General features: G+C 43.0%; 2 protein-coding genes and 2 pseudogenes across 2 annotated transcripts; 1 reads left to right on the top strand and 3 right to left on the bottom strand.

Moving 5' to 3' along the window:
• Positions 1-4,216: 4,216 nt before the first annotated feature.
• On the bottom strand, positions 4,217-4,701 carry LOC115323144 (annotated as a pseudogene).
• A 6,322-nt stretch (positions 4,702-11,023) lies between these two features.
• Positions 11,024-22,348, top strand: LOC115323142. Its single transcript, XM_029983488.2, has 5 exons — positions 11,024-11,122; positions 15,371-15,383; positions 15,802-15,824; positions 16,287-16,405; positions 21,571-22,348. The coding sequence occupies exons 2-5, from the start codon at positions 15,373-15,375 to the stop codon at positions 21,922-21,924; spliced, it is 507 nt and encodes a 168-aa protein (XP_029839348.2). The 5' UTR covers positions 11,024-11,122; positions 15,371-15,372; the 3' UTR covers positions 21,925-22,348.
• Positions 22,349-29,062: 6,714 nt separating this feature from the next.
• LOC115323141 lies at positions 29,063-49,056 on the bottom strand. The gene is made up of 6 exons (XM_040214318.1): positions 48,919-49,056; positions 42,180-42,334; positions 35,657-35,736; positions 32,973-33,074; positions 32,745-32,879; positions 29,063-29,382 (listed from the first exon to the last, which is right to left on the bottom strand). Exons 1-6 carry the CDS (start codon positions 49,054-49,056, stop codon positions 29,063-29,065), a joined length of 930 nt encoding a protein of 309 aa, XP_040070252.1.
• Positions 49,057-60,694: 11,638 nt separating this feature from the next.
• LOC115323143 lies at positions 60,695-71,295 on the bottom strand (annotated as a pseudogene).
• Positions 71,296-72,089: the final 794 nt, after the last annotated feature.

Genomic DNA, 72,089 nt, shown 5'->3' with positions numbered 1-72,089 from the left:
AACCAATCGCGAGTCAGAGCCCTTGGCAGATTTGTTGCTGTGACGTCATGGGCCCCTTCCCACATAGTACCCGTGGCAGTCAGTACTTGTTCGTGGTAACCGACCACTTCACGAAGTGGGTCGAGTTTGCGGAAGCTAGATTCGCAAAAAATCTGGGTGTGTCTACTCGAAACATTCGCTAGGTTTGGCTTTCCCGCGCAGCTTGTAAGCGATAATGCCTCCTATCTCACGAGTAAGGTGTTTGTGGACGCATGCGCGGTACTGGGAATCAAGCACAAAAGAACTTCCCCGTACCACCCGCAAGCAAACATCACGAAAAGGGTAAAACGGAACCTTAAGATGATGTTACTGGCCTACACCGAGCGCCACAAGGACTGGGACACGAAACTGCCCGAGCTGGCATTCGCAACCCGTACAACCAATAATCCGTCAACGGGTCTCACTCCTGCTCAATTGAATTTCGGCAAGGAGCTCTCGTTCCCGCTTTTTAACAGTCTCCTTTCTACAGAGTCAGGGGGAAGGCTTCGCCCCTACGTGAAGTTCGCAGAGGACCTTCGAAAGCACTTCTCCGATAACCTCCGAGAAGCCCGAGAAAATTTCGACGTCGCCCGAGTACAGCAGGCAGAACAGTACAACCAGGGGCGACGTGACTTGCAGTTCGAGGTGGGATATTTTGTACTCCGGCGTACTCACCCACTGAGTGACGCCGCTCGAGGCTTCGCAGCCTCCCTCGCCAACAGGTGGGAAGGTCCGTTTGGCGTGCATGAAAAGTGCTCACCGCTCACTTACAAACTGGTTCACTGTGAGTCTAGTGAGGAAACCGGACCTGTTCATGTCACCTACCTTAAACGATTTTTTTCAAGCAAAAGACGAAGATTCCTCCCAGGACCGGAACGACCCTGACGGCAGTCCCGTTCCGGAAACCCTCTTGTCTCCACCAAGGCGGCGGTATAACCTGCGACGTCGGTGACACCAAAGAGAGGAACCTTTTTTTTGTCTCCTTGGCCTCTCTCGCATTTTGGGGGTGGTTGTCTACTTCCACGGATCTGCCCCCTTTTCAAGAGAGGGGGGAGAAGATTGTGTACCCATTTCAGATCCGTTATTTCAAACTTTCTGGAAGGCGTGCATGCGAAGATGACGTCAGACTCAACCCTCAACTGAGCCCCATGTCGTCTGCTTCCTTGTTTTTCTACGAAGCTGGCGCATGGACAACGCCGTCACCACACCCGCCATCGGAACGACACGGCGGCCGGTCTCATGCTGGACCGGGCCACCAAGGACGTCGGCGCGCCAGGGGCGGCCCAGAGAACCATGGACCGCCGCTATTCTCTACGGGATGGAGCGGGAGCTGGCTCGGATCAAGGACCAGGTGCAGAGCAGCCATCTGCTGGAGGCGATCCAGAGCAACAAGGTGGAGGCCTGGTCCAGAACAAGCTCAAGTGACAAGCTGGAGCTGACCGAGCCGCCGCGCTCGTCAGCAGCCGCTGTGCTCGTTCAGCAGGCGCAGGTCGGACTTGCAACGCCAGTCCGCCCAGCAGCGCCATCTACCCCCTGACGCCGACGACATCGTCTCGGTCATCAACATGCCGGACGATGCTTGAGGGGGGGGGGGGGGGGGGAAGTGTGGGCACCCTGGCGGCTTCCCAGCCCAGTTGCCCGACTGCGAGGCAAAGGTGTCGAACTTTTCCCGCGTGGCGGCGACGTCACGCCAGCCACGCGCACATCGCGTCCGCCGCCTTGATAAGGCGCTTCAGAGGCGGCGCACAGAGAGTCGCTGCCTGGACTCCGGCAGCGCCGGTAGCAATGTTAATCGTCTTGTCCATGTCCAATTAAATGTAGATTCTTGTTGTTGAAACCGTCGGCTCCGTGTTATTCCTCCGGGTCGGGTATGCAGCAAGGCAAACCGACCACAAACTGCAAATACCTTAGTATGGTTGGTGATTGGTTAAGACTTCAGGGCAAGCTCCTCTTACCTCTTTCCAGTTTGGCAGAGTGGACGCTTGAGGGGGGTCGCCTTCTCTCCATCGTTTGCTCTGCTGAAGTAAAAATACGTAAGAGGAGTTTGTCTGATCTCTTAAACCCTCACCGTCTAAAGAAAGGCAGGTCACACTCCGCTCATTTGCATTAGAAAGCGCAACTATAGTACCACATCTTCCCGAAGCGGGCACTCCGACGTGTGCGCATCAAGCTGTCCACAAATGGTCCAAAAAAATTACCTGCATCCAGCGTTAATAAAATTGACCGGTTTATAAAAATTTCATCTTAATAATGTCAGAATATGCAAAACAAAAATACGAAAGTCATGAAAAGCGTTCCTAAACCTTAAAAACGCTGCGCGGGGACCCTACATCCGAGAAGGCGCTATCCTAGCGCCACCGGTTTAACTGCTGGGCCACGCGACTGGACCCATCTACCCTGTGGACAAATATAGGGGAGGTAGTCGACCCGTTCAGGTCAGATAATGCCACAATCAGATTCGAAAACGTGCTACAGCCACTGAGAGATTAAAAAAAACACATGAGGTAACGAGTCCCAAACATCTGATTATCAACTTTTGTTTATTGACATTGCGTCATTATCCGGTATGAATGCGGCGCCACAAGTTACGAAGAGAGAAGCGTCAACGCCATAAGTAACGCGCCTACGATTATTGAGCTGTCGCTGACCACGTCACTGACTCTAGCGGCGAATTAGAAATTCAGATTGTCGGAATGGCATTGTGTTTCAGATTTTGTGACCCTGCGAAAATGACGTGTAGTTGCAATGCCGGCTAGTTTTGCAGCTTGAAGTGCATGCAATTGCAGCTACCGATCTCGGAGGGTGCGTGGCCTACTCCGACGTGTTCACGCCATAGAGATCATACATACTAACTGTAGAGGAAAAGGTCCTCCATTTTCCCCTGCATTCTGACTGCCGCAAGCGGCGGAGCATGCAGGCAGACCCTCGGGGTCCCACACATGGTTACTAACTGCCTTTGATTTCACAAATATAATTAAATCATCAGAGCAGTTTCATGAACTTCCACAATACACAAACTTACCGGTGGAAAGATATTCGCGTTCCTTTCGAAGCTTTCGTTTTGCATAGCGCGCAGATCTGCGGCCTTCCGTCAACACTAAACTTAACGAGATAACGGAGATCACCGGCTTCGCGGATGGCCGCACCCCAGGAATACAAAACCGCGCAACCACCAGATTTCAGAGATTTTGACAGAAGGCAAGTTAATGCAGCGTAATGAATATACCACTTTTTATAAGCGTTAGAATAGCTCAAAATTTAGTTTACAACGCTAAATTATTACTTTTTATATTCCTGAGAGTTTTCTGTCTTCGCGATTACCATTCCGACTGTCGTCTTTCAGCTGGCAACATTGGTTTCTTTCTCTCGTGTTCTGTCGCTCTCTTTCGCGATCTTTCACTCGGGACCCAGGATGTCGGCGCACTGGATTTGCCATTCCTCCTCACCCACCTTTACCCTCCTGGTTCACGCCCCTCCGTCTGCGCTCCCCAAGCTTCAGCAGTGTGCCTCTTAGTGCGCTGAAAGCTATCACCACTATCTTTGCTGGCTCAGCGCGTGCGGTGCAATGAAGCTCGCCGCACTCGCCGAGCAGGCAAAGATAGCGGTGACAGCTTTCAGCGCACTGAGAGGCGCACTGCCGAAGCTGGGGGAGCGCCAATCGAAATAGGCCACGTACCCTCGCCCCTAGGTTCACTTCCAGGCGGTGCAGCCTGTACCGCGAGCCACGCGCTCCTGTGTTCTCATTTCATTTTTCCCCGATAGTACGTCGTTTGTGGAGCGGGCACTTGGGGTCGTTTTGCCTCGCTGCATACCCGACCCGGAGGTATCACACGGAGCCAGCGGTTTCAAGAACAAGAAACTACATTTAATGGGATATGGACTAGACGATGAAGAATACTAACACAAAACCAACGAGCACCGGCGGCCCTTGAGTCTAGCCAGCGACTGCCCGTGCGCCGCCTCTCATCTTCATTATCTAGGCGGCGCGCGCGATGAGCGCGTGGCCGGTGTGACGTCGCCGCCATGCCGGGAAAGTCCCCCCCCCCCCCCCTCCCTTGTGCCCTGTAGTCGGGCAACTAAGCTGAGGAGCCTGTCAGGGAGCCCACACAGTTCACACAAATGCCGCGTATCACTCTATTCCTCCAGACGTCCCTTCCCGAGCACAACCTACGAGTAATCACCAAAAACGTCGTTTTGGTTACAAGTATACCGCTACAAGCACCTGCGATACTCTAAGCCTTCTAAGGTCTTCATAGCCATGTCTAACAGGGAATACATTCTGTGAAAATTCGTTGTTCATAAAAAAATGATGCGGTTATTGTTTTTAATTGTTGAACACGTTCTTCTTCTTTTCTTTTTTTTCTTTCTAATCTCGATTTTTGACACATAGTTGCTAAATTCCTAAACCAGTACAAAGTCTATCTTGCACAAAACACTTCTTCAACCGGATTCCATTTTCTCTGGAGGCGCCAGGCCGACTACACTGTTTACAACGTTGTAATAACTTTCCTTTATTATTTGCGTGGGAGGTGATTTCTTTTATTTTTTATGTATACATTATTGCCAGCTGCCTTTTGGCAGGCAGTGCAGGAGTGGTTACATACAGTTTGTTTTTGTACATGTAACATATCATAACATGAACAAAAGCATCAGATAGAGAAATCAGTAAGGCAGATATTACATGCAGTTGATAGAATGCGTACCAAGAAAAGAAAAAAATACTGTTGCACTCAGGAGTGAAGACAACACGTATAAGACGAAACAAAGTTGTTAGCAGGGGACGTAAACATAAACATAAGGCACCACAATCGCCGGTAAGATATGCCAAAAGTAGTGGGGTGCTACTGTACATACACTTCCTCCTGAAAGAGATCATGGAAAATACAAATAAAATAAACACACTTCCCTCACAAGTAGGTCAAAGACATTCTGGGATAGCAGGATTGTGTTAGGTTATATATCGTTTTATCGGGTGTAACATTGTACGAAAACTTGCATACCTAATCCTGCGTATTTGCACCTGACATTACCAAAATAACGAGATTTTAAAACCTAGTTTGCATGCCAGCCATGTGCTTGGTTTTGTCCATCCAAAGGAGCAGACAACGCTAGAAGGTGAGAGAAGAGAAGGCTTTCTCCTTTCCGCTCTTTCTAGTACGCGCCAAATTACAGCCTTACATCCGACGTTCCCAGCCTTCTTTTTTCTTACTGAGATGAAAAGTAAAAAGGTCATCTCATGGTCCCTTTAACGCCCGCTTCGGTAACTAGTACCGAACCGGGCGTTAAAGAGACCATGAAATGACCGTTCTACTTTTGCCCACGTAACTTTTACATTAAACCGTCAATGTTCACTGAATGCCGAACGGGCATCCGGTTTCGTCTCGGTTTATTAACTTCTACACACAAAAAAAATGAAATATCGGCTTTTTCTTTCTCTCCAACTGACCGCAAAACAAGCTACGGCGTAATTTTGACGGTCGTGACGTACCCTGTTTCCGGAACCGGAAGTTCTCTCGGCAGATAGGAGAATGGGAGCGTTAGCGGCAGTTAGCGGCGGCGAGTTGGCGGTGTGCCGGTAGGTTTTACTGCGCTGATGGCGCGGATGTCACCGATGTATTTTCTGATTCTGAATCGGCGCCTCTCATCGCCGCGATAGCCATGGACACATCGCAGCTGAGCGAGATTCAATTAGATATGTTACGCTACAGCGACAGCATGGGACTAGTCCCATACGCCAATATGCCTGTTGGGAAGTGCGGTGAGTCTTCCACTGAAGACTCCAGAAGTCAACCCAATTGTCATTGTTGGTAATAGGCGGCCCGTGTCAGTCGTTTGCAAAGCGACGTAGATAGAGACTGACGGTCGCGGCGTTTTTCGAGGCCTCGGAGATGCAGTTGCGAGCCGACGTTAAGAAAGATACGTTTTAACTACGAGCGTGTCAGCACGTGCCACGTAAATGCCAGTTCACACTCGGAGCGGACGCGCGCGTTTGATGGAAGTGCTGTATTCGCGCTGTTGGTAAGCGCTTCGGGACCGATAATTACGATTGCAACTCGATACTGACGCGACACTCGGCAAAGTAAGGTTGGACCGGCATTGCACGTAGCTCCCACGAACTGTTATAGCTCGACAGTGACGTGCAGTCTGTCAGAATAAAAATGGCATACTAATAACAAAGTGTACATACCGTGTTACGAAGGTAAACCATACGGCGTTTAAGAAGACAGAATCGACGAGAGTAACTTTTCGACGACAGTGTTCGTCAACACTGCCTCGGAAACCAAGCGGAAGAGATTGACCTCACCCCTTAATCTAAACTTGAGGTCACCGATCAAAATACGGGAAGGGTCGACAAGGGTCGCGCGGGCATATTCCATTCAGCACGCCAGCCGGCCGGTCGTGGGCAGACGCTCTTGGCCAAGTACCGTCGAAGCAACGGTGCGCCGGAGTCACGGTGCCTGCTTCGGGGTGCCTGCTAGGCCTATCTGCCGAGCTCGCTTGGCCGCGGGTCGGTGAATTCGTGGCCGTTCTGACTTTTCTCGGGTGTTTGTGGATCGAGCGTTCTTGTTCGTCGTGGTCTGTTTCATGTACTTTTTTTCTTGCTGCTTGAAGTCGGGACGCGCGAGAAGAACACTTCGCGGCCAAGTAACTGAGCCCAACGCTGTCGGCGGTCGGCCCTTCCGCCCCTGCTTTGTTTACCACATGATAGATGGCGCTTGGCTTTCAGCATTATCAAATTTGGCAATTTTCGTCACATCTCTAATTATGCTACAAAATGTAGATCTGAATATTACTTAACAAAACGTTTTGGAAACATTCGCCGGCTATATATTGTTTACGATCGCTGTGCTGGTGAGGTAGGCTCTTACCAAATAGGCGACGTGAATTCGGCTGACGTGCTGCGTTTCCGCGGATGCATCGCAATGAAAAGGCAGAGAGCTTTCAAAGGAAAGAACGCGCAAAAGAGTCCAGTTTTCCTTTAAAAGTTTTATTGCGAATAATTTCTTTGGCCCCCTATATTTGTGTTTTCCTGTTTCTTTTCATACCTTTTGCGGCGTGCGGTGAATGAAATTCGATTTTAAAATAATTTCATGGTCCCTTTAACGATCTTCCGCAAAAGTTACTGCTGCAGAGGACTCCGTACAATGCAAAATGACAATAATCTGGCCTTCTGTGGGAATGATGATGATGATGGCGGTATTAATACTAATAGTAATAATAATAATAAGCTTTATTTTATTTGGCCAAAAACAACCACGCGGATCTTCACATTATCTCTCACAAGAAGATAAAATTTATTTTTTCATGTCGTATGCAGACTGATCTAGTGAAATACACGTAATAGGGGGAAACAAAAACCGAAGGTCGGTAATGCTAGGCGCCCATTCAAAGCTTCTGCAAAGCGTCTACAGTCCGTAAGGGGTAATTGCGAATTCTGTTGGGTGCCACCGCCACTGAACCAGGTTTCTCAAAGTAAAATACTGTGAACGACGTATTTCTCGCCGGCTCAGTATTTCGCGATTTGGGTCAAGGCTAGTTTTAAAAATACTTCACTGCTTCTCATTTTCATGACACGGTGGGATCTCAATATCGATTCCAATGTGTTTACATTTTACCGGAATTGTTCGCGGGACCTATTTTGCGCGAATTGCAGGCGATTCGCGAAATTCGCGAAAAGTTGATCTTCACGAAAATTAATGATGAAAATAATCCCTGGAGAAGGGGAACATTTAATTGCATTATAATTATAACAAAAATTAAGTCGTTTACTGTACGCCACGGTTCGCTTAACTTGCGTATGCCGTGAGTGCAGTCTTCAATTGATGATATGGACCCTCCACAGGTCTGCGTCCACTACCACGCCATCTGTGTAATGGCGTGCGAACTGAATGAGAACGCTCCACCCCCCGGACATTGTTGTTGGATGTTAAACGGGAAAGCGACAGGGTGCAGCAGCTCCGAGTTTTCATGTCGTCTATATTGCACGGGAAAGGTACTCATAAATGTATTTCAAGCCTTCTTCTGGAATAATCTGCTACTTTCTTTGGTCTTACAACCGACGATGATTGCAGTGACTAGTGTAGTGACGGTAATGTTTTGTTCACCAAAGTTGCACCCTTCCCAATGTCCTATAAACATGTTGGCCCACGCTCGATTGACGTGGATCTGTCGCGATATGTTCTAGTAATGCATACACTAAAACAATTGCAAAAGATGTCGTTCGAACGTATGACAGGGAAGCAAATGAGCGGTTCTCTTTTCGGAAACTAATCAACCGTGCGGTGGGATCAATGTTACGTGAATGCTAAATGACGAATCGTAGGTTGTCGTTCGCTTCTTTACAATCATTGTCGATTTCAGACGAGCTAACTTCGGTCAACCAGAAAAGCCTAATATTTCGACGACAACACGCGAAATCACTGCCCTTTGTCTCATTTTTAGACATTAAGCCACTCTTCGATCAACGATTTCTCGCTCAATCGCTTCCATTGGCCTAGAAGAGATGCCGAAACCAGTCGGGGAACGTAACCCCATGAATAGCGTATACTTATATTGCATGGAGGAACACACAACCCACACCGCAAGGTTTTTCTATAGTGAAGACGGCCTAAAAGCGATATCAGAACCGTGTGCCTTTTTCCGATTGGGTGGCACTATACTGAACTGTAAAAAAATCCGTGGCTTTATTTGGCGAGCCGCCGCGCACCACCCCTGCCCACTCGTGCCCACGCGTGCCCACCTATGGCGTGCGCGCAGCGAATAGAAGTATTTAAGTGCGCCAATCCTGGTGGCGTGCGGCTCAAAGGCGGAAGCAATGCGGATCGCAGGTTCGTCTGCTTCTTTTGCAGGTGTTTTGGTGACGTCAAAACGCAGAGCTCTGGTTTTGTTGGGAATGAAGGATAGTGCGTAGACCTCAAGGCAGCTACCCTTAGAGTCTACCCACTACCCTTCCATCAGGACCAATCGAAGCTCGGCGTTCTGACGTCACCACGACCCCCGCGAAAGAAGCAGAAGATCAGGCGCTAGGCATAGTTACCCGGTGCGCACTCCACGTGCACCCATGGCGCCAAGTGAAGACAGTCCAAGTTTAGCAAAGCGAACGGTAAAGAGGAGACGACTTCCTATCTAGCGTTCGCTCGGCTAAAGTGAAAAAAGGCGGAAACCGCTTCCCATAAACTCAGAACCTATCACGTACTATTGCAACTGCCTAGCTCTAGAAACAAAATTTGTAACAGGGTAGTATTAATCTAAATATCGTTCTGTAAATTCTCGTGGTTAAGGAACCGGGCGCCTTTTGAAGCAAGACATAATTGACCTTTTTCGGAGAATTTTGTGCGAATGCCCGAACTTGAGGAGAGAGTAGGAAAAGGGAAGGCGCCATCTTTGCGGGCTCTCCTCGTACGCTGCCTGGCTTCGCTCGCACTGCTAGGCGCGTCCGTCCGGCACTGTCGCGATGCCTCACCGCTGCTCGGCTGTTGGATGTACAAACAGCAAGGAAAACACGCCGAACGTGAGCTTCTTTAGATTTCCGAAAGCAACCGCGCACCTCAAGAAGAGAGAAAAATGGATTCAAGCGCTGCGACGCCAGAACTCCGACGGGACACCTTGGCAGCCATCTGCGAACTCGCGTGTTTGCAGCGTCCACTTCATTGGAGGTTAGTTCATTCATATTTGTTTGAACTCAGGATATACCCGTCATACTCCGTGCAGGCTAGTCATTCATAGCAAAGTTTTTGTTCCTGATTTTTACGACGCAGGGGTATCTTCACGAGACCAGAAACACCCAGACTTCGCTCCCTCCTTGTTTACAGGGAAGTCGACACCTGACTCCGCACCGAGTTTGCTTGCACGGTACAGCAGGGCAGCGAAGAGGCGGGTCGCCAAGTCGTTGTCACAGAAAACAGATCTTTACGCTGTCGCATAGTGTAAAGAGCAGGCCAGCTATGTGCTGGCATGTTCCGCTCAACCTGCAAAGTATATATTTACGCTTGAAACTCATTAAAATATTGAATAAAAAATGTCCTACTACAAAATTTGCTATCAACACGTCACCTAGTTCGATAAGTAGATAGATGACATAGCTTGGCCCTTTTTAGTTGCATGCTGAAGTACCACAAAAAAGACGAAAACGACAAATCTTGTTTTTTGTTTTGTTTTTTTAGACAACTTATTGCGTCACGCATAAAATATGATTAAAGGACTGGCACACACGGATCTTGATACAGATCCGCCGAAAGGATTGCGACTATGGGGCTCACACTTACAAATATTGACACGTCTTGTCATCCTTAAGACACATTATTACATCGCCACGGGTTTTACCGAAGAAACAAACTCACACTGCAACTCAGTCGCAAGACGCTTGAACGATATCGGCGCTCTTGGAAAGCGATATCAGTTGCCTGTAATGTCCCTGCTTCATAGACGGTACACACGTGCTCCTTACAAGGTGAACGGTGTGGTCGGGATCAAAGTTGTTAACCATGACCTTCTTGACGTAGGCTTCTTTGAAGGCCCATCCTTTCCGGAGTTGTCTGCAGTCCTTCGCCAAGTACCGATCGACGTACGCTGTGTTGACGACCGGTACCGATGCAGCATCGGCACTCCATCCGTCTTGAAAAGCGTACAGACGGATAAAGTCCGAAGTGTCGAAGGCGGTTGCTTTACTCGATCCTCCGGGATCGTCATCAGCCATTTGTAGAGAACGACAGCCGGAAGACAGCGAGGAAAACTTTCCACAACGAACGCACCAAAACGATCGCGTCTAGGAAGACGGACTGAGCCCGCAAACGTTTTGAATTATCCCCACGAGGGTGCGCCATGGTCGCTTCAACGAACTCTGAAAAAGGTCAATTGCTGCGCAGCATCACGTGAAATCCTCATGTCTGAACTAGGCTAAGGGTCGAAGAAACGTGATAAGATTTTGAGATAAGTTGGAAAGCGCAAATCGATTGTTCAGTTCGCCGAACAGCGATACATAGTGTCTTGCGTAGAATAGATAAGATAACACGGTCCTGCGAGAAAAATAATAGAGTTTGTCTCAACAGAAAGCATTCTGAAAGCGGCGAAGGCACCGTGGTCTCAAAAAGCGAAGATCTCGAAGGTAAGACCTTACCGTAAAAATAAATCGCTTAAATAGCTACAGTCTCGTAAGGACTTGTAATATGTTGCCCAATTAAACTTGGCGTCAAAACGTGCAGGAACTCGTGTAGACCCGTGGAGACGGTGTCGGACGTATTTTTTCTTGCTGTAAGACCCTATTAAATTGGACTGCGCCGCCGCTGAAGTCCTAGTTCTCTTAACTTGAACATAGCGTAACCTTCCCAAAACTTTGACCTCGCGTAATGGGCGTACGGTAATGCCGTGCATAAAGGAGATTGAAAATGAATAAAGGGAGGAGTTAAAAATTCGCCTCTTAAAATTAGGTTTCCGATGCTAACATTACCGGGATTGTCATTTGAGACGTGCAATTAACGGGACTAAGATTATTCAAACCTAGTAAATGTTTTACACGCGAGAATGTGTTGCTTGGTGTGCTGTGAGCTCTGCACAAACTCTCGGTCTGGTTCCTAGATTTATGTAAATAGAAATGTGTATTAACAAAAACGTTCTAAATATAGAACTAAAGGGATTTTCTCTCGGAAAAAAAATTGAGGTTCTGTGGATATTTAGACAGCGTGTAGTAGGTCCGCCATTTCAAAGTTGTGACAAGTGACTCGCTGTAGATGAGAGATTTAGCCATTACGGTACAACCGCTAGCCTGGGGTTTTTAACGTGCAACACGCAGTAGTGATACACGACCACACGCCGATACGATGCTCATCCACATCGAAACGGGCAGGGGTGGCGATTGAGCCCAGGGTCGCTGGGTTTTGCAGCTCGAGCTTTCGCTCCACGTGCTCGAAGCTGGTGTGCGCTAGCCCACTCGGCCACCGATCCCCTATCTTGCGGAAACCGGACACATATTTGTATTTGTATTTATTTGCCATTTTGTTTTGGGGTGGCAGGGACAAAAGGTGTATTAAAACACCTGACTCAGGTCCCGTACCCCATACAGGTTTCAGAGCGGCGCAGCTCTTGTAACGAACACACAGCACATATACAAATAAAGCACAAGAACACAATAAAAATAACAATAAATATGTACATTTCTAACGCAATGAAATGGCTGGCAGAATTTTTTTACAAGACTTTATACATGCTTGAAAATGTAATTCTTTATTCTTTTTTTAAATGTATTTGCAGATCTTGATTTAGTTGGTATATCAAGAATTTGTGGATGCATATTTAAAAGTTGTGTTAATTGCTGCTTCAATGTTTGTTCCCCATAATTAGTACGTATTTGGCCTCTATCATATTCCACACGCCTCAAGTTGTATTGGGTGTCTCTTAAGGGAAATTGAGTAACAATGGACTCCGTGTTGCTTTTAAGAGAATTAATGGTTACTTTCGCGAAGTTGAAAAATATTAGCTGTTGGATAGTGAATAAATTATACTTCTTAAAATAAATGCACGTGTGATCATTATAACACAAGCATGCAATGGACCGAATTGCTTTTTTTTGGAGTACTAAAAGTTTTTCAAGGTTGCTTTTTGATGACGTCCCCCAAACCAATGAACAGTAATGTAGGTGAGAGTGCACAAGTGCACTGTATAGTTTGCGCTTAAGCCATGTTGGTAGTAAAAGTCTTAGTTTATGTAATATGCCGATTGAACGTGAGAGAGTCAAACATAGTTTAGATACATGAATTGTCCAGTATAAATTTTCGTGAAACCATACACCCACGAGCTTTATGGATTCAACCTTCTCTAATTTGTTTGAATTAAATATTATATCGATTTCATAATTAAGTGCCTTGTTTTTTGCCCTGAAAATAATATATTTAGTTTTAGAAATATTCAATCTGGTTTGTCACTAGCCACGTGGATAGTTTGTTTAACCAATCATTTGATACACTTTCGAGATGTCTGAGGTCATTGTGGGAGAAGAAAACGTTCGAGTCGTCTGCAAATAATACCATGTTCGCAGAATGCGAGATTTGTACAATATCATTAATATAAACAAGAAACAATAATGGTCCTAGAATGGATCCTTCTGGGACACCATATGCGATTTCTTGAATATCAGACTTAATGCCGTTATAGATGGTAAATTGTGAACGAGAGCTTAAGTAACTGCATATTAATTCTAGCGCTTCGCCCCTTACACCATAGGTACTCAGCTTTGTTAACAATATTTTGTGCTTAATTGAGTCGAAGGCTTTTCGAAAGTCAAGAAATATTCCGATAGTATAGTGCTTATTTTCTATATTGGTTATAATTTTATCTTTAATGTTTAGAAGTGCCATTTCCGTCGATTTATTCCTTTGAAATCCGAACTGCTGTTCTGAAATTATTTTGTGTTTTGTAAAAAAACTAGTTAGTCGACTATTTATTATTTGTTCCAATATTTTAGAAAAAACGGGTAACACAGAAATTGGCCTGTAATTATTTAAAACGTTTTGTGCACCACCCTTATGTATAACGCAAACTCGCGATACTTTCATTCGGTCTGGGAAACGACCTACTAATAATGACATGTTGCATATATGTGCTAGCGGAGTGGATATTAGTTTACAAATATGCTTAATTGATTCCGATTTGAGGCCGTCCTCCCCTGCAGCAGTACTGCTTTTAAGACCATTAGTCAGGTTAAGTACTTCTTCCTCATCAGTTGGACGCTAGAAAACTGAACTGATGATGTTGTGACATATGTACGAAGTGGCATTTCCGTCATTGGTTGGGGGAGACGAAGGTGCACCTGATTTGAGAAAATGTTCATTAAACATATCTGAGAGCTGCTTTCCTCCATAGCTTATGCCATTTATTTCAAATTCAGGGGGAAGCGGATTACTAGGTTTTGAAATTAAATTCCTTACAGTGATCCAAATTTTCTTGGGGGCATCTAGTATGGACGTAAATTTATTAATATAAGATTCACGTCGAGCCTTTTTTAAATCCGAGTTCAATTTGTTTTGAATTTTTTTGTAGTTGACCAGGATACTTTTATCCTTTAGCTTGATAAATTTATCGTACAAGATATCTCGTTCTTTTATTCTTTTATAGAGCGTGGGAGTCACCCATGGTTTTCTTGATTTCTTATGTTTTCTAAGAGTTTTTAATGGGAAGGCTTGATTATATAAGGATATGATCTTGTTCAAAAAAAGGTTGTACGATACGTCAGGATCGCTTTCATTATACACAAAGTCCCAATTATTATTTGACACCAAACTGTAAAATGTATCAAGATTTGTTTTGTTATTAATGGGTCGGTAACGTTATAGTGGGAGCCGGCATAGACCTATTTATGAATTTTTGAAAAAAGCAAAAAGATGGCAGGTGGTCACTTATGTTCCATGTTAACACACACCCCGTAATTTCATTTTGACCACAGTTTGTTATACATAAATCTATTACAGTAGCAGTTTCTATAGTAACTCTCGTAGGTATATCAACCACATTTAAAAACCCGTAACATTCTACAATCTCCATTAGTTTTGTGGATGATTGGTTAGAGGAGTTAATATCATTATTGAAGTCACCAATTAAAGTCAGCTTTAGACAGGAAGACGAAGCATAATCTAATAAATTCTCAACAAATTCAAAAAAATTTGCCACGCAACCTGATGGTGGACGATAAATAAGAGTTATAATCATCTGCCCGCATTTAACAGTAAGAGACTCATAGCCGCAGAAAAGATTAAAGAATATTCAGTGAGAACATCGTGCTTAATGACGTATCGAATATACAAAGAAACCCCTCCTCCCCTCTTATCTTCTCGGTAAACACTTTCAACTTTGTATCCCTCAAATGAGACAGCATCATCTTTGCCGCTAAACCAAGTTTCAGTGAACGCTAAAATATCAAACTTGACATTCAGGTTGTGTAATTATAAGTAGAGCTCTTCAAGATCTTGCCAAATGCGTTGCTGAAAAAATAAAAGTAAGTTAGGTGTAAATCTTTTTTCACTATGCTCTTTCTGCATGACGCGTTTTTTTTCTTTTTTTTAGTATTGCAAGGACATTTCTTTTTGGATCTTTCTTGTTGTTGTTGCTTTTTTACTTTTTTCGTTTTAAGTAGGTTGGGGCTTCATAAACCGAAATGCGGGTTGGTTGACTAAAATAAGACGAATGTATATCTACTAAAGAAGCAAATCACAAGTACAAGAACCGGAGTGAAAGATACGAGTCTGCGGTTTAGATAGTAATTATTTTGCTGTTTAAACAGTAATTTGTTAATGAGGTGGTTAGTAGCACAATGCCTTCAATCAGTATCTTTGCTCAAACCTATTTTTTATATTCTACTTCGCAGGCATGGCATCCACGTAAGTAAACGTTTTCCTATACTTCTTCACTGTTATGGTGTTTTTAAACAAATGTGCATAAGGATTCACTTCATTTTGTGCCAGATGTCCCTTATTTCCTCTGCATTGGAGTGTCCGCCAGATTGAGAAAAAATATCTGCGGGAAACAAAGATTGATGACCTGATCCGAGACAAGCGCCGAAACCAAAGTTTCGAGAAAAGTTGTGAATGCGGCATTATGTAATCGCGCTTGCCAAGTTTTTCAGTACAAGTTGCTATAGTGAATGTTGCAGTGACTTCTAAACTTATGCGCAATATTTTTAGAGCTAAAATATTAAATAATTCTATTCATAGTTATGCAGCTGCCTTCTTTTACAATGCGGAATTTACTCATACACTTAAAATATTCATTGTCCATATTTTATTGTATATTTTTCAGCAACAACCCAACCTCAACGCAGGGTGAGTGGCTATGCGATTTGTGTAAGGTAGATTAGATCGATGAATCAACTATAAATATAAACGTTTTACAAGATTAAACAAGAAAATGCGAATTGTCGCATCCGCTATAACGCTTGACGTTTTTATAGTTTTTTTTTTTTTTTTTTTCAAACGGTGTTAGGGCGTTTTACAAATATAAAGCGCCAAAGTCAAGAACGCACTGACGGAACCAGCACTTGTTTGATCAGTGTGTATTTGACCTTCGCGATACCAATTTGTAATATGAATATCCTCGTAGCCGACCTTAATATGAAGGCGGCTATGTTGCGTACTTACCTGACAATTAAGCAACATTATTCAAAATATATCCTTCTTTTTTTATTTCCATTACATATACAATCTGAATGACATTACTTTGTGAGCTTCTCTTAGACCTCTCAGAAAATCTCGTAATATTTATTCTCCCTCTTGCTTATCCCAAAGACCCCAAGATCACGAGAGCTTCTCTGGGTGAGGAAGCACAGCGCTTGGGTCAAGTTCTGAGGGAATACTCAAAACGGTTGAATCCGATCCTCCGCGAACAAGCGCAAATGACTGATACGGTACGTATATCAATCAAGTAATTGGTGCTATCGCGGTAATTTTTTATTTGATCGATTACGGCCCCTGGTGTGAGCGTCTTTAATCTTGAAATACACGTTGGACGCTGATTTCCAAACATTTTACGCCTGTCTACCGAAACCAATACTAAATGGAAATGTAGTAGGCGAGGTATATCGAGCATACAGGGTGCGAGTACGTGAACGAAAATCAAAGCGCCAACTGTAGCACGGTCACGTAATGCGGGCAAAATGGTGCCGTCACGAACCTGAGGACGGTAGGTGCAACGTGTTTATTTCTCATTGTCGTCGCGGTAGGCGTCGTCGAGGCCGCTGACGACCACCGCGAGTTCCTGGTGACCCGTGAAATAAGTGCGTAAGGCGAGGCGCTGCATGCGCGTGCCAGTTCACGGCGGTGGTGGCCGTGAACTGGGACCGATGAGTACTCGCTTGGCGAACGCAAGCATCAAACGACCGGCGCCGTTAGGAAGAGCGCTCGGCTGTGACGATCCAAGGGAACGATCGTCACAGCTGAATGTCCCCGCGACATTCAGCGGTGAAGGGAGGAGATAATGTTGGGGGGAGGGAGTCGAGAGACGAGCGGAGAGAGGAAAGGTGAAGCAGAGAAATGAAGCGAGTAGCTGCCAGGGGGCGACGAGTTTGAGCACGACTGCTTTACGTTTCGAGTTGGGTACGATATGTAGAGATGTTAAAGTAAAATCAAACGCGGTGGAAATTTTTAAAACGGTCGAACCTTACACGTAGCAGCTGGATACTGCCGCAGCGAGATTTCGTATAACGAGAGTAATGTTTGAACACAAAAGTTTGTAGCAGACGACAGGAAGACTCTCTCTACGTCGCGCCGTTACTCGCGGGACGCCGCGGTGCCCCCCCCCCCCCCCCCCCCCCTCTTTTCTTTCTTCGCTCAGTGCGGCCAACGGGAAGACTCGACTTTTCTCTCCTCGCGCCAAAATAAAATATAGGAAAGCTTTTTGTTTGCTTGTTGTAGATTGTTTTTCATAGCGGCGATTACAGTCGGCGAGCTTGAAATCTCTGCAAATCGTCACCCGTGAAGCTATCGCTTTATAAGCAAACATGACCGAACTTACGGGAAGAGTATGCTGCTTTCGGTTGGCCATTGCTTTTGCTCGTTTTGGTGGACCCGCAGTGAGTAGCGCGTGCCGTCCTTAAACACGTTAAACTACTTCGTGAACGCCAGGGCATCGGCAGTGGGCACCTACCTCCCCCAGGCGCCGGACATACGCGCCGAGTTTCCCCGCAGGGGTCCCCAAGCTGGGGATTGGTTTTAGCAGACAACCTTCCGAAAGTTTTTAATACGCTTCCGTCAATGCGACGCGAGTTTCTGCGAAGTCCAACTTTTTAATGTATGGACTTCTTTGCTTTGGTATTCGAGGTTTCTCTCGCAGAGCACCGTGTCAGCTTGTAATTCCACGTTCCGTAAAAGCCCGCTTGTCACCTGTCGTTGTACGGAGATGATCGCTCGAGGCACCGCTGGCGCCGAATCCTCGCGTTGGTCCCCTTGCGCCATCTGTTGGCAGCACATCAAAGTAGGCGAGCACCGTCTGCTTAGCTACGATCACCGAAACTCATCGGCGTTGGTAGCGTCCCTTGTCTCGAGATAATCGTAAGAACTTCACTTGTGACATTTGGTTCGTGCCAGTGCGCATCGGCAAGTTAAAAGTACGAGACTGGGGCGTTTCTAGAGAGTAGCTCTCGCCTAATTGCTCGCTATTAAAGCGAGAGTCGTCCAGCACCCACCCTAAGCATAGCAGAAGCGGAAGTATGTCTCTCCTGTTGTTATGGCGTCCTGAAGTGGCACAAACACCCTGTATACATTTCGAAGCATTGAGCTTATTGACAGAGACAAAATAATGCAACATCCGTTTGATTTACGCAACGTATTATAAATGAGATTATACCCTCTAAATGTACAGACAATCAAAGTTTTCTTGTTTTACCAGGAAGTTGCTCCACTTTCACTTAAAGACATCTTAAGAATATTGTAATTTTTATTGAAAGGCTTGAACCATAATTTTCTGGAATAATATTGAATGTTGTAAAATCATATATAAAACGTATGATATGACTGCGGGAAAACTGGTCACAATTAAAAAGTCAAGATGTAAAAGTATTAAAATATGTGTACGCTCTGAGAAATGCCTGCGCGTTTGCTTACCCACAAAACACTCAGAGAACCAATCTCTGCGATCTACGAAATCAGCTCAACGAATGATGAAGCGGAACATCTGTTCCGACCTCAGAATTAAGTCTGCGCTGTGGCATCACGCAATGCAAGCATGACGCTTTGCATTGCGTAATGCCATAGCCCAGACTTCATTTTTAGGTCTAAGCGGATGTTCCCGCCTCATCATTCGCTGAGCTGATTTCAAAGATCGCATAGAATGGCTCTTTGAGTGTTTTGCGGGTAAGCAAACGCGCAGGCATTTCTTAGAGTGTATTTTGGATCTATATATGTAATATGCACGATAGTATAATCATATAATTATTACAATGAGTGACACTTGCGCAAAATGTTTTAGTGCTCCTGTAGTTTTAGCTTGCTTATGAAAGGGGATCATTTGAAATCAGATAGTAATGTGCTGCCCACCGTGTTGTCGATCGCGTCAGACGGCACAAAACCGAAATCTATAAAAGTGGGCGCTCTCTTACCGCTCATTCACAGTGGAAGCGGATCCGCGTTCGCAAAGCGGTTGCGAACGCGGTTTTATAAGGATTCGGTACAATTGCACGCGCTCTTGATGTCATCGAGTGCGCGTGCAATTGTACTGGATCTTTATACAACCGCATTCGCAACCGCTTTGCGAACGCGGATCCGCTTCCAGTGTGAATGAGCGGTTAAGGAGGTCGGAATTTGTTTATCGAGAATTTCTTTTTCTTCTTTACAATTTCGCCATTACTGTTTTTCATATATATATATATATATATATATATATATATATATATATATATATACATTTGCATGTTAATACATACAAATTTCTTAATGTCGGGTAATTGCATGAATTCAGTCAAACACTCGTTGACTGATAAGCATTTTGAGTACTAAGCAAACCGAGTGCACATTTATTCACCAGGACAAGTGTTTCCTTCCTGTGGCACCTGCCACCGAACTGAACTTCGCCACATCGTCAACTGCTTAGCGAGTTTAACGCTACTTTATTGGCTAGCGTGTAGCCTACGTTGCTAGTTAGTTACTTACTCGAGTATCACTGCCTGACTGGAAGTAGCTTGTTAATGTCGTCCCATAAATGACGACTTTGCGAGTCAACGGTAAATCACTAAGAAGTTTAAAGAGCAACTCCACTCAAAAAGTCTACCCTATCGAAATGACTGATATCGCTTTAGGGGGGCAAAATACGCTCATACCCAAAATATCACGTCAAACCGACGCCGCATTACCGATTAAAACCAATATTAAAGATGTTCTCCCGGCTCGGTTAGCTGCCCGAAAGCGGGTGAGCAACGCTGGCACCGGGTGAGCTAGTGAAGCAACACTGGGCAATGACGTAGGTTTAGTCCTCCGCTCTCGTACGGACGCCGCGGACGCTTCGTTTTCCGTGGCATTCAGCGATTCTGCTGACGGCAAGAGGTGCTTACCACGTTATCCTGTGTTCTTCTATTTTTGTTAGCGTCCAGGCAGTTCATTTAACTCCAGCATTGCTTTCGCGACAGCGCTGAAGAGAACAAAGCGGTGCTGCTCGCTCACGCGCGTGTCGTGGAGCCGGAGAGACTCGCCGGACTCGCGTTGGGCAATGTGGAGCACGACTTGTAGTGCTGTGCGTTACACCAACAATCCGGTGCGCAACCCGGAGCTGCGGTTCCACAAGTTCCCAAAAGACCGGAAGAGGCACAAGGTGCGGGTCGGTGCTGTTCGCCGGATAGACTTCGGAAGACCGTCAACTTCGAGTTCCAACGCGAAGCTCTGCTCCCAGCACTTTGCGTCAGACACCTATACACGGGATCTGCGGCTGCTGACTGTTGCGTGTTTCTTCACGAAACACGCGTCTTTGAAGAACGATGCGGTGCCGTCGCTGTTCGCGTACCGTCCGCCGGCTGCTCCAGCACGATCGGCCGGACGCAGCAGGTCGCGGCTGATCTAAGTAGCGTGCACATAAAGGCACCTTACCTTAGCAACTTAGACCGCTTGTGGATACATATGTCCCTATATCTCCCATTATTCCTTTTTCTCTCGGTCCGCGAGCAAGAAACAAATACAGTCACGGTGCGCCGGCACTGACCGCGTCATATTTAGAGCAGTCGGATTCGGTTTTTGGCCGTCAAATTTATAAATGCACGCTAAATCTTACTACTTTTGGTGCATATTAACAAAGTGAAGCGGTAAAAATGAAAATGTGCAACTTGCCTTCTGTTTTGAACTTCAAGTGCGACTGAGCCGCATTGTCGGTGCGTCGGCACGGGAGCGTGGGACCAAAACTAGGCCATGCCGGCGACGCTCCACTAGTATCAATGTTGCCAGGCTGCTTCAGCCGGTAGTTTCGGTTTCGCCGTGCCGCCGTAACGATACTTGTATTCGCGATATCTACAAAACTATACACACTACCGAAAAACAAATTATATCTCGTGATTCAGGGTCACCGACTTCGACTAAATAGATCATAACCCAAAAATTGTAAAAACGCAGTGGAGTTGCCCTTTAAGGCTCTGATGCGATGTTAATTTTTGGGGGGAAACATAAATGGCGCCTGGAATGACTACAAACTTTTGTTGAAAAGAAAAACTCAGTGACATTTAACGCACTTAAATATATAAATGAAAAAGTACTCGCACAGGGGAAGAAACATAGAGTTTAATGTGCGTGGTCACTGATCAATTCCATTCTAATTCTCAAGACTACGGTTTCTGGTTTGATGTGCATCGTTCTAAAATACTTAATACAGATATCTTGAGGCAATCTGACAAGCTCGAGTAGCCTTCATTTCGCAATGACCTGACCGTGGCGGGCCGCCAAAATTCCAATAAGTTAAAAAATTCTCGTAAGAACTCGCAGATTTTTCTATTTGTATCAAAGATGATAGCTTAATATTACTATTAAAAGAAAAATAAGATTGCACGTGAGCTTCTTTCTTTGTTCATGCGATATTTGAACTTTTCCTATGCTTATGCAGGCCACTGCTGAGGAACTAAGAAGCATGGTTAACCTTGCGAAAAAAAAGCTTGAAAACACGATTCCAACGGGAGAAGGCATGAAGACGGCCAAGGACACCATGACGGCTATCATCCTGGAGAAGATAAACAAGAACGTCTTCGAAGACGTAGAGAAGTTCAGCACATTCATTGCCGCAATGTCCGATGACATCGGCGAGATAGGCGCCGGCATTATTGAACAAGGGACCAAAATGTGCGATGGCACGGTCATCGAGGATGGACTCACAGACTTTGATAAGAAGTATCTCTGGAACTGCGTCGAAGCGTTTAGATTTACTAATATTCAGAAAGAAATTAACGAGCAAGCAGGCTAGATGTGTTGTTAAACTTTTTGGGCTGTGTAAGCGTAATCAAATTGCTGTTAAATGAAATTATATCCTACGCGCGTAGAGTTTAGGTCGCAATAAATAATTTATCTTTGCCACCCATGTTATTTCGATTACCCACTAGTGGGAACCAGAACTGAAATGTTGAAAGGTATCAGCTACAGGTTTACTACATTCTCCTTGTGCGCACACGAAAAGGCCTAGCGTCTCGATTGATTGCGTGGTGGAAGATGTAGATTGTTTATTAATCGAGTGGCGCATACAAATAAATTACACCGATCAGCCAACCGATGTGCAGCTGCTGTCGACATGCAAGATATATTACGTTATATGTTTTGGACTGCATAGGTTGGACAGAAAATTTACGGCAAAATATTACGTTTTTGAAAATAAAGCATGTATATTGTATGAATACAGGTTGCTAATTGTCCTCAATACGAGCAGTGCGCTACGTCTTCCTTTCTCACACTGCGCTCCGGTGGTGACATCATGTTCCTCCACTGCTCAAGTGCGGCGAACCCCGCCGGTTTTACGACGGCTTCCGTGACAAAGCATCTGCGTGGCTGTGCTTTCTTTGTGTTTTATTTCTTAGGCGCGTCCACTTTGACCTTGAGCGCCCCGCCGACCCGGTAGCCAAGCGTCTGTGTGACTGTGCCTTTCTTGGTGTTCTATTTCCAAGGCGCGTCCACTTTGACCTTGTGCGCCCCGCCGACCACCGCAGCGAAGCATCTGCGTGGCTGTGCTTTTCTTTGTGTTTTATTTCCAAGGCGCCTCCACTTTGACCTTGAGCGCCCCGCCAACTGCCGTAGCGAAGCATCTGCGTGGCTGTGCTTTTCTTTGTGTTTTATTTCTAAGGCGCGTCCACTTTGACCTTGAGCGCCCCGCCGACCACCGTAGCGAAACATCTGCGTGGCTGTGCTTTTCTTGTGTTTTACTTCTGAGGCGCGTGCTTGATGACGTAGTTTTATTACCATCTTTCGGGGACAACACCGACGGCTTTTGGCGTAATGGGCCAAGTAAGGCTTTCGCCTTAATAAATTATTTTTCTAATCCCACATTGGTGTACCTCTGTTGCTTATTTTTAATGGGGCGATTGAAATAATTACTCAGTTTAATCTTATATCTGCATTGGGTCCAGAGAGAGCAGGTGTGATATTATGCATACAGGCTATAAGCTACCGCACGTTTCCAGTGGAATCGGGCGTAGGTTTCATTGGAAATTAAACCATATAAAAACACGTGTTGACATTAACACAGAGACAATAGCGGTAACTACTATCTGCTTTAATATGCACCATTTCCGCCTGAAAGGGGCCCTGCAAAGACGTTTTGACTGGTTTTTAATTTGCACCGAACCTGAGCGCACTGAACGTAGTAACTTAATGGAACTTTTCTTTTCTCTAATTTCGCTTTATTTTAAAAGTTATAGGCAAATTAAAGTTACAGAAACAATAAAAAAAAAAAACTTCCTTCATGACGTCCTTGGTTGCTTTAGGAGCCGTGAACGAAAGGGGGATATTGAGCTCACCGAGCGCTCACGGCTGCCGCACTCCGTGTCGACGGTTTGAGAGGGCGCCACCAAAGCATGTTCTGGATAGGCTGTATGAAGCGGGCAGGCAGTTCGGCTCGCATTGCATTTGCTACACCACTTGACACTAATTAGGCATGACACCTCATCGGCCACAAACGACAGCAAACACGGCGTAAAGATCAGTTCAGAACGGGAGCTACTTCGCGCTGCCATACAGCCGAACGGCTAAACCGCAAGCCAAACCTGCTTGCCGAAGGCTTTCCGAATCATCGGAACCGGTCAGATCCTCGAGCCCGTGTACGACCGCAGTGCTGCCGTGTACATCCGAGACCCTTCTACGCTCGTCGCTCGTCGGTGCCTGATCCCACTCCACCTTTCTAGTGTGCGCCGCTTTTTCCACCGCTTGGTGTCGGGTATGTCGACTGGTCATTTCTTGTTTCCGTACTTTATAAACTGCATTTGCTTCTTTTCTGATCTAAAATACTGAACAAAAACTACTTTTACAAATAATTGAAACGGCTCGCGCCACTTATATTTTGCATTTCGACTAAAAATAACCTGATCGCGGCTCTGACCAGTAGTAAGCCGAGGATGAAAGACTTGATATATCGCACTCTTTCGGCACCACGGGTTGCCCCCGTAGGTGGAAGAGGTTTCGCGTGGTCCGGTTAAGATGTGGCGCACTGAAATTTAGTCACTCTCTCCGTGCCCGCTGGCTTGCCCAAACCCCAAGAGACGTGGAAACCGCCAGAAAGATCGAAGCTTAAATAAGATTGCAGGGCCCCTTTAAAAGGCCGATTGACAGGATCGTCCTCTTCCGGGAAGACCCAGGTTCCCCGTTTCCTCCACTCCGTGCCCTCAGACTCCTTCTCTCCTTTTTTGCCCACCGGGTCTCTGAGCGACTTGCCGCAGAACGGTGGAGGGTCTCCCTCTTTCTCGAATGGCAAGGAGGAATGGAGGGAGTTTCCTTCCTTCTGTCTGTTGGAAGGTCTTTAAGAGTACCAATACATAATTTCCCCAAATAAATATTATTTTATTCGTCACCTCCAAAAAATCATCAGCAGCCAATCCTGTACGGATATTACTGTGAGTGAAAGTCACGCTAGACTGGCAAACACTGAAGGGGGTGTGGCTAAAATAAACGCCGTTGTGCGAAAGATTAAGTAACCAGAGACCGGTAGTCATCCCCTACATTCATAACATTTCTCATAACCTGAAGAAGATTGGGAATCGCGCAAATATCGATGTAGTCTTTTCCGCCCCCATCAAACTATCAGGCCTATGTAAAAAAGTTAACGCCATACCAAAAACTAATACCGTCTGCACAAACCAGCATAGAATCCCATACATACATTGCTCAGAAGGAGTGATTTATTCCTTCGCCCTCTCATGCGGCAAACAGTACATAGGACAAACTGGAAGATGTATTAACGACAGATTAAGGGAACACAACAACAACACCCGATTAGCAAACTCAGGACTTTTGGGCATTCACTGCCATGACTGTGGGTGCGCCGCGGGCTTCAAAAATAGCACCATAATCGGAAAGAACCATCATCAGTTAACACGTGAGGTAATAGAGGCCGCCAACCTCATAAAAAGGAGTGACACCTGTGTTAGTAGTCCATCCATAACGCTGACGGAAAAAGAATTGTTATATCTTGATTCGCGTAGGCAATGTGCCATAGACATTGCTAATTGTTTTGTACAGAAGAGAACGAAGTGCGAAGGCAAATTTAACACGGGTAAAAAAAAAACGAAAGAAGACGAAAATACAATTTGAGTTGAACGTCAGCGCGACGTGAGTGACCGTTTTTCTGGTGTGAGTGTGAGTGTGAGGGTGAGTGAGTCTACTTTAGCGATTGGTGTAATCTGAGCTAGTTGGTTACTCATTATGAAAAAAACCAGCTGAACTAAGGAAAAGGTAGAGATAGAAAGAAAGACACCCGATCGCTGGACTACCAACTGTTTTTATATATAAACCTCCTCTTCATCCTCTTCCTCTCCTTCTGCATAATTCACTTCGTTCCCCCCTTTTTCCCCTTTGTTTTACGTTTTATTTTACAAGATGTTGACCCCCTCGGAGAAATAGTTTTTCGGTGCGCAACAAGGTGATTGAAGGTGCACTAACACACCCATCTCCTTTTTCTTCTATGGCAGCAGCTTCTAACATCTCCCGCGCGAGCTGGCTTTTGTGGCGTGCTACGATGTTAACTTGCGCGAGCTTCGCCGTGCACTTGCATGCTCGGCAATGCGCAGATAGGTGCCCCGGCGCTGTCAGGTTCTTTAGGTTGGCTGCGTGCTCACGTGTACGCTCGTTGATGCAGCGTCCCGTTTGCCCAATGTAGCAGCGCCCACATGTCAGTGGTATGCTGTAAACAACCTCTTTTTCGCACGAGGCGAATTGTGTCTTGTGCCTGGTGTTACATTGACTGATCTGGTTGGTCGATGACTGGTTGATCTTCCGGCACATTGAATACGCTTTGTTGGGTGCCGAGCACACAACTTGCACGTCTTGTCGCCTGGCGATCTTTTTTAACTTGTGGGTAACCCCATGTATATATGGGACCACCACAAAAGGTTTCCGTGCATGTTTCTTTTTTGCTGTGGGGTCGTCTTTCTTCTTGATGGTGCGAATGATTTTTTCGCAAATGGAGGCCAATAAAGACTCTGGGTAACCGGCGTCCTGAAGTCTTGAAACTTGTGTATTGAAGCTTTGTTGTATTTGGTGGGGGCAAGTCTTTTTGAGGCTGGCCAGAAGGGCCAGCCTCAAAAAGCGCTTCTCCTACAATGAATATCCAACTCGCCCAAGCATCCATTCTAAAAATGCAGTTCCTTGTTGTTACCGCGCCTGATGTTGTTTCTGCAACTGTCGCCGCCTGCGGTACGCGCGCCGCTTTTGAGTCGAAAAGATCGTCTGCTAAAGACGCCGGCTGTCGGCGCCGTGTGCGCGATCGTTGGCGGCGTTCGTTGCGCCATCTCTTGTCTCCCGTGCGAAACGGCGCCGTGTTGTTTGAAGACCGGTGGCGTCGCTGCATTTCTATAGAAGCTAAGCCTTTTTCTTTCTTTACTTTTTCCTCAGGTAAATTCGCTCGTTGCAATTTTTACAAAAAAAAAAAAAAAAAAAAATGCACCATCTGTGGGCAACGCTGCACAAAGTCGTAGCGCGATAGGTTAAGAAATCAAATTTTGCGGTCGATTTAAAGAGCCTGGCGTCGGGGGCGGGGGGGGGGGGGGGTAACTTGAGGTGTATTACTAAATTCACGATACAAATCGATATCAAAATTGTCTAAAATGCAATATCGAAGGATGATTCGTACTTTAGTGTCTCGAAATTTCTATTAGTTTAAAATAATTCGTTTTATAGCAAGATGAAGTAATGTCATTTTAAACATTGTTTTGTTATTCTGAAATATAGTTTCAATATACAGTTTGTTGTTAGCTTTTTAATTTATTATACCTAACCGACAGTTCACGCAATTTATCGTGTACTTTGGGACGTAATTTCCATCCTGTGGACCTTTCGGTCTACACAAAAGGGGGAAAATACAAAACATGCAAAACAAGAAATTCACTCATGCACTCACTGCGTAAAGCGATCGCAGGTAGATTTTAGCTACCAAGCATTGCATTAACTGAAAGTGTTCCTTCCACATATTAAATTAAAATTTAAAATATTTTTGAACGACCTTTTCTTAAATTAGTTATAGTAAAGCTTCTTGGGCACTCCTTTAAAACAACAAAAACAAATGAAATCTGCAGTTACTTCACTTACTGTGTTCATTTATATCCAGGTACACTCACTAGTCAAATATGGAGCAGATAAAATGTGCATCTATTCTTTTAATGCATAGAAATTGACGCACTAACGCCGAACATACAGGAGTGACCTGATCTGTAATAATTATTCAAACTGAGCTTGAGTCCTGTAAATTAATGGTGTCCTAATAGTTAAATTTTAACTCCAACTGAATTTGAATCGTATAATGTTGAAGAATGGCCATACTCTGGAATGTAAAATTGAATATTAATACCAGTAATTTTATTCTAAATATTTCATAGACTAAACAAAAAACCGCATATTTCAGAAAAAGGAATAAAAACGACGTTGACGAAAGCTAGCCAATTGGATGAATGGACGAACGTGGCTGAACCGTTTCAATAGAGCGACATTTCTTCGTACCTAGCCCTGGCATTTCGCTCGAAGCCGCGATAAGAAATTGTTAGCTGAAGAAGCCAGTTCGATTATTGTTGTTATCAGTGTTTTTATGCTGGTTTCTTATATCATGAGCATAATAACCGAGAAGGTCGTCTATAGCAAACAGAGCTGGATGCAGGCAACATTATTAGATTAGCTGAGTTACGGAACTGCTCCTAGACGCTGCATGCACGAGCTGTACCCCCCCCCCCCCCCCCTCACTTACCACGACTCGCCCGGTGTCGCTCGACGCGCCACCGGACGGCTGCTTTGGTAACTGAATCGGGATACGTACGTTTCAACGTTACTAGAAACGGAAAAAACCAACGGAAAAAACTCTTTTTTTGTAGTAGTAACTTTTATTGGAGTTTAGTACAAAATGGGGGGCGCGTGTTCTTTTATTAAAATCTTTAGTTTGCAAAGTTTTGCAGCACAATTAATATTGTTTTTATACAACCATGCCTCAGCGGTGATTTCAGGTAGCGCGTCCCGACCTAGGCGCATCTTAACTTCGGTGGTATACCGCGGCGCGTCCGCTGGGAAGTCGAGGGTGACACCCCTGTAACCCTTTCCACCGTATCCGTTTTGGCTCCGAAATGGCCGATTGAATCCAAAATGGTTGTTACGTGCAGTTCTTCGAGTGACCGCTGCGGGAGAAATGGCGGTGTTGTGATCGCCATTTGTCGCTTCAGCTGTGCTCTTTGGAACACACAGTTATGAAACGAAAATATAGATGGCGTTTCGAACGACGGTTGGCGGATTGAAGTGAGTGAAGAAGTGGTACCCCCCCCCCCCCCCCCCCCTCCGCGGGGGTTCCACAACTGAGGTAATCTAGTAACGTTGGATGCAGGTGACGCAGCATCCCTGAATTCAGAATATAGACGCACGCGGTTTTCGGAGTTTTGTCGAGCGCACCCGAGAAGCTAAGATCATTACAGCTTTGATTACAAAACACGAAAGCGAAGTAATTTCTACAAAAATTGTTTGCCATCAAAAGGTGATAAATCCAGGCTTGATTTAGATCCAACACTGCTGTGGGTGATGACTATATTTTACCACATGAAGAGCGCTCCTGAATAAACCAGAATTATTGTCAATATTGTTAATATAACGAATTATTCAAGAGCTCAAGTATTAGAAATTTGAAATTGAAATTGAATTCTTGTGGCGCATTATTCGACTCGTATTCAAAACTAGAATATTCACACATTCCTACTGTAAATATTTCTCCTGCTATATTTTTAAATAAAGACAAAACGAAGTTGATGCTTTCTGCTGCTTTTATTTCATTTCATTCTACGCATAGAAAGAAGCGCATGAAACAATGACATAATTACCCTGGAGTCAGCACGGGCACGAACGTGCCCACCACACCTGAGACATGCATGAGCACGCAATTATTGACTCGGTGTAGGCTCCTCAACTTGTGCTTTACATGCGTCCTTATCATACATCATAAACTCTGGATATCCACATGCTGCTATGAAGGCAAAGCGGCAGGTCCTGGGGAGGCTTTTAAATACTGCTGCTGCAAACTTTTTTGCCTTATTTCTTTTTTTCTCATCGTTGTTATTCTCCTTATTGCCTTTAGTTTCATCGCCATTACGTCCTTCAGCATTTTTTTCTTTCGGTGCTGTTGCATCAATACACTGTGTTAAATTGTCGGCGCTTTGCAGCACATCTGCCAACATTGATTTGATTAGCCAGAGGTCGCATCCTGAAAAAAAAAAGTGCGGGGATTTTTCATTGTAATTCTTCAAATTCTTATTTTGAATGTACACATAAAAACATTTCCGATTCGCATATATCATCTGCCCTATGTCCTGTTTCGCCACCTTGCGGTCAGAAACAGAGGCATTTCGTGTGCTGTTTTTCACGGACGGCGTCCTCTCATGGGCGAAAACAGTTTTTACTTCTTACTTAGTATTCCGGTAATGGTAGGTGTTGACATTCTTTCATCTTGTTCGAACGGCTGGGGCTACGTTTTGACAGAGTTGGAGCTCCCCGCAATGCCTAGTTTATTTTTGAGTTGCGAAAAGTTGGGTAGGGATTTCTCAAAAAAACCCGGTATTCCTAGTCCCTGCTAGTCTCTGTGCTCCTCCGGGCACTTCAGGACAAGTAGCACTTGTCCTGTCTTGTCCTCTCTTGTCCTTTGTCCTTCGTGCTAATATTTTTACGACGGAGAAAATGAAGACTTGCATTTTTAGTATCAATATTAAATGGCACATATGGCATTAAAAACGAGCTTATTTAAAAAAACCGTACAATATTTGCAGATGAACCTATCATTGTTTTGAAGTAACAAAATACCGTGCCAGATCGAGCATGTAGGCCAATTTATTTCTTGCCAAGACCATCCAACAATGGAGCAAGGTGTCGGAGGAACAAATAAACTCTGCAACCGAAGCTTTTTTTTTCACTTTTGTAGTTTTTTTGCAGTAGCACCTTCGGGCAATCCGGGGTAACTTCTGAATGCAGTAAGAAAATAATGCAGTAAGCATACAGGTTTTTGATTAGCGACTATTTCAACCCGTCAACTTCGATGGATGGAGAAGTGTCCGAGAGATATTCCAAAGCAAAGAACTGGAACAAATGCGATTCTGAAGACTCGACAAGCGACGGAGGTCAAGTGCCAAGTTCCCACCAGCCTCGTACTTCAGTCTGCAAGTTTTTCGTCATACAAGTCGTCAAACACCTTTAAGGGACTTGTCGGGATATCCCCAGATGGAACTGTGACATTCGTGTCGGTTCGATCTGGATATTTTCACTTGCTTGTTGTATTCTTTTTGCGAATTGTATAATGTAAATTTTTGCTAATTGTATAATGTTCAATATAAAAATAATGTAATGGCCCGTTTGATTTACGAATTATCCAGCAGAATATTTCAATAAAATACGCAAGTGTAACGTAAATGTAATTACCTGTTCCAGAAGAAACGTAATTGGAACGCGTTCCTTTTGGACCATTGGATCTTGTAAAAGGAACTCGTTCCAAGATTCAGAAGGAGCGTTAATCGAGCTTTCGTTCTTGTTTTACACGGAAGTGTAAATTCTTGAAAGTTAATAAAAGTGATTCCTTAACGATTTTCGAGCGTTTGCTCCCTTTCGGTTATTTACGTCCTTTGTGGTTTGGGAGAACTAAGAGAACTGGTACGAACCGCGAGATATTAATTTATCCTATTTCACTTCGCCGAGACTAAAAAAACTCTAACTTTACGGTGGCGCCAAGCAGTGTTGAACGCGCGCGGCTCGTGGCGTCATAGGCCAAGAATTTTTCGATGGGCGAGAGCCGCTGAAATATTTTTGAAAGTGAAAAAAAGCATGTGATTTAGTAAACCGTCGTTATCCTTCCCAGAAATCATGTCTATTGAGGGATTGAAGCTGGAAAGTAAAGATAAAAAGTCTTATAATATCGAAAACCAAGAAAAACAACGCTTCATGGACGTGCCCGCCCCTAACACTGTGTTTCTACTTTTCCACACAGCACTCGGGCAGCCAATCACCGCCACTTATGGAGGCCGCTCAGCGAATGACGATGCCGAAACATATGTTTAGGACAAAAACCCAGTCGGAGTTGTGACATTAGGCAATGCAAGCTTCACGTTTTGCATTGCTTAATATCACAACTCACACTCTAAAAAATGTTTGTGCGTCTACTTTCACGCACACCACTCAGAGAGCCAATCGCCGCAACTTGCGGAGGCAGCTCAGCTAATAGCGATGCCGAAACATATGTTTAGACCTAAAAACGCAGTCTGAGTTGTTACATCAAGCAATGCAAGCGTGACGTTTTGCATTGCTTAATTTCACAACTCAGACTGCGTTTTTTGGTCTAAACATGGCTTTCGACGTCGTCATTGACTGAGCTGCCTCCGTAAGTGGCGGTGATTGGCTCTCAAAGTGTTGTGCGGGAAAGTAGACGCACGGGCTTTTTTAGAGTGGAGAGGCGTAGCAGGCGGCAACGGCGTATTTTACGCTGGCAGCCGACAAATGACACGCACAGAAGGAGCGTATTGTGTGCTCTGTTGTGCGCTCTCGAGCAGCCGGGCAACCGGGCACCAGACTGTGCGTCCTACTCGCCAAGGCGGTTCCGGCAGCTCCGGTGGTGGAGTTGAGGGAGACGAACAAAGAGTTTTGCCTGGCATACGAGGAGGACTGAGACTCGTTCTGCTCTCTCGTGGGGTGTCCTCATATTGCACGACGCCTTCATTTTTGACTCTCCTCTACAAAATTCGGAGCTCCACCGCCGATAGCCCCGTTGAATTCATTGGTAACGACAAACGCGACCGGGCCGGGTAACCACAAGCGCACACAGCCTCGCAGAAGCGGCCATTACCCTACTCGCATCCGATTGGAGGCTCCTCGCTCAAATCCCTAAACGCTAGCCACTTGCGTCACAAGGCCAAATTTTCCTGCTTGCTTTTCTTTATATTTTGCAAATTCGAATTGCTAATAACTTTTTACATAAAGCAATTTTCAAGAAAGAAATGTTTCCTCCGTGTTTCTACGTTTAACGAGCTTCGTTTTAACCCAAATTTAAAATCGTTTTAAAAATGGTCAGAGGGTGGCTTTCAGCTACAACCAAATGGTTTTTATTCTATTTGATAAATCAGGTAACCTTATTTCAGCGACATCAAGAAATTACTGTCCTATTCAAAAAGAAAATTGTGTCCAATAAACATTATTTTTTGCAACTAACACTCTTTATGTTGGCTGCTCAAAACATTTGCCCTATGTATGCATATTTAACAACGAGTTGAGGCCATGATTCGAGAAATGAAAAGCAATCTACAATTATAGTGAGCGACGTCTCAGAAAATAAACAATCGGAACAAGATTGAGCCTACTCTAAAGGAATAAAGTGATTGATACGTCAAAAATAGCATAAGAGCACGGCACAATCGCAACTTGCAAATGTACCATACAGCTCGTTTCATATCGGATTACAGGCAATGGGATATCATAATTTTACTGTTTCGTGTTTTGTTTAACAGTAATTCGCTCTTGTTCCCCTAGGTGTTTAAATGTGTGCAAGATCCCACCCTGATACTTTTCACCATATGTTTTTAACCAGCTTACCTCCTTGAAAATGGGGAGACCTGAGAATGTTGCAAATTGGTTGGTTGTACACCTCGTAGAAGTCAAGATAATCTTGTCCTTCCACTGGGTTGGTGGTTTTCGATTTATCTTTATCCTCAGAAGTTCCGTCATTCACTGTGTACAAATATAACCTCAAAGCATACAGATATGCACCCTCTTTAGGAAGAAACATTCTCAACAATCGTCGAGCATAAAAGCTGGACTTACACATTTCCCACATGGGTTTGCTTGATGAGTTACAGGAGTAGTCGCCGTACTGTATGTATATGTTACTCCCCAAAGGTTTAGGGGTCGCACTTGGAGCGCTTCCTGTGAAGATTTATGAAAGCAATGTTTCCTTATAATATTTATACACAAATATTATTCTGCGCTGTAAAATATCCTAACCTAGAGAAAGAAAAACAACGTTTATATTTGAAACGTGGTTAAATTAATGAGGTTTCTGTTCGGGAAATGGTATTTTTAAGACTAAGAGACGTTAAGGCATGTCCAAGTTAAGTAACTACACATTTAAAACAGTAAATACTTTGTTACTCTGAGACCATAAGCGTACTTCCTCTCGTAGACAGTATGTAGAATACCCCGTATAAAATGAATCAAAGCTAAAGCTCACAAAATTGACTTGTCTTTTTTTTTAAATATTACAAAAATCTTAGTTTTTCACGCGACGCCCTATGTTTTCCACACATCTTTGTTAACGACCATGAGTCATACCAACGCTCTTCCAGATTGAAATAGAAGAAATTAACCACATAGGCGGCAAAGTCACCTGATTAAGATTATGTCAACGTTTATATTGTTACGTTGTTCTGGGACAAAGCAAGGAGACGTCCGTTTGCGGTTTGGCTTTTAATTCGAAACTGAGCGCCACCGGCAAGAGCCGGTGGCTCGTACCCATGGCGCCGAGACAGCCCGTCGTGTCCTTCCTCGTACTAATATTTATATTTATATTATGGCGTTGACATTAACAAAGCTATGAATGGCGGAGTGTGCTGTGCAACCGCTCTCAAAGTTAGTGAAGCGGATTTACCTTTTTAACTTATATCATCAACGTTCATTTCACTAGAATTAATTTAATGCCCAAGATTTCTTGAATTAAGGTTCGCGATAGCTATATGAACCAGGGAATTCTCTCCAATCAGATACTCCACCAAAGTAGGTTTCCAGAAATATATTTCTCCTTATATTTATTCCGCTAAGAAATATATCTTTTAGATGTCTTCATTTCGTAAACTTCATGTCATGCAAGTGACTATCCTAAAGGCCTTTCTAAACTGTAATCACTGCGCTCATGGGTTAGTGAAATACCGTGTGATGTGCGTCATAGCACTGTTATGCTTCCTCCCCTTTTAAAAGTGAGTATATTTTTTTACTAAAAATAAACTTCAGTGTGAACCTTCTTTAGCAGAACGTTCACACTGCCGCTGAGAGAATTGTTGATTGAAGCCCTTCAAGTAACCATTAAACTAACAAGCAAATCTTGGTTGGAATCGGTGTCATTCGCTTGTTTTTATTCTGGGCAGCCGACTCTACCAGGTTCTGTACGAGTCCCTCGCATTTACGGTACATGCGCTGATGTATTTCAGACCCATTAAGAACTCTATGAACACGTAGTAACGCCGCCTTAGAGTACATGTTATGTACCACCTGAAAATGCTTGGAATAATTTTTTTTTACTTTATTACTGTAACAATCAATAAACAGATAACTAGCAAAATTAAAAATATTCTCTTCACTGTTCCAACTCTTACTTTATTGAGAGGAACTATTGTTGTTATTTCTCGATATAAGAAACTACGAAATATCTTCTAAATAGTTTAAGTTAAACTTTTGTGAAGTAATCTCATCTGAGCTAGCGATCATAACTACCATTATTTTAATCTACATTTTTCGCCAAAATTCAGCCTTCACCGCGGGATTTTTATCTGTGCTAGAAATTGGCAACCATCAAACCATTTCACGCAAGATTTTATACGGCCATAAACAAGCATCTGTCGCACTATCTGTTTGTTACGTGCATATGAAATATCGGTTCCCTAAAGAACGGCTTATATTAAACGCTTTGTGATAAGTTACTGGATTCAACTTTTAATTTGATTACTGAAGCAGTTCCATTACCAGATAAAAATAAAATTATTTTAATGATATACCAGGCCAACAATATGTTTTATGCGAAACTCAATGATATAAACGCCTGCCTCATGTGCAACAACAATATCTGCAGTAAATATTATTGCGCTTTGCCCTGCGCTATTTAATAAATGTGGATCATCCCTGATATTTTGGGCAAATTATAAACAATCCAGAAGACATGTTTTAGAGACCTCTTCCAAAATGCATGCTCCCAGATATATTCGTTCCTATCACCGAGGAAAATTATATTCTTTCTGAGCGCATTGGTATTTCTTCAATATAAACATTTTAGGGGCTCCGGTTTTTTGTTTTGTTTTAGCGCGTAGCTCTTTTAATGCGCCCGCTTCCGGCTTGAGCGCCGTCGGCGTACCCGCGCGGTGCATAATGGCTAAATTTGCACGGTAAATTTAGCGGAAAATTTTCACCGCTAAATTTAGCGGAAACTTTGTCCCGCTAAATTTAGCTGAACAAAATTTCCCGCTAAATTTAGGGGAAAAATTTCCCCGCGAAATTTAGCGGAAACAATTTCCCACTGCATTTAGCGGAAACATTTCTCCTAAATGGCAAGCAAGCAGGAAAGGAGGAGGGTCATAGCCTCCTCTCTGTACCTTCTCCTCCTCCTCCTCAAGAGCTGCGCTCTAATTCGGCTTTACAGGGGATTGCAAACATCTTTCATTTTTTTGCCTAGATTTGGTACAAATATAAATACATAACATCTTTAACTAATATTTTGCAGAACTCAATCATGCGTTACATACCCTTCAAGCCTGCACGTATTACATTTTCTTTGCCGTAGTCGAATTGCGTTAATGCCCTGACTTGGTATTTTAAAGTCGTCCTGAAAAAGAATGTAAATTGGGCAGAGTTCGCAATAATTACCGAGTCTCACAGCACATTATACCTTTTCTAAAATGCGATAGCTTTCATAATTATATATTTTCATTGTCTGAGAACCTTTCAGCATTCGTTGCTTACTTTTCATACGACAATTTCTAAATGCGTAATACACGCTCTCCATAGAAATTAATAATAATATAGTTCTGAGACTGCACTGAATGCCTTTGAAAAAAAACATTTGTAACCTGTTCAAATTAATATATATTTGTCGTTGGGTAACCATATTCCGACACTCGTTACTGCTACGGCACCCGAGTAGGTAAAAGTCCTAAGATTATTCTATGAACCTAAATAATACTCTAACCTTTCACCACAAATAATACGAACCACAAAATTAAGCACGTGAAAAATATGTTGAACAATAGTAATGTGACGTAGAGAAAATTGACAAGCAAAATCGGGAAAAAAGCACAAAAGAAATTGAACCTTTTTTTTATACAGTGACTACTTTATGCGCACGCCGCATATGCTCATGTTGCAATCAAAATGTATATGAGACCACACTTTAAATAAATTGAAATTAACTTATTCCAACATTTAATACTCGATCGATAGAAACCAATGTTTTATATCTGGTTGTTTCTTGTTTTGTTTTTTTACTGTTAGTAGCATTGTCTGACTATCTTTGAAAACATGCAAGATCTGTGTGTTTTAAGAAAAAAATTTGGTAACAATAGATATCTAATTCCCTAGAAAGTAGTGAATAACGTTTTTTTTGTTTTTTTTTTCCATTGTTGCAGTTTGGAGGCACAACGTAGTTATAGAACAGACCAGACCTACTGCTAAATTACCCTAGCATCAAGAAGAATGCAGGAAATGGTGTTCCACGCGCCGCACGTGCCGGGGTCTGCAGCAGTAACTGTTCTAAAGCAAAAGCCTAAAACAAAAGGCATCTTGAACGCGCGTTTATCAATGCTCTATTGTGGCTATTTACTTCCAATTGTTTTATACGTGGAAGGCGTGCGCGTGCGGCGCGTGGAACACAATTCAAGGCATTATCCTTGACACTTGGGGGGGATCGGTGGCCGAGTGGGCTGAAGCGCACACCCAGCTCGACGCGCGTGGAGTGAAAGCTCGCGCTGCAGAACCCAGGGATCCTGGGTTCGAGCCCCACCCCTGCCCGTTTCGATCTGGATGAGCATCGTACCGGCGTGCGGTCGTGTATCACTACTGCGTGGTGCACGTTAAAGACTCCAGGATAGCGGTTGTACTGCACTGGCTAAATTGCTCATCTACAGCGTGTGCCTCGTCGCAACTTTAATGGCTGACCAACTACACGCTGTATAAATATCCCCCCAACCCCAATTATCCTTGAGACTTGGGTAAAGTTAGCAATAGGTCTGTAGATGCTCGACCTCAGAGCCGTATATGTAGAGTTTGGCCATTCATCGGGAACTGTAGGAGACAAATGAGGAGGCGCCATTGGCCGAAAGCGGGCTTGGCGTATTCACCTTATTGTTTCACACATTATAATCACCTTAATTACCAATCACCTTATTGTTTATCACATTATTATTGTACAAACAATTTGTCACTTAATTTTTCATTTACAGCGACCAAAACTTCTAAGCATACCAAAATACAGCCATATTTCTAAGCAGTTTAGCAGCGGAACAGACACCATTGAAAGCTTCTAACATCATAAAACATCAATATCAATTTAGCAGCAGAACATCATAAAATATTGAACGTCAAGCACCGCGTACAAGCTTTGATATCTTTACATTCGTTTGAGTTCTTTCGCAAGCTTTTGTGTATCGCTTGATGTCTAGCAATTACCTCAGGTGGGGTCACCGACGGCTGCCCGGTGTGGGATTCAGCCTACTCTAATTCGTCGAACCTTTAAGTGGTGCAGAAAGGAAATGTTTTTCACTTACTTCTTTGTCTGGATGTGGTCTATGTTGTGTCGGCAGCCCAGAAACACTAGCCTAGACGAGTGTTCCAGGGCTGCAGGCACATAAGTCAGGAGAACTTATATTAAAACGAATGAACAGATTTGGAAATTGCGTTTGGTTGCGGTTTGTGAAGCTCCGTTGGAATGCCGCGACGACATGAGTTCCTAAGAAGAAGCGTCAGTTCGCACGTGGAGTTAGTTAGTCCTGAATGTGAGTTAGCGGAGAACGCTAACGGCGTTTGCTACACTCCGTTCACTCATAAGATGAGACAGCAGCCAAAGCTGCAAGCGCGAGCTAGCCCGCCCTCCTGGCTTTGAGACAGGCATTTTTAACGCAAGCGCTCGTTCTGCGGAGAAACGCTTCAAACCAGTGACCTTGTGCTATCGCCCTCAGATGTTACAATTAGGCGAGTTTGTCACGCGTTGACGCTACCAAGCAGCAAGGCGCGCAATTACAGCGTCTTTGACCGTGCATCAACCATTGACGTCAGGAGCGCGATAGGCATTGCGCTTCTCGCTGGCCGACTTTGAAGCGAGGGGTAGAGAGCTCGCGCTCACGTTATTTTGTTTCCGTGCCCCTTCAAGCTGACATTGCAGCCAATGAAGAAAACACGAAAGCACAAGGTTGTGACTTTAAAACGTTCTTCCGCAGAACGAGTGCCCGCGCCAGTAGGGCGCTTCTCAAAGTCAGGAGTACGGGGTGTACGCCCTTCACCCTTAACCTGAGACTCGAAGCTTCTCGTTTAGCACGAGCTTTCTTCCCTTACTAGCAGAAGTGTGAACGGGCGGGCACGTGCAACCGAAGCACTGCCGAAGCCAGCGAGCTCGCGCTGAAGGCTGAGCTTTTATAGTCCGTTCACCCTTGAATTGAGACTAGAAGCTCCCGCTTCAGCGCGACCTCGTCGGCTTCCGCAGGGGTTTGGTTGCGTGTGCCTGCGCGTTCACACTTGTGTTAACCAGGGCAGAAAGCTCGCGCTGAACGCGGAGCTTCTAGTCTCAGCTCAAAGGTGAACGGAGTATGGTCTCAGCTTAAGGGTAAACGGAGTATAGCTCGCGTTCCTAACTTTGGCTGTAGTCTCAGCTTAAGTGTTGACCGAGTATACTATACTCCGTTCGCCTTTAAACTGAGACTGCAGCCAAAGCTACAAGAGCGAGCTAGCCCACGCTCCTGGCCTTGAGACAGACATTTCTAGCGTGAGCGCTCGTTCTGCGGAAGAACGCTCCAAAGCAGCGACCTCCAGCCCTCGTGCTTCTGGCTTCGGCTGCAGCCCCAACTTAAGAGGGAACGAAGGAAACCACAGAAACAGCTCCGTTTTTACAGCGAAGCTGTTTATGACTAGGGTTCCGTAGTTTTTTAATGTGCGTCAATAAAAACTCAAACAGGGCTCGCACCGCCCTCTGTTTGTCGTCGTTTCAAGCGCTTGCGTGCCTAGTTTCCTTCCGCCGAGTGGTCGTCTCGTCCCTCGTGTCTAGTTTGCTCTGGCTCCTCGGGGTGGCGATAAACCCTGACTAGTGTACAGGGGCGGATTTAGAGGGGGGGGGGGGGGGGGGGGTCCGGATGTCCTGCAAGGGAGAGGGGGAGGGGCTTCCTAAACATATGGCACGTTGACCAACACCTCACCCCCCCCCCCCCCCCCTCAAGAAATTCCTGCATCCGCCCCTGCTAGTGTGTGCGCACCTTTCGTCACGATGACCATCGATCGAGACAATAAATATGTTCGTACCTTTGTGCAATATTTTTGTCACGTCTGTGTCGTCTGCTAAAGAGCTTCGCTGGTCATCCACCTTCATAGAGTGAAATGGCTCGTGATCTTTGTTTTGGTCTATTTTGTTTCAAGTGGACTATCCGTCTCGTATCAATAACCTGAAACCTGATGTCGAACATCGGCTTAAAAGGTCAGTATTTCTTTTATGTCCCCTGGTTGTTTTCAAAGTGCAGGGCGGTAACGGTGAACGTTCTCCTCGCAAAATCACATTCGGTGACATTCTAGTAGATTCGATCTACTGTTTCGCTTGATGTAGAGCTGAAACTACCGCCGTATGTATCGCCTCCCCATTATGCGGTGTGCAGAATTTCTTGTTTGAATCTGTTCTTTTATTGCGGTTGGACGGTGGTAGAAATTTCAACAAGGGTCAAGTTTAAAGGGATTGTCCGGTCAAACTTTGTATTCGAGAAAACAACTGATTATCATTGTTATGGCCTCGAGACGCATCGTACGTGCAATATCTGAATTTTATGTGTCCTTCTGCGTGAGTAATTGAATTTATACTGCTCCAATCGCGTTCTAGCGTAAACGATGCTTTCGTTGGCAACACTGAGGCTCTGACGTCACACAACACAAAGCGAGCATTTCTGTCTCGTCGTTTGCCTGCGAGTGAACGCCTCAGCGTGCTTCGGTTTTGTCGTTGTGCTCGACTTGCTTCGTGGTTGAGTGAGATTTTTGTAGCGCAGTTGGGTGCCACAACCACCGGGCAGCACATGCGACCCAAGACATGACGTTCCACACTTTTCGGCGAGACGTGAAGTGACGAGCAAGATGGATCGTCGCCGTGCGTAAGGTCTGGGTTCCCGTCAAGATCGAGATCCCGCTTATGCAGCAATCATCTCACAAAAAAGAGCTACGAGCTGAGCCCTAAGCCGACAGAAGGCTCGTAAGCTGAGGTGTGATGCTGTGCCAACGATGTTAAACTACGTCCGTCCACTCCTCGCCCAAATCGGATCAATCAATTTGATTATGCAGCGAAACCGAAACCAACAGCTAGGCCATCTGGGAACGATACCAGAAGTTATATTTAGCACGCGTGCCGCCAAATTTTGTTTGACCCGGATGTGAAAATAGAGCGTGGCTACGATTCACCGAACTCGTCCAAGTCAAGTGACGACATGCATTTGAACGATTCGCCGTTTGCCTTCGACCCGCGAACATCGCCTCTGAGGAGCGACCCGTAGCCTCATCACCGATCCAGTGGGTCCGCCGATACGTGTATTCAGATGCCACTTTGTGTACCTTGGTGCCGCGTCAGAGGCGAAATCTGCATCCTTTGCTTTGCAAACGCTCCTAGTTCGTTCGGTGGTGTTCTCAGTTGCACGAAACGGCATACGTGGTTAAAGCTTATTACTGTTTTCGAGTAATATCCTGCTAAAAGACGTGATTTTTTTTTTTGCACGTGCTTGGAAATGGCATTAAAAAAACCGTATTTCAGTAGGGTACAGCCTAGGAGACTATATAATTAGAAACAAAATACAAGACATCCATTGAGAAACGCTTGTTTTTCCGACCATCCGGCAAATTTTTGCGTTTTGTGATGTCATGCTGCAGGTACAAATGTGAGCCTTTGACACTGGATGGCGAAATTCAGGGTGCAGCCTCGTACATACGCCCATGAAAGGTTTAATTAATAACCTGAGATCATGTATCAAAATAAAAATGATGTTTGTCTACATGAAGGCTCAATCGGCGTAATGAGCGCAAAAGCTTAAGTACTTCCGGTTTCGACCGGACAGTCCCTGTCTGGGAGCTTCGCAATGCTATTCATCGCTTGCAAAGCCAAACATCAAGTAAACACCAAGTTGCGGTCAATGAACAATCTTGCGGTATTTGCAAGCGTTTGAAAAACATTGCTCAGACAGTGGTTACCAAGACACAGTCCAACAGGGGTCATCCGATCTAGCAGGGACTGAAGAGCGAAGTAGACGGAACTTGTTAAAGGAAAACCCGGGTCCAAAATGAAACCAAAATAAATGACTGGTCACAGCCGAAATATTACTTCAAAGTAAAGCCGCGCACTCCACTAAAACTGATTTTAAAGATACGACCAGCTGCTCTTTAGTAGGCACGAGCGGGTTAGCTTTTAGTCAAGGAACACTGATGCAGCTCCCACGTAATGTCACGTGGAGTCGGAGCTGTGGTTGATTCCACACGGTGTACCGTGTACCTAGCACCATGGTGACGTAACGTCGCGGCCATACTGCTGATGATCAGTGTTGCCATCCCTGTAGCAGATAGTTTCGGTTTTGCTGTAGACACCCGAAACCAAAGTTTGAGTCGTAATATAGAACTACACGCAATATCAAGAAAAAAAAATACTTTGTGAAGCAGGTAGCGTTTCGGTGTCCGTTGAAGATTATTTTAAATGAGAATTACAGTATTAAGAATGCGAAGCACAAAATAAATTGCGTTATGCCGTTCATTTTCGCGATAAAATATTAACAATTGCCCCACATTTTTTTTAATTGTGCTGAGTTTCTTTCCTCTTTTTTTTAAGTACACTATTAAGAAGTTTAGTACCTTGAACGGCCACAGTTTATAATTCAGTATATTCTGCCCCATCACACAACCGTCACGAAATCGTTTTTTCATCTTGCCACCGACGATTATAATATATAGAAACAACCATTTTCCAAAGTAATATGAAATCCCTTAAGGTAAAATAATTTAATGAAGCCTTTAAATTGTTCATTTAATAACATGTCTATTTCGACTACTCACCGATTGCCTGAAGTCATGTTCAGGTATGTCCTCGTGTAATTGGCAATTTTTAGCGTTTGGTTATATACAGTTGATTTTACTTCCACACAAGTGATATTTGGTTCGTAATCTTTTGAACGAAACAGCAGCACATATGTATCATTTCTTTCAAGAGCCTGAAATACAAAAATTTTAGCGCTCAATGTTAAAGAACACACACAATTTTTATTAGGTTTCAATTACCCTTTATTTCACCAAAACTTGAATACTTATATATAAATTAAGCTAAACAATATATGGGTAATTTCATCTCAAATCGTGCTAGAAACAAATATTATGTCCTCAAACATTTCTGAAAAAAAAAAGAAGATATGTGTGTGAAAAATGTGTGACTAGAAGAAAACAACAAATTAGAACCACGGGAAATTTTTGTTCTTGAGTTTCGGGCTTCGAAAAGGCAGAAGGTAGGCCGTCTTCCGAGAGGATCTGATCCTCTTGGCGATGCGTGCCAGCGCCGAAGCAGAAACGTCCGAGGCGCCGAGAGGATCAGTGGGGTCCTCGGCCCTTTCTGCTCCGGCGCGGGCACGCAGCGCCATGGCGTGGCGCTAATTGAAACTGACGCGCAGCGACTTCATATCACAACTGTTCTGCGTGGATTTTTGCGTGGTTTCAAAGCTTTGATGCCTCAGATCGCGGCTTTGAGAATTTATCTGCCGTTTGGCGCGGCTGATGACGTCTGCTCGCTCCATGGGACAGTCAATGCTTTCGGGTTAATATAAAGGAAGTCAAGATGGTTTGAACCAGCCTAGTTTTTTTGCCAGTATACGGGGAAATACGGCCTCATGAAGGGAGAAAAATTTCGCACTTGGCCTGCTGTGTTTTTAAAACAATTTATCTCGGACCCATGTGCGTCATCGTCTGACGTAAAAAGTTTGTGAAAGTTAGTTTTTATACTAGCTAAATAAAACAACACTTTTCAAAACGTTTCTTCAAAAAAATTTAGTGAATCATGGATTTTGTAAGTAAACTGGACGTGTGTATGAACTTTTTAATAATTATAACATACCAGTCACACGTCCTTTTTACTAAATGGTACATGAGCTCAAATATTATGAAAACAATGGTCACATCCTAGGCATATAACAATGATGTAAAATGTTTGGCAACGGCCCATACATTTCCATCTGAAATGGGGAACAAATATGTCTTCTTTTCAAACGCACTTCTCAATATGAAGAACCATTATGTAAAGATGAATTATTTCTTGTATATTAAAAAACGCATAAAATATTTTGATGTAAAACCATTAAGTTAATAAAAATACCTATTTTTAAATGACGTTAAACTTTGGGTTTTCAGATTTTCTATTCAAGTTCAGTGTTGTTTATTTTATATAAACCATATTTAAATTAAAAATATAATTTTGAAATAGGCGTAGATACAAGGGTTTATTTGACATGTTTCGTCTGCCTTGAATAATTGTACATCGAAAGATGGCTCGATTCTAACTTGGCTCAACATTGTCAAAGATGTACGATTTAATCATTTGTATTTAATAAAATAAAATAAAATGAATTTCAACCCCTCTATACAAAGACTCAGAGAAGAAACAAAAGTTAGCATGGCTGCGAAAAAAAAGCACCTAAGCCTTGCGAGACTCCAAAATGTGTCACTCGTGAAAACTGCAAGAATCGCAAGAGGTACCTCTGTTATTACGAAGCCCGAAAGTCAAGAACAAAATATTTTCGTAGTTCTAATTTGAAACTTTGTTCTAGTCACACATGTTCCACCAAATATATTTTTTCAGAATTTTCTGAGATTCTATCATTTTTTCTTGCCGGATTTAAAACGAAATAACCCATACGTGGTCTTCCTCTCAAAACTACATCAGCGGTGGGTCGTCCCTTCTCCAAGCTAATGCATGATTTAGATTCTTGACAATAATCTAACTTTTAAAACTTCATTTCTGAAAATCACGCATACATGATGTGAGCAATGGCATGGCGGCGAAAATCTAGGTAAAAATCGTGTAAACTACACTATGAGAACGTCGTCCGGTAAAAAAACGCAGTTCACAACAAAATTGTTTCAGGAATACAAACAAAAGATGATATTCACCAGGCTTAAAATTATGTACACAAGTTAGTGATTCTTGAAACGCTCTTTACATATCAAGCAAAACAGGACCTAGTTTAAGTAATGAAGAAATACGTGGTAGAATCTGGAAGCTCTGTGGCAGATTTTAAATGTCCAGAGATTGCGGAAGTTATAAGACTTGAGCATGTATCCTCCTTCAAAAGAAGCTCCTCTTTCAGCAACCCAGTTGGGCCATCCGGCTCAGAGCAAACTTGTACCAACGCTTTGAAAGTAACGCGTTAGTCATATATAGTTACTTCTCGTAACGAAGTAAACACTTTGTTACTTCTCGTGAAAAGAACCGAGTTACGGATTTTCGCTACCTGCTGACGGAGTTACTAGTGACGGTATTTCGTTATTTCTGGAAAGGAACGTCCAAAACGCAAGTTAGCGTATTTGGTTTTCACCCCAGCTCGCGCCTGTGACTTTCACGGTAAGAAAAGATTAAACAATAAATTAGAAAAAAATATGCCGTTGAATGCGTTAAAAAGTTATAGGCATTATTGACGACACGAAGTATTGAAAGGCGGCTATGGCTTCAGAAAAAAGGACGCATCGATATTAACGCGAAAGTAATACGTTATTTTCGTGTCGAACTAATGCTTTATTTTTTTTTTAATCTTGGTAACCAGTAACGTCCTTAGTTATTTTAGAGCGAGTAATTAGTAACTGCATCAGTGAATTTTTTTCAGTAACGTGAACATGTTTGGTTTAGAGCTTGTCGATTCATTCTCTAGAACCCATTCTTCGCGATCTCTCAGTTCAAGCTGCATCGTGCTCTTCCCATCTGCGCTCACAAACTGACAACGCTGAAGCCGGCATGCCAGCCAAGGAAACAATGAGTATCCGCACGAGGCAAAGTCGGGTGTGTCCGGAGCGTGTGGAAATACAGCAGCGGTTCTTTTTTTTTTCTTTTTTTGGCGAGGAAGGATGAAACATGGAAAGAGCTGTGGATGAGCAGTCGCAGGTACCCTTCTACGTTCTTGGTATACAATCTTTTACCTGCCTTTGCCGACCCTCTTGTGCGATATAAAGGCTCTCTAAGATGAGAGGTTGTTCTTGCCTCAGCCCTGTTTTATTATGTGGCCAGGCTTTGGTAAAATTGCGCAAATGTAACGCAAATGTTTAAAGCGCCGCTCCAAAAAGGCCGTACCCCGAACCTTGCTCGCAAGACTGCGCTTTAAAAAATACGCTCTTGAGAGCTTCTTCGATGCCCCCAAAACTCTTTCAGTTCGTGAAGAACGGTTTCGCTTCAAGCACAATCGCCCCCTGGCGCATTAGAAAGGCAACTAGGCAGCGAAGGACTGATTCGCAAGGTTTTTAACGAAAAACCCTTTTAGGTGGCGCTTAACCAAACCTTTTAGGGTGAAAAATACGGAGAAGCATAACGACCGCTAAACGAATTATTTTTTTTTTCCATTCAGGTTTTTTTTAATTATTATTGAGGGATGTACTATTGCGGAAAATATGAGCTGAAACAGTCGTTTATACTTCTTTGCCGTACCTGCCACTGTACTAGGAAGTTGTGGTTATAACTAATCATAAAAAGCGAATATAAGTTCTCTGTGTCTGTTCTCTGTGTCTGTTCCTTCTACTGAAAGTTCTTCCGATTTCTTCCACCGCAGTCTCAGGTGTAATACGACATGATTAGCTACCACCAGCTCGCCTGCACTCTCACCATTAAAATTGAGACGTTCTCTGTGTCTGTTCCTTCTACTGAAAGTTCTTCCGATTTCTTCCACCGCAGTCTCAGGTGTAATACGACATGATTAGCTACCACCAGCTCGCCTGCACTCTCACCATTAAAATTGAGACGTTCTCTGTGTCTGTTCCTTCTACTGAAAGTTCTTCCGATTTCTTCCACCGCAGTCTCAGGTGTAATACGACATGATTAGCTACCACCAGCTCGCCTGCACTCTCACCATTAAAGTTGAGACGTTCTCTGTGTCTGTCCATAAGTCCCATACTTCGGACTATATCAGAAATTGAGAAATAATAGAGCTTGTGGGAAAAGCAGACACGTGAAAAGGCAGGATCGGGTGCTTCAGTTCCTGTCTTTCGCGGGAATAGGTAGCGACCAGCGACTGCATTATGTGTTTAGACAGAGACTACTGGGAAGGGGGGGGGGGGTGTTATCACTATATAACTGCAGAATCACTTCGATTCTGTTGTACTGTCGACTATGAATGAACTACAAACGGCGGAACGCGTGGCCGCTGATGCATGCTGTGATACGTCAAGGCTGATGAATCCGACAACTCGAAAGGGCGGTGCAATGGTATCCGCTTATCCTGGCTTACTCCGATGCAAACACTAAATAATTTACTAGGAGAATACATTTCGCTCCGACAAAATCCAATGGCATTGAAAACAACAAAGTTCGTACAGTTGGAACGGTCGCATGCGTGCGCTCTCATGGCTTTTCCTTTGAATTGGGACGGGTGCGCGCCAAAGCCCTTTATACTGGGAAAATTTGGCAGTTTTTTGAAGATGCCGACAATCCAGCAACCACAGCTGGAAGTAAGGAAACCAGGAGGTGGCAACTTGCCTCCGCCTGTTCGTTTTATCGAATTTTGAACCCACTCTGGATTAGGCACGCAAGGTATGCTGTGACCCACCATTGTAATAAAAGTGTTATCGCTAATGTAAATGTGTCTGGCGCTGCACTCGTAGTCAGAAGCACAAACGTACTTATCTGCTACGATCTCTTAAATGTATATGAGCTTAAACTTATTCCTCTTTTTTTTAAAAATGAGTTAAAAAAAAAATTCAGTGCAGTGACGAGCGTTATCTATGAGAGGCACTGCGGACCCCCGCGCTCAATCGCCAGATTAATTTTTGATTGATAACGCCTAGTTTGGTTTTAAAACTAAATAAATAAAGCTTACTTGTAAGTTATGTTTTTGGAGATCAATAAATGGTGGCCAGTGCTTGAATATAGTGACCAGTTGGAGGCATAACAAAATGTCAAAGTACAAGAAAGTGTGTTTATGAAACAACTACTAACCGAAACTTTCGACTAGCGCACGTAAGTAGAGTGGCCAAAAGCAAAAACTTCAATTTTTTGTTATCGTAAAGTCCGCTCGTTTTAGCGGGCAGCAGGCTCCGCCCATCGGTCAAACTCTCTCAGTATATAGGGCCTTAGCATGCGCCATCCATGGTTGAGACAGCGTCTCGACCATAGATGGCGCATGCTTGGGGTTTCGGAATTATGGTGCGCCGGCGGCAGCCCTCTCTTTCTGCACCGCATGAGTACGCGACAACTTGAAGAGCGCGGTGTACATAAATTATCTCCAACGTGAAATGCCCACACCGCTAAGGGAAGATTTTGTTAGTAGGCGCGCTGCCTAATGCGACTGGGCTCAGTGAAATGTACTAGAGAATTATCTGTGCACACCTTCGCAACCACCTGTTCGCTCTTTATTCATCGCCTATAGGAAGTACGTTGCCGTACGTACCCGGTGATTGAACGCATAAAACGTGCCTTGAAATGATAAGTATTATAGGGGCGCTCAAAGGGTGGTTCGAATATAAGGGCGCGCCGCTATTTATGTCCTTCTTACTAACATGTTCTGCAGTGTTGAAGAAAGGAATGAAAACGTGCTACTGAATTCCTAGCGATATAAGTACACCCTTCTCATATATACCCTCGGTTACTTTGTTGATGCCTGGCATTTGAAGTAGAAATGCAACTTGAATTGTAAAGAAATTGTTTCACGTAAATATATTTTAAATTATTTGACTCGCATGCGTTGTCTGCCTTGAGATATCTGAAATCGTTCAGTCGGTATAGCTATCCTGCGCATACCTGGCTTAAATAAATTCATCTACAGCTATGATCTAAGCATGAATAAATACTGTGCAGACATCCGATTCTTCAAACATGTAAAACAACTTTTAAAACCGATGCCATAATGGTAGAGCTAGATACTAAGTAATATTGTCCTCTGAAAGAGCTACCACAATACGTCTTGACCAAATTCGGAGCGCAATTTCGTCTGCTTCTTGTGCAGGTATTCCGGTGACGTCAGAACGCCGAGTTCTGGTTGGCTCTGATTGAAAGGATAGTGGGTAGACCTCAATGCTGGCTGCCTTTAGCTGTACTTACTCTACTTTTAATCGAGCCAATCGGAGTTCAGCATTTGGAAACATCACGAAAAACAATCTTTTTCATGGTGCGTCCAAGCAGAAGACAGTTACGCGTCTCATCACGCTGGAAAGCGCACTCTTCGGTAACGGTTTTCGAGCAGAAATAATCTTAAAAGTAAGAGCCTATTCAGTACACTCAGTGACGTTGGTGCAAATGTTCCGGAATGTATTATTGCCACCACAGTCTTTTCTTGCTCCTGGTGTTCTGGCGAGGGACCCTTTCACTTGAAGGGGCTTCAGGGGGAAATATCTAATTATGCAGGCTTCCCGAATACCTTTTTTAACCTCTATCGTATCAGACAACAGCGATCACCGGAAGCTACATACAACGCGAATGCAACATCTTCCAAGTTAAAATAATATTTCCCTAAAACTTTTGCAGATTCCAATATGATTAGGCACACTATGAAGTTGATAAATACATTTTTCCACCCACCCCTATTTTTTTTTCTTTTTATGTTTAAAGATAACATACCTTCCAGGCCATTTGGAGATATCCAGCTCTATGTTCGTTAAGCCAGATGCTGTTTTCTGGATATTTTATGGTCATTCGTGCCTGCCAGGCACTAGTGGTAGCGATACAAGCTAACAAAGCTGCGTACTTCAGACCCATTGGAACTGATGCAACTCCCATTTTCCGCCGTGCCGTGATTCCTTTCGAAGCACTTTTATACTTAAAAGATGCGTAGGCGTGCTTATCATTTCATAATCCACTTCCAAGAATTCCAAAACCGTGGGTGCGGCACGTATTTTCTAAGAAACATTCTATATTTTGCTGCTTATTTTTTGTTGCCCGATTTCGCCGTTCATTTCTGCGAAACCTTGCACGCACATGTGTGTTTTTTCGTTTTTTTTTTATAGTGACTATAATGCCGCTTGCAATAAATCGAATGCTGTTGGAATTATAGCCACGCCTTCAACGCGTGTACATTAATGCTTGTGCTTATTCGGAACGTCGACTGGACCACGAAAGATAATAACGAGTCATTTAATCTAACCAAATGCCGCTTTATTGTCCAGTGACTTTCGGGGAGGGTATCAGTGAAGAGCAGTGGATGCGAATAGCCACGCGGTACTTTCGCCGCGCTCGATTGGTTGGAATGACTTGCGGTGTCCGCTGCGGTTTGCCGTGAGGTAAAACGTACCATAAAGGCCTGCTATGCGCCATTCTGACTATGCGCTATTCTGTAGAAATATTTGCATTTGAAAAAACATTTAAAAAGGAACAAACATAAATAAGTGCGAAACTGAACAGGCTTTTGTGTAATGCATACGGTTACTGATAAGGTAAACACGGCCGGGAGAAGCCTCAGTTGAACCGCCTCCAGAGCGAGCTTCCCACATACGACAACGCTTCGTCGTCCAGTGCACCTCGAGCGCTCGCGCTCGGCCAAAGCAAGGCGCATGGCATGGACAGCGTTTTCGATGTTTCATTCACGTCACTTGTCTTTAAGTGTGCGCATCTCTTATCGTTGTAGATATAATCTTCCTCATTAAGATACATCATATATTATGCATCAATCTTAGTAGCCTTAATGACCTGAAGAAAAAATAGAGGCATTATTATGCCCTGTGTATCTCATATTTTGCCTCCCAATGTTTCTACTTTTTTAGTGCAACCAATCGATCTTTAATTTTCTTTTGAAACCAATCCTACTAAAATGTGAGCCTAGAGTAAGCTATTTACGAAGCGAACGTATACTAAGCTTGCATTTAGCGCATTAACCTTGTAAAAATACGTGTGTTTGCATCGGATCTAATGAGTTTAGAGTCAGCACATCAGCAGTAGCGTAATAAACTGTAGTTACGAACACGTTCTATAACTTGTAACTTCCATTCATGGTAACAAAAACCATTGACTGTGGGATTGGTTAGTTGAATGATTGATTGGTTGATTGATTGGATAACTCATTAATACAATAATTGATGGATCAATTGATTGACTGATATAAGGAGCACATAGGGCTACAGAATAAGGCCCCTGTAATAATGGTAATGGACAATGGCCCAATAGCGTGACCAAAAAAGGAAAAATGTAAAGAACTAAACGGCCAAAATTTGTAACAACTAAATATGCAAAAGTTGCACTCTTCCTAGCTCGGATTCATACTGACCGTTCCTCGGACGCGTTTCTGTTTCATGATAAATACCACCTTTTTTTTATTTATTATCTTTTGAAACATTTTCGGCACTAAAAACCGAACGTTATTTCGGGCTGCCGTCCAAGCACAGTGATTTCTGCTTGTTTTCGCCACCGGAAATATTAACTACGCAACGCCGACTGCTCAGAGACCTCTAAAATATGGCCCACGCGGTGCACTAAAAATATGTTTTTAGATCGTAACGTCTGAATTAAAATTACAAAGCTACTCATCGAACTTTTCTTTTTCCGGCAGCAGCCGCTTTAAATGTCAAAGTTTCTGCGATCGCAAATGTCGTCATTCTGTCGTTGAATCTGTTCACAAATACATTTCAATGCTAACATTGCACACTAGTAGAACTGGCCGATGGCCCAGAACGTGTGTTATGTCTCTAAATGCATGCGCTTCGCTCGATCTTTCTCGACTGCGTCTTGCAAACGTGGACAAATTAGAATCATACCTGCCTACCGTCTTGCCTGTTCAGATCAGGATTGTTATCCTACGTTTCCTCGTCCAAAATTCAATTCAATTCATTTATTTACTCCCATTTGTACATATGGGTGACGGAGACAGGGAAAATAGCTGCAAAATGTGCAGCTTGACAAGGCCCCTGCCCCCTATCGGCAGATCGGCAGACATTCGGCATAAAATGAAATTTTATGCCGAATGTCGGGGCAACGCTGAGACAAAACGAAGGTCTTCAGTGCCATAATAATCTCTGTTCTCGTGCTTTTTCTTTCTTTTTTTATTGGGCAGTCGAAACGTTAACGTTAAGTGTGGCGTACCAACCTTTTTTTTTTTTCTTTTAATATTGCGGAACAGCACGCAGTGACAGAAGTATTCTCTTTTTGGAATTTAGAATTTGTGAGAGCGAATTCCACTTTTTGTGGCTCCCAAATTTTGCTCAACACTTTGTTTTGCTGCCAGAGGTAGCAAAAATCTGTCTATTGTCCCTGCTAAAAAAGGTTCACGCTTGTAAAAAGTTCCTTCCCCATATATTATTCATATTGAAGGCGCTCAATACACGAGGAACGGTTTAACAAACATAGCGTGGAGATAATGAATATGTTTCCTCCCTTCCACACACAGATGAGCTTAGCTCTATCTTTAACTTAAAGTTGCTGTAGCGATTGTTTTGTAATTTTTATTACAGAGTTTTTGTATTTCGTTTTTTGGATCTCACTCTACGCCAGGGGTTTCCAAACTGTCTGGATGATGGGCAGAAAAGGGATCGTTTGCTGCCTCGAGAGCTGGAAAATGTATAAGTTAATATAAATGAGGAAAAAGAAATCCTAGATAAGAATTTAGAAACAAACTAGAAAGGTATAGTAAGAAGTAAGAAAGAACGAACCGTTATATTATGCAAAAGTTATAACCAGTTTCCTGTGATTTTCAATGGGAAGATGATGGCCGATGGACCGCTGAATGGCGGCAGTTGCTAAAAACGGGCGAAAACGGCCCCCATTTTCACATTGAAATGTTCATAAAATTACCTACAACTTTTTACTGAGACAGCGTTAGTTCTAAAACATTGGCATCTGGTTCGAATCGCTAAAGCTACATTTGGGCGGAAAATAAGCTTTAGGTGACTCATAGTTTAATTTGCTGTAAAAAAAACAAACAAAAAAAACAAAACCGAAATTGAATATCTTGGGGGACACCTTGTACTTTATATTGAAGTACAATACTTGGGTCATTATGATATTACACAATACTTGGGGCCCTCAAAATTCACCAGGCATATGGAGCAAAGCTGATGCACACCAAAACCTTCAACACCCATGCTCTTGGTAAAAATGTCTTTTTCCGAGCTTATTACACAATTGTTTTAACATTCAAGTGTGTACGGAAAGATCTGCACCTCTTCCTACATCCCTTTTACACCCTGCGGTTACCGAAATTGTGTTTAAAAGGTGTTGCGGTGGTAAACTCATGATGTTGAAGTCGTCAAAATCGGAAACCACCAAATTTCGGACATACGCTCCGACACCAGAAGTCAGGAGGTTGTCCGCTCAATTTGGCAGATTTCGTGAAGTTCAAGTAAACAAAATGGGCAGCTGACATCCAATCCAAGCCAATGCTCAAGTTGTTTTGAAGCCAGATGAATGCGTGCGTTGTGAACAGGTTTCTCGGTTGTTTACGTGCAAGCAACCACGAAAATAGCATACAGGTTATCAAACCATTTCGGATCAAAATGTTGACACCACGTAGGTTCTACTATGATACGTTCCGTCGCAATCTGAGATGTACTAGATCGAAGGCTTGACGTGCGTGACGGTACGAGCTCACAGCTTTGCTAGATATTCAAGCTGCACCAGGGTTCGTGCAGTGGGGCCGTCTAGCGAAGCTATGAGCTCGTGCTCTAGCCTTTGCTTTAGTACATGTTGGGATGGGGTGGCACTCAGTTTGTCGAACGACGTTTTAGCGAACGATGACTTTTCATCGAATGACACTTTAGCGAATGGTCGGCCGCCTCGAACCGGCCTTTATGGGTGGGCCAAGTGTGCCAATATTTTTGTTATGAGCCGCCGCAGACTGCCACCGCGAAGCAGCGTGAACGCAGCGAAGGAGACGGGGGAAGGGGGGGGGGGGGGGTTGACACGTGTTCTCGTTATTTGCTAAGCCGTCATTCGCTCATGTAATATGAACCCCTCATGCTGTTTGGATTGGACAAGGGGCGTGTGAAAAATATCCAGACGGAACATGGTTATCAACAGCGCAGATACAGGCTGGAAGAAGTTAAGAGCGTCTAATTGCAAGGGCCGCAGAAATTGTAGTTGAGTGATTAAAGGATCACTTGAAGACATATATAAAAAGTAAGCCTTCTCTCCCCTTCCGCCATCACCCTTCACTTGTATTAAGGCTGCTGGAATATTAGTTCAGGCTAAGCCCTCTGTCTTTCAATCAGTAAATACTCAGGCCGTTCTAACTTCTAACTGACTTTGTTGTTTCACAGTTGATGTCTTGGAAAATGGAAGGCAGATTTTTTTTACTTAGCCAACACATTAAAAGTGTTTTCAAGTAATACCTGCCATATTAATATTTCATGATTTCAAACCAGGGTCGCCCCGCCTGCCGCCTGTGGAGGGAGAAGATGCGAGAAGCCTCAAAGCCCAGCGACAGTGGCTGTGTACTGAGGAACGAAAGCTGGCGCCCGACGAAGGCCAGATTGACCTTAGAATGAATGCGGCTGCCTGCAAACGGCTACATGCTCTTACATCGATGGACGTAGAGACTGCGAAAATTATTATCCTCACCTGATAGATGCTAGGATGGTATGCATTCCGCATTAACTGCATGGCGTACTATACTCTCACAATGCAATGCACCTAGTATTTGGTTTCCCCTTGCCATGAAATCTTTCATAAACGGGCCTCGAATCAGACTCGAATCAATCTCAACTCGAAACTCCGCTCTTGCCGGTTATTTGCTTCATAAACCGACCTCCACTGCAACGCTCCTCGGATCCAGCGAATACTCGACTCTTTCATGTGAGATGCTTGTGAGATCTCTCACAAGCGTTTCACAGCTCCAGGCAATCACAATCGACTCTTTCGTCGAGAATCTCAAGGTATCTCCTGCGCTTCCTCGAGGCGCTCCTTGAATTTCGAGGCGGTCTCCGCGGGTAGTGGCGACAGATCGGTCCGCTGTAGTCACCTTTAACGAACCGCAATGCCTGGTTTTGAACCCGTTCCAACTATTATTCAAAGTAACGTTCTGGTGCGTCCCAGATGACAGAAGCGTTTTCTAAAATAGGTCAAACTAAAGAAAAAAATGTTTGTTTTACTCTGCGAGATGTATTTCTGAAATTCCTGAAAATAAAGTATAACATTTTACCCGCCTTAGCAACAGTGTTATCCACATGATCATTCCACTTCAAACTGAACGACAAAGGAGCTCCCGGGTAGTTATAATTTTCTGCATGGTCAAGTAACACATTTTTTCAGTTTATATTCGGTCGGGGAAGATGTACAGCGAGAAAAGCACATGTATTTACAATTGGCAATATTTAAACTCGCTTCGCAACAGTCACACCAGTCTTCGAGCGCTTTTAAATCGTTTTGAAGCACACTGGCGTTAGGAAGGCGGCACAGGAGAAGAGGGCAATGGAGGGCGAGGGGAGAAAGGGAGAGCATTAGAAACGTTATAGAAGGGAGGGGGCTTCTCTATTCCTTTCTTGCCTTTCTACTACTTGTGCTTTCTCCCTTCGTCTGTACTGCATGCAACTAGTGAAACGGAGGATAGAGGACATGTTGTTTTTTGAAACTACAAAGACTCATGAATACCGTTAGATAAACTCCACATAAAAGCAGCACCGCTCCACGGAAAGATGGCGGCCAGCTGTGTGTGCACGAGCCCTGCCTAACTTGGCTGAACCGGATTTCTTCTCTCCCACGCCTATTCAACTCCTGTTGAGAGCGGGGAGGCACAGCTCGAACGGTCAAGATGTAATGCATCGATGTCATTAAATGGCGAAGCTCACAACTACGCCAGCCCCCATGCAGCCTTCACTGCAAAGGAGAACCAGGCGTCATAAATGCGATGCGTCTCGGGGGATCTTCAGAGACAAATTGGTTTTAAATAGTGTTTTGAAGTCTTTTTGGGGTCAAAATTGGCGTCCTCGTGGTTTGGCCAGAACGTGGTTGACACTAAGACAATAAAATAGGCACTACAATTTCGTTGCAGGGTTCCTTTAAAAACATCCTGCCCTTTTACCATATTTGCAATATCAAGTGTTGGCATTGCTTTGAAGAAACTGTCTGCAATTCACTTTTCGAGGAAAGTCCACTTCCCACGTGGTTTGTAAGGAACATATGATGACAACGGCAACATCTGTTCTGTTGAAGGTCAGCACTTATTAACTTACGCTTGTGTTTTTTCTTTTTTTTTTGGTTACAGGTCCCTTCCAGACCTATTGAGGGCTGGATGTGTAATTGGATTTGCTGCTACCTCAGAGATAACGAGCGAGCTGCGACGTCAAGAAAGAGCAGGCGGACTGTTTAGCGTAAATAAGTTTATGAAAAATCTACGACTCTGATATTCTGTCTTATCAAAGTCTGTAAAGATTGATAAATTTATTTCAATATTTTAATACTGGAAGAACTGTGAACTTGTGGTACGGCACCATCACGGTGTGCTGTGCCTTTTTGCCGCCTACTGGAGTTTTCACATCTAGTAGGAGAGGAAAGCACACAAGATGTTGGCTTTCACTGAGCATGTGCTTAGGGGACTGTGCTACATGAAACCGCGGGTCAAGGCACTGGAATCGATCATTTTCTACGAAGCGATCATGGTTTTTGGCAGCACAGTTAGCCTGTGTGCCCTACAGTGTAATACCCCTGTCAGACGGGCATTTAGATGGCCTTCAGAATAGACTCCTTCAAAGAATTGGCGAATCAACTCACGACCTCGGCTCTGCACCTGCCCTTTTGCGTGTGCTTGTTTGCAGATTTTTTAAGGTGTTTTCTCCGAAGGCCGTTTAAACGGTCGTCTGATGAAGCCAGTTTCCGCCCAAAGCAACATGGGCTCTTGCCACACAAGACTTGTACAAGAAGTGTAGAAGATGCGTGCAATAAATTTATTTTCTGCATGATGCTACCTGCTTATGTTTTTCCTTTCACACATCCTGATTTGGACGCCCCTTAAAGGTAGGAAGAAAATACTCTCACAAAGATCCATTGAAACTCCTAGGTAGATGTGAAATAATGCTCCTGTGGGTCCAGGTAAGAACTCCCAGATGGATACGAAAGAATACTCCCGTAGGTCCACGTAATAGCTCCCAAATGGATGTGAAAAAACACTTCCTTAGGCCAAGGTAGGAACTCCCAGATGGACGTGATAGAATAGTCCCATAGGTTCACGTAAAAGCTTTCAGTTGGATGTGGAATAATACTCCCGTGGGTTCACGTAAGAACCTCCCATATGGATGTGAAAGAATACTCCCGTGGGTCTACCTAAGAATACTTTGATATAAGTAAATAAATACTCTCGATGATCCATGTACACACTCCTGTACTTAAGGGAGTTCTGGACTTATCCCTTGCACCCCCCCCCCCCCTCAAAAAAAAAAAAAAAAAGCTCTGACCTGCATGGGAGTAAACTATGAACTTTATTCCGGAGGAGTATATAAAACTCAAATACGGGAATGCGCTATAGGACAAGCGATTTATTCCCATCTGGGTATTTTTATGTTTTTTTTTGTTTAGTGTGCAGTGACCGCTCAATAAAAAGTGATTTCGCCGCCGCCCCCGGGTAGAAAACAATAATACCGCCGTGTGGAACGGTGGCGCCATTTGTTAGATGGGCACAACACTACATAACCCTTTACAGGAGCAATCCGCGGAGAACCACAAACCGATTGCCCTCATGTCAACATTCGCACCCATTGCCTCACTCTCAACACGAGATTTTTAACGGTCGTCTAACTCTCGTAGTCAACCCTACAGCGTCTGGGATTACAAAATTTAAAAAAAAGCTAACGTCCGTCCATCGACTTTTGCGCATATGTGACACATGAAAAAGAAATCAATCAGCCACAGGAAACAGAGGAAAATAAATACATGCATAAAATCTCCAAAAAAAGACACACATAATTGTCGCCGAAAAAGAAAATGGTCGATAACTTTGCCAGCGCGACCGTCAAAATATAACGAACAATAAAGTACGTCAGAGAAAACAAAATAAGAAAAACATACACTCCCAGGCCACCACTTTCCCCTTCCCCTCTCACCGCAGACGGTTGGGTCGTATTGGACTAGACGCTTAATTGAGACGCAAAGCAAACGCGCGCAAAAAAAAAAGACATTTTTTTTTCTTTTTTAATGATTTGATATTATCAGTTTAAGAAAGACGCGTACAGATTGGGACACACAAGCCTGAACATTACCGCTACAAGTGTTTTGTACAAAAGACAGCCATGGCGGCTCACTGCAGGGCAAACGATTAGCGACGCTCTGTCCCAGCTGAACCAGCAGATCCAGGAAAGGACCGCGGGGAGCTGTTGTCAGTTGAAATCTGTCATTCTAGATGCAAAGCTCGTGCATCGCACAGCCAGCATGAAAATATTGATGGCTCGTTATTCCCACCAGCAATGTACCAAAAACAAAGCGTCAGTAGAGCAGAATTATTTATTTATTTATTTATTTATTCGAGTACTATTGGTCCTACACAGGACCAAGATAGGAGTGGATTTGCACAACACAAAAAACACAAAAAATACACGCGCTCAAAATGCATAGTTCAGTAACATGTATGCAACACAACGATAAAATGACAACTCTAGGTACTGCTGTCAGAAACCTCTGAAACGAGGGAACTGAACTCGTCTCGAGTTCCAGCGGTCACGACATTTGCCGGTAGCTCGTTCCATTTTTGCGCTGTTTGCGAAAAGAACGAATACCTAAAACAGTCCTTGGAAAACCTCCGCCCTTCCACATACCGAGCCTGCTTGTTGCGGGTAATACGCGACATGCTCTCATTAATATACTCTTGCTTATTTACTAGGACCAGGTTATTCATTATGTTAAAAAAAAGGTTAAGCCGCTTCTGCTTCCTCCGCAGTTGAAGAAGGGGTTAGAGTTACCCTTTTATAAAGGGGTGACACAGAGTCCAGCCGTTTATAGCAAGAAAAAACAAAATTACTCAGCCGAAGGAAGACAAACGAGCAGCGTGACGCTTGCGACTCTCCGGCCACGACCGTTTCCAGCTATCCGTGAATTGGCGCGAAGACTTAGCATCGTCTGAACTCGTTGCCGTGTATTAGTACGCCTTCACGTCTCCTCTTGACCGAACTACATTGGCCCAGTTAAGAGGGACCAGTCACCTGTTAATATAAATCGACACGCCTGAAGTTTTCTGTCGGACTTTCCTACTGAGAGGGACCAAGGAAACGGTTTCCTTGGTCTCTCTTAATGTGTTGGTTTCGCGTTAGATGTTCCTATTTTATTTTTTTATTTCCCTCTTAAAAAGAACTGTCCCCCTGAAAACATCGATGTCCCCTCTAAAATCAAAGGGACAGTGTTCTTTATGAGAGATCGGTTTTACTGTGGAGGCGCGTTCTATAGGCCTTCGTCGAGCACGGCGCCGTATCTTACGTCGCTGTCCAAGTCCATGTCCGTTGTTGCACCAGGAAATCTAGTATTGGGTGGCGATTTCAACCTTCCAGATGTATCATGGGTAGATCATCGTCCCGTGACTACTCATTTATCGTGTGTCTATTCAGCGTTTCTGGATATTGTAAGTGACTTATTTGTACCAGTTTGTCACCGAACCCACTACAACCGGTGCCAGCTGATTAACTGTCTTGGACTTATTCTTGTGTAATAGGCCGTCAACTGTCCCCTCTCTTTCTGTAATACCAGGCATAAGCGACCACAAAGCAGCTGTAGCCACAATAAAATGCTCAAATGTACCCCGATACTAAGGGCAACCAAAAAAGGTTTACATGTTCGGCGTAGCTGACTATGATGATCTAAGATCTCATGGATTTTTGGCCTAGGTTTCAAGTGCGGGGTGTATCTACCGATGTAAGGGCTTTGTGGAAATTATTTAAGGAAAAGGTAAAAGAACTGCTTGACGTATGCGTAACAGCTAAGATAGTGAGTGCAAAGCGCAAGCAAGATAAGTCTTGGATGAATCCGGAAATTAGACGTTCAATATATAGAAATAAGCGTATTTTCGCGTGGTATAAGAAAACACACGATTCATGTACACGCGATCATCTTAAAGAACTTCAACGAAGGCTTACAACTAAAGTAAAAAATGCAAAGTTTGATTATTTCTTTGCGTTTGGTCATTAGAATAAAGATGTGGTGGGTATCCCTCCACTCGTGATTCACGACGCTCTTGTAACAGACGACAGCCTAAAAGCAACTGCATTCAATGGGTATTTCAGGTCTGTCTTTTCAACTTCAACACCTGCGTCTCCACCGCCAACTATTGACTTAATTATTGATGCTATGGACATATTACCTTTGGTCATAACGGCATACGTAAATTTTTAAGCAATATCAGACTGGGAAAGGCCACCGGACCGGACGGAATCCTCAACATTGTTTTAAAATCATGTGCTGTTATCGTCGCGTCATATCTAATGATAGTATACACCAAATCGTTGCAAAGTGGCTCTCTTCTTGATGACTGGAAAAGCGAAAATGTAGTTCCAATACACAAGAATGGCACAAAAAATAATGTAAGCAACTATAAGCCAATATCACTAACACCATGAGAATATCTATCCGGTTGAATTTTTAAGATAAGTTGCTGAAACACAATCAGATTTCTAAAGTAACTTGTTACTGCCTGAGCACCGAGCACGCGATGGCTTTGATACATCTTTATTTCACACCTATACTCGTTTTCACCTCAAGATCCACAGTTAAAAATAACCGCTCCTCGCGAAGAATAACTAATTTAACCCTTTATGTAGGTACATATTTTAAGATATGTATTTAAGATATATGTAGGTTCATTTTAAATTAGATATGTGTTATCTAATCACGATGTATACCTTCCAAACGCCAAAAGCGCCACTTCCTCCTAAGACCAAATCTTGTAAGAACAACTTCCCGCTGCGTATGAAGAATGCCCAAAACTTCCTTTTTCTTGAGGTGAAAACGAGTACAGTAGAAACGAACATTAAAAACATTCTATTATATATTCGATTAATTTCAAGATTTCTTACAATATTTTTACTTCCAGTTATGAACTTAGGAACACACTGAACAACTTCTTGTTAAAATACAAAACCGAATTAAAGATGTAGTCACTTCAGTATCGCTAAAGTTCGCGCTAAGCACACCAGCTGTTGTGAGGTTGAGCATTAACAAGTTTCATTTGAGTGCTGGCGTAAATACCAATGAACCTTCCAAAGCCGTACAAGCACGAGTGATTGTATTTGTTGTATAATAATGGCAAGGTAGAATATTTGTAGTTTTTGCATCACTCTCACTTTATAAAGACTTGGCGCGATGGGTAGTTTCTTCGACTAATATTTTATTTCAATCTACGCACACGGAACACACAGTGGAAACAATGGCCTATTTTTTCTCTTAATTTTTGTACGCAGACGAAAGTGTCCGACACCAATTGGGAGACGCATAGGCATCCCTATTAAAGACTCAAAGGAGTCTTATCTGCTTGGGTATTTTCGCATATGTTCTTTTCGTATATCATATCGTTTGGATATCCACAGGCGGATATGAAGGCATAGCGGCAAGCGGTGGGAAGGCTTCTAAATAGAGCTTCTTGAAATTTATGCGTTTTTTCTTGCTGTATATCTTCACTTCCTGCTGCAGTTTCTGATTTTTCCTCAGCCTGCCTGTCTTCTACTTTTGATGGAAGGCTCTTTGTGAAATTTTCTGCGCGTTCCAGCACCCCTGGCAACTCTGATTTCCTCAGCCAAAAGTCGCATCCTGGAAAAGAAACAATAAAAATACCAATCATTGCAAACATTTCACTGACATTAATGTAATGGTCCAAACAGGACCCTTAATGGGCAATAAAATAATAAGCAAAAGTAACATAACGGCTCTATTAAGGAGAATGTACAACGTGCGTCAAGGAATGCTGGTGTAATCGCTCCTGCGAAAGGTACGCACCTGACATTACAAAAAAAATTTAATGTTATATTAGTCTCTGCCAGAAGGAATATCTAGAAGCAATAATGCTCAGTACGGATGGCCTTTGAATTATTTAAAAATTATCTTACTATACTCGGCGACAACTTTTCTTGGCAATGCAGTGGAGGGTACGGGCACGTGTTTTCTATCCAATTTTGAGCGCTGGATAAGGCTGTGCGCGGGCTATCGTCAACTTCCTCTGCATTGCCAAGAAAAGTTGTCGCCGTGTATAATGAGTAAATTTCAAACCATAATTTCACTTACAGTTTTTACACATCACCGAAAATAACTAAATTAACGCACTTCACAGAACTGTAAGGCGTGAGCAGCCTTCGAGGGGATTAGAACGGGGTTCGGTATGAATGCGTTTTAAGTTGAGGTTTCGAACCAAAATATTTCTCTGCGGCAGCGATTCTGCACCCCCAAGGCGCACGGCAGGAAGTATGATGCGGGCTGGCTAATGAAACGCTGTGCTGTTCAAATAACATCGCAAGAAGACATCTTGATTCTTAAGTTCACCTCCATCATGTGGAGGCTACGTAGTGAGGCACGGTAATTGAGCTCATTCGCCACTGGGAAAGGGTCAACTGGCGCAGAGATTCGCTTTGGTAGCACATCAAAACTTAAAAGGGCGTAGAAATTTAGTGTGTTTTTCTACTACGTTAAAATGCTGCGCCTGCCTTATATTTTTGTGAAGTGGCTAATGGCTGAATTCGACGATGCCCAGAACGTTTTTAAATGAACTATACATTCGTATTTTTTTAAATGTATAAGTAATCAAAATTACTTATTGATTTAATTAAACTGCGTGTTATTTTTTTTAAATGGTTTATATGGTAGAAATAAGTGACATTAACAAATTCTATCTGACACGTGTGTTGTTCGCGAATTGATTTCCCAAGCGTTTCGTTTAACACCTGTTATATCGCCGCGTGCATGGCCAGGAGGGAAGGCTATTCCATACATCTTGAAGATTCGCGTTTAGTCTTGCCCCAAATGTTTGACACTCGAACATTCTGGATGTTCAAGATTCCGGGGGATAAGGAGACCAGCCATTGCCTTGCCGACGCACTCTCGCGCTAGCCAGGTGTCACGCTGACACCTCTACTTGCTCTTCTTTTTTCTCGACACTCGTTCTTTCTTTTTTTTTTCTGGTACAAGTTTGCCGATTAAACTTTTATTTTCAGTTTTAGAATTGTAGATCCATTTCTATCCGCGACATTATTCCAGTTCGCAAACGTGTTAAAACAAATTCTCTTTAAATGGGTAGTAGGGTGATCTTAGGATGATTTTTATTTTGTTTGATGAGATTTTATTACGCTGCGCTATTCCGCAGAGTTGAAACTACCTGTGCCATACTTGTCCAGTCATGTCTCGTGAAAACAGACCCCTTTATTATGAATACACCATTATATAGACACCACTTTCGTCAAAAGCTGGGGAAATACAATCATTTTTGTCTCGTTATTACGGACAACTCGCTTTACGGACGATGTTTTAGGGGTGTCCATATTAATGAGACATCACTGTATCATAAAGTATATAGCCACATATTGCCGCGTGCAGAACGCTGCTCCGTACATCTACAGGATCTTAATTTACTCTTACTTTAGGTGTCAAAAGTAAGCAGGCCAGAATTGCTTTACGGAATTAATCTCACCCTAGCTCACTCCCGAACATTCTAGGTCGAAAATTCGAGATACAAAGTTTACTGGATAAGTAGCCGAGCGCGGTCTTGCCGAATTATTCAGACACTCCCGACGACTATGCAGTCTTTCGCCAGCGCTGAACTCTGCGTTTCGGCCGACTCGGACGCCCGCGACGCTTTGTACGTATCTCCGTTTTGTTTTTCGTTTATTTTGGGCACAAGTTCTCCCGATTAAACGTTTATTTCCATTCCTTATTCATCGTCTCGTCGCCCTCATCCGTGGCAATATAATATTGTAGATACAATCGGTGTTTCCTGATTCACCTATATAAATCAAAGTCAAAGTTTATTAAGAGAACCTTCGAGGGATACAGTTGTCTGGGGGGCCGCCATACAAGGCATCAACATGCTTGACAAGGAGACAGCCCCCCCCCCCCCTTTCCCTTCACGGCCAGACCATCCAGCATGCCTAGACGAAATGAATGTCTGACAGAAGACAAACTACTTGATCATGACATATCAAACATGAAAACCCATAAGCAGTAAACACATTGAAAATAAAAACCAAGGAAATATATCCAGATTATCCCCCGCGCAGTAACAAAGAACAATGACGCACATTAATTTGTTAAGCCTGCACAAACACGGCAGCAATGGGGCCACACGCCACACTTCTCTTAACTTGTGTTCATCTTGTAACGTAATAGTTTAGCGGTTTGTATATTACTTAAAAAAATACAAATGAGAAATAGGTAGAAACAAATTATCATAGAAAGCACATATAATGATTTAAGCTCATTGTTGTTTTAATATTGTTAATATTGTTCGAGCTTGATAACTATTATTCTCACTAAAGCAGTTATGCGGATATTCTTGGCTGCCAGATGTTTAACCCTGTCATTTTTCCAGATTGACCCGTTCTAAACACTACTTTTGTTTCATGTATATATATATAGTTATAGTTATTCTGCACGTAAACCCAAAAGAAGACCCTGCATGTTCAGAACTTCAGTATTAACGTCTGTCACTTTTGAGTCGACCATTGCGAATAAGGCGAAACAAGTATGTTTATTTCCTCTATACTAATATTCAGTTCAGCCTTCCCTATCACTGGAGGCCTCAGCTCATAGGCCGCCCGAAATATTCCCGGGCCTCTAATGCGTTATTTTGCTGCTCCGGTACACGTTTATAGAAGCAGATCGATGTAATGCCACAACACCAAAAAATATAAATCAATAAACAGCACCTAGCTTCGTCTTGCAGTCATATTAAACAAGAAACTGAGCATAAAGGTGACAGAGCACTTGTGTTTAAAGTTGATTGTGAATGAAGCGTGATTAAGAGCCTGTACCTCAAAGAGGACTTACAATATTTGGGTTTTTAAGAAGTTAAATTTATATTATATTGCAGTACACATTTGCTTATTTTGTTATAGATTGCACCGTCCTTCATAAGAATGTATATAGAGACCATGAGCCTTAATCTTTGTTAGTCACCAGCGTACTCCAAGCGGCACTTTCGACGGAATTGGAGGTGCCTCTACTACCCTATATCTGTCTGCTTGTAAAGTAGAGGTTCGATTGAACACACGATTATGGTGGCATAATCCGGCGTCAAATTTCCGGACAGTGGTTCATTTGCCACCTATGTCTTGCACATGCGTAATGTACGTCGGCGTTGAAATCAAATGCGATTTTTCAGGAAGTAGTACATGGCAGCATTATATCATGTAACGTATCATATAGGAGTGGAAATTTGATGTCCTTGTTAAACAGAAGACATCGCAGGAGGCGCTGCTTTGGGGTATCTCTGTCGGCTGTCATGCAACAAATAAAATTGTTTTGCCTGCTTTAGTGTTAAATCGAGAGTGCTTCTAACTGTTCTCGTGCATTTCACGCCAATCTCATTCAGCACATGCAACCCGCTTATTTAGACACACTCGTAAAGCCTTGAATTGATGATGTCGCGCATTAACTGCCGTACTTCTTCCAGCAAGACTGCTCCTGCAGACAACGCTTTTGTGTCACAAGAGTGGCTGGCTGAAACATCGTAGGACCACATCACAGCTACCATGAGGCCCCAGACTCCCCGGACACGAACCTGCTGAAATATTTATACATTCGGAGCTGTTGAAAAGGAGGTCAACGAGCAGACTCGTGATACGAAAGAGTCAATGAAGGCTATCACTCTGGATGTTATGGCCCACATCAATCAAGAACACTTTGTCAAGTCTTGCAGACGCTTCCTAAGCCTATTGATACTATCATTACTGTTAATGCTGGTTCTTTCACTTCAGCTTTAAGAGCATGGGTTTAGAGAAATGTGTATCATAGTTTTCCCAGATATTTTGGCTTTTATAGGAAGTAAATTAGTTTTTGCGTCCCATAGGTGTGTGTTCTCAGATACCGGTCAAACTTTTATACATCATGGCTTGTATTGGCTTCCGATTACTGGATGTGGCCTATGTTTATTTTATTTTTATTTTACTAAATGTGTAAATACTTTCGCATTAACTATTGAATTAACCGGCTTACCTCCTCTCAGAAGGGGAGATTTTAGGATATTGCACTGTGGCTGATTGAACACCACGTAGAAGTCAAGGTAATTTACTCCTTCGACTGGTTCAGCGGATACAGCTTCACCTCCTTTAGCATCGTTTACGCCCTTCACTGCGTGCGAAGACAACATTACAGCGGACCGCTCTGCATTTTCAGAATGCAGAATTATTGACAGTAGTGGTAGGGAATGAAAACAGAACTTACACATATCCGACAACGGTTTGCTTGAGGAGTTGAATGAATAATCACCATATTCTATATACATGTTGCTTCCCATAGGCTCTGGTTTATCACTTGGAGTGCCTAGTTACAGGGCACAAACAGAGTATATCTGTATCGCTTTTGTATGCAAAAATAGCTTTGACATGTTGAATAATCTAGTTTGGTTAGGAAAAAATAACGGTTATATTCGAAGCTTAAGACAAATACTAACGTGTATGTTCAGATAAATTTGGCTTCCAAACAAACGTAAAGAACGACATGCCTGGATCCATCAAGAAATGAAACCCGTTTTTTTTGGCCTTATACAAAAACTGCGCCTTAAAGAAATCTGAAACTCCGTCAGAATATCAAGCAAGCAGCGGGGTTAGGGAGGGAACGTTCTAAATGTGACATTAGCTGAATCAAGAGATAGAAGGGAAGGTCAAGATTCAACCATAAGCCCACGTCCATCTAAACCTAATTTTGTCAAAGCAAAAAATAGTATTTTGGGTGGTTGTGGTATTTATTTTAGTAAAACAATCTTGTCAGCAAAAAAAAAAAAAACAATATTGCATTTTTTGACAATTTTCTTTACAGAAATAAAATACCACAGCCACCCACAATTTTATTTCTTGTTTTGACGGAATCGGGCTTAGTCGGACGTCGGCTTACTGAGAATTTTTTTTTTTATTGTTGGTTCTATATAAAGTCATGATTCAAAACTTTCGAATCCTATCCCAACCACTAGAGCCATATTCTGACAGTTTAAGCTCTCTGCAAAGCAAAGTTGGTTTATGCCGGTCAGAAAAAAAAAAACGAATTTCATTTTCGCAACAAATCCTGGTACAGTAAATGGCGATTTTTCTAAATTAACAATCAATATGTTGTTTCTCTGAATAAACGAAGTGTTTTCTCTATAGAATATGAGAAATATGTCACACATCAAAAATAAGATCTGAAGCTCGCAGAATGCTGTTTTCTTCCTTCCTTTGCAATAGCCGGAAGTCCTTAGGTGTGGAATGCCGATACAATATCTTTTGGCAAACGTTTCTTTTTTTTATTACGTTTACAAGTTATCGCCAAGCTCTCCCCGATTGAAATGGAAGAGGAACTGCGTAGACGATAATGTCGTCTGGTTAGCATTATGGAACTGCCATGAACGAATTGATGCAATCTGGCTTATGCTGTCTAGCCACTGACACTGAACAAAAATAATAGTGATAGGAATCCCTACTTGATATTGTCACGATTTAATTATTTTGTCCTTATGGACAAAATTAATGTATTGTTAAGGACATTTCAATGTATCAAATGTACAAGGCATTCATCATCAGTGGGAGAATCCGTTCAACACCATAGTCATGGTCCGTTCCGTCAGTACGTTTTGATGCAACAAACTTTTGACAACTGTAACACATTGTGCCAAGAAATAGCGGATTTTATTTTTGCTTCCCCTGGAGTATGTGCACAATCCTATCGGAAAAAATTAGGATTATGCTTTCATAGTATTTTTGTATAAAAATTAGGTTGTTTTATATCTTAAATGTAGTTGCAAAACTCTCGAAACACCCTGAAATACAGCCGCATTCCTAACCAAACCGTCCTCAAAATTATATCTTCCGCGATAGTGTCCTCTGGTTAAAATTAATGAATAGCGTTTTCTAAGAAACATGTATTTTATTTTAATATCAACAAAGTCACCAGTTAAAGAAGCGTGAGCGACTAATAGACTAATAGAGTATGTTCAGAACAAAGCCGTACGTTTTATTCTTAGAGATTATTCCTTTACGTCGAGTGTGACAGCACTAAAAACAAGAGCTGACCTTGTTCCTTTATGTAATAGACGGAAAGTATCACGACTGGCTTTTCTTCATCGCGTGTATTATTACAACACTGACCTTAAAAGTCAACTTTTACTTCCGCCCCATAGGATTTTTCCTCGGCATGATCACCGTCATAAAATTAGGCTACCCTTATGTCGCGCTAAGCATTTTTCAGAGTCGCCCTTGATCTTGGCTATTCATGAATGGAATGACCTCCCTGAAAGTGTGGTTGGTATCTCAGACTGTGCACAGTTTAGGAGTATATGTGAAGAATTATTTAAGTCAGTTTAATTTTATACGCTCTCTGGTGTGTAGCTGTTGTGTATATAGTATGCTGTGTATGTGTGCGCGATCTGTCGCGTGCTGTTTTCAATGTTAGTGTTTTCTTGTTCTGGCAGCGAACTTTTTCTTTTGTCTCTCCCCCCCTCATGTAATGCCTCCGGGCGCTTTGAGGGAACAATAAATGAAATGGAATGAAATGAAATATCTTGCCTTTTGTTTTTCTAGTATGGAAGAATATATCATGACCACGACACGTGAGAATTGGCTAATTATTTTATATAGTATAATTGTTGTCCCTATTATACAGTGAATGTCAAGTTACAGTTAAGAATTCAATAAGTTTTTCTCAACCAAACAGCTGTCATGAATTGGACTGTCTATTTAATCTGTCATCATTCATCGTCTTCCAAAAACAAACATTTTTGCGCCAGAATCCTGTTCGAAAAGAAGATCAGATATTTCAGTGAAACTTTTTTAACATTTGTATCCCTATCAAACATATGCTCATTGCCAATACTTACTTTTGTTCATCAGTCTTGTTAAAATATGTCCTCGTAAAGTTGACAATTTTAATGTCTCATTGTGAAGACTTGCTGTTGCTACGACACAAGTGATATTTGGTTCGTGATTTTTTGAACGAAACATTAGGACAAATGTATCATCTTCTGATTTATTAATAGCCTGAAGGTATAAAAAAATACATTTCTTGTTATCAGAGTACTACATATCGCCTGAGAATGGTGTTTCAGCTTTCATTGTCTATAAATGCATGCGGGAACATTATTACGGAATTACACATCAATATATTCACGTGCTCCCTAAACCTGCCCTACAGCATTTTGTATTTCGCTGCACCATGTAAGGCTTGCTAAATCAACTCAAATGTTATATCTAAATGTTTTTGTGGCAAGAACAGCGGCGTTGGAGCTTGTCTTTACTTTAAACTGATGCGTGCCGTGGGCTATAATTTGATGAGAAAAAGACCAATCGTTTACGCAAACGATGTATGCCCAAAGTAAGAAATACAACAGACATTTATGTTTCTAACGCTTGTTTTAACACCGTCTTGTGTAATAACGCACTGCACAACCACCGTATTGGAACCACAAAATAAAAGAATTATTTTATTAAACTTCAAGTTCTCTTAAAAAAGAAATGACTCCCGGAACACCTTATTTTTTTAATATATATAAACATCTTAATTTCGATAGTAACCTGCATGCTCAAGAGGGTGCAAAACTCGCAGAAATACCCCTGAAACCCAATCTTTCAAATTGCAATCTAGTTCATCTATCGTTGCGTTCTCCGTTTGCCTGCTCCTTTCTTTCTTTCTGTAATAACTGATAAAAATAAATAAAAAGGAGACATTGGCTGCTGCTATAACAGCGCCGGCTACTCTTTTGAGCTTGAGTGTTTAGTGTCCAGTAATAACGCCATTTATGGCAACGTGCCTGCTCATGAAGAAGAAGTTGCTGAGGCCAAGACTAAATGTGTACACTTGGTATGAGAGGATGTCTGATATTGTTTTGGCTTGACCACTTCAAAGGTGTGACTGCACCATAGGCTACTTCTTCGAAGAAGTGGAAACTCTATATACACTTAATCCATATTTGCGAAATTAAATTATATTTTATTAATTTAGATCATTCCTTCATATTTCTAGCAAGAAACGTAGGAGCTTTTTTTTTTATCAAACTGTATTTTAAATACATTCTACCAAATTTTGTTTCTAACACTTTGCCTGTGTCTCTGATAGATTTGCCGAAGAACTGATCAATTACCTTGAACTTACAAACATGTGTATCTGGTAATTTTTTTCTTCCTTTCTACTGTTCACAGTGCATACCGTTAAAATATTAATATTATTGTGTAATGTTGATAACTACTTGTATCTTGTTGTCCTTTGATTCATCTGTATTGCTGACTTCCTCTCTGTGAGTGTTAATTTATTTGAAACTATGATTATTACTGTGACAACTTAGCATACTGGGTCTGGGCCCATAAGCCCATGCAGGCTTTGTCCAGTCCCGCTAATTGAACTTCTTTAATCTTCTCCCCATCGCCAATAAAATTATTATTATTATTATTATTATTATTATTATATCCACCCCCTTGTATAATGCCCTAACGGGCCCTCAAGGAATAATAAATTAATGAATGAATTAAACTCCTTGCGACATGTTTGACTGTTATACACACATTTAGGCTGTATAGTGTATACAATTATTATACGCATTTTTTGTGAGAATGAGCTTCTCAATGGTACTCTAAAAAAAAGCCCGTGCGTCTGCTTTCCCGCACAACGCTCGGAGAGCCAATCACCCCAACTCACGGATGCAGCTCAGCGAATGACAATGCCGAAACATATGCTTAGACCAAAAAACGCCGTCCGAGATGTAACATTAAGCAATGGAAGCGTGATGTTTTGCATTGCTTATTGTCACAACTCAGAATGCGTTTTTTGGTCTAAACATATGTTTCATCAATGTCATTCGCTAAGCTGCCTCCATAAGTTGCGGTGATTGGCTCTCCGAGTGTTGTGCGTGAAAGTTGACGCACAAACTTTTTTTAGAGTGTGTGCGGAATTTAGATGTCTTTCAAATTAATAAATAAGAAAAATATATATGTATATATGTAAATATATATATATGTATATATATTGATGAAAAATATGCAGTGCACAATGTTGCGCGCTGAAAAAACTGCTATATTAACCGCTCGAGCTATTGTCATAACCTCCTTAAAAGGATATTGCAATATCACATCACATACGTAGATAACAGAAAACAATATATGGTATCAACTCTGGGGACGGTACACAAACAAGGGGATGGAGACACCCGGCAGAGAACAATTCCCTGTAGGGTGTAGTAAGTTGGCAAGCAGTAACGAGAGAAACCTTTCCCCAAACCTGAGATACGAAATGTAGCTTCTTACACAAGCACCCCAAACCTTTCTCCCAAAGATTCAGCGCAGTAAAAACTGCATGAATGTACATATATATATATATATATATATATATATATATATATATATATATATATATATATATATATATATATATATATATATATATATATATATTTAAACACTAAACTTAAAGAAATATTTTTTTTTATTTCATAAACTTTAGTGTTGCCACAGAATATTTGAGACTCCTAGCAGCCTCACCAGGGACGACATAATTGAAAAGGGCTTCACCAGACATTCCCTTTCATGAAGGGTTTCATTAAATGCTTTCAAGCATATTGAATAAAACCTTGCCAACAATCACTGAAATATATACATAGCACAAACTCAGGATTGTTAAAAGTAAAAACGCCACGACCTGCAATGTTTGGCAATCGCTATATTATGAGCACTGTGAATTTACATCCAGATATTAAGTCATTTGAAAAATAAGTGTTATCTCCGGTTCCTATATATTTCGTTGACCACGTACTTTCCAGGCGTTTTGGAGAACTCCATATTGAAGATCGTTAAGTTTTGGGTGGTTTTCAGGGTTTTTTATGATCATTTGTGCCTGCCAGGCACAAGTAGTGGCGATGCAAGCGAACAAAGTTGCGTACAGCAGACCCATTGGAACTGCTGCAACTATTATTTGAAGCTTTTCCGGGATCCCTTTCGAACCACTTTTATAGCTGAGTAGGCATACTTAATATTTAATATTAAGTAGGCGTACTCAATATTTATTAATCCTCTCCCAACCTTTCAAAAGTCCTACCTGTGGCACGTTTTTGCTAAGAAACCTTATATATCTTGCTGCTTTTTTTTTTAGCTGCCCATTTCCGCTGCTCATTCTTGCGAAAGCTTGCACGCACTTGTGTTTTTGTTGTTATTTCTGTTTTTTATGGTGACTTAAATGCTGTTTGCAATAAATTGAATGTTGTTGGAAATATAGCCACACCTTCAATATTTGTGCACAGGGTGCTCCACAAAAAAAAAAAAGGCAAAATCGATATTGCAAAAACAACGCGTTGCATAAAAAAAAGGTTTGTGTTGTTTTGGTTTTCTGCCAGGGACCCATTCAGAAAAGTATTAAAGTTGGGAAAAAATAAGTTGTCAATTATTTTTGTGTAATTACCTTTAACGTTTTGTTTAAGGGCATGGTTTAAATTCGAAAATTGCTTAGCATCATCGAAAAAGACTAAACCAATAAATTGCTGAACTATAGAACGCACGCGCAGCATTTTACGGCGTTCTGAAAAACCGCACAATTTCGACGGGTTTTTAAGTTTCGGTTTGCAATTGGATCACTTCTCAGCACCGACGGCACCCGTGGAGAAATAATGCAACAGACAACCGCTGCGCTGTCTTCACGTAACGCAGCAGAGGCAGGGTGCACTATTTCTCCACGGGTTGCGGTGCCGTCGG

This window comes from Ixodes scapularis, unplaced genomic scaffold (genome assembly GCF_016920785.2).
Source record: "Ixodes scapularis isolate PalLabHiFi unplaced genomic scaffold, ASM1692078v2 PGA_scaffold5__190_contigs__length_132052651, whole genome shotgun sequence".
Classification (NCBI taxonomy): Eukaryota; Metazoa; Arthropoda; class Arachnida; order Ixodida; family Ixodidae; genus Ixodes; species Ixodes scapularis.
The sequence above is the reverse complement of the archived record's forward strand: the minus strand, read 5'-3'. Positions and strand labels throughout refer to the sequence as shown.

Excerpts from the sequence above, each read along its gene's own strand:
- LOC115323142 (XM_029983488.2), top strand. Across the intron at positions 15,825-16,286 it reads CAACCCAACCTCAACGCAGG|ACCCCAAGATCACGAGAGCT; the intron begins GTGAGTGGCTAT and ends CTTATCCCAAAG. Across the intron at positions 16,406-21,570 it reads AAGCGCAAATGACTGATACG|GCCACTGCTGAGGAACTAAG; the intron begins GTACGTATATCA and ends ATGCTTATGCAG.
- LOC115323141 (XM_040214318.1), bottom strand. The coding sequence starts at position 49,056 with ATGGGTCTGAAGTACGCAGCTTTGTTAGCTTGTATCGCTACCACTAGT. Across the intron at positions 35,737-42,179 it reads AACATGACTTCAGGCAATCG|GACGACTTTAAAATACCAAG; the intron begins GTGAGTAGTCGA and ends ATTCTTTTTCAG. Across the intron at positions 29,383-32,744 it reads GTCTCCCCATTTTCAAGGAG|GATGCGACCTCTGGCTAATC; the intron begins GTAAGCTGGTTA and ends TTTTTTTTTCAG.